This window comes from Scophthalmus maximus, chromosome 9 (genome assembly GCF_022379125.1).
Source record: "Scophthalmus maximus strain ysfricsl-2021 chromosome 9, ASM2237912v1, whole genome shotgun sequence".
Taxonomy (NCBI): domain Eukaryota; kingdom Metazoa; phylum Chordata; class Actinopteri; order Pleuronectiformes; family Scophthalmidae; genus Scophthalmus; species Scophthalmus maximus.
Genome location: NC_061523.1, coordinates 3,287,136 through 3,359,224, shown reverse-complemented (window position 1 = coordinate 3,359,224; position 72,089 = coordinate 3,287,136). Strand labels below are relative to the sequence as shown.

General features: G+C 41.2%; 2 long non-coding RNA genes across 2 annotated transcripts; one reads left to right on the top strand and one right to left on the bottom strand.

Annotated features, from left to right (window-relative positions):
- The first annotated feature begins 43,679 nt into the window (after window positions 1–43,679).
- LOC118319870 lies at window positions 43,680–62,164 on the top strand. Its single transcript, XR_004796134.2, has 8 exons — window positions 43,680–43,954; window positions 44,390–44,530; window positions 48,214–48,311; window positions 48,440–48,517; window positions 48,606–48,678; window positions 60,616–60,690; window positions 60,988–61,064; window positions 62,031–62,164. It is a non-coding gene; the product is annotated as an uncharacterized LOC118319870 (long non-coding RNA).
- LOC118319871 lies at window positions 59,725–62,132 on the bottom strand. Its single transcript, XR_004796135.2, has 3 exons — window positions 61,994–62,132; window positions 60,594–60,675; window positions 59,725–60,408 (listed from the first exon to the last, which is right to left on the bottom strand). It is a non-coding gene; the product is annotated as an uncharacterized LOC118319871 (long non-coding RNA).
- Window positions 62,165–72,089: the final 9,925 nt, after the last annotated feature.

The window sequence follows — 72,089 nt, the reverse complement described above, 5'->3', positions numbered from 1 at the left end:
AACCTTTATTATTAGCAAAATAGCATGCATACATTAACACTTCAAAGTCAACCTGTATCCAAAGTCAGACTTTTCCTCTTTAAAAGAAATAATAAGTCACCGAACCATCTCAAGTGGGTCAACATGTGCAAATAGTCTTCAAGGCAATAAAAACACTGACATGTCGTTTTTTAATATTCCAAAACAGGTTATGGATGTAACACTGCTGAGGAACAAGTTAGGAACTGTTCAGGTTTGACCTGATAGTTGATGAGTCGTTAATATGTAGGTCACTAAAGACTCAGTCGTGGACTATGCAGTAGATAATGATGGCTGACAAGAGCACAGGTGGGAGAAACTACATTGATGAATCATAAATTAATAAACAGATTAATACAGCGACACAGAACAGTAACTTTTCATTCATCTCGTAACCGAAATGTTACTCTTGTGCACCCTGAAATGAAGTGATACATTCCCAAGTTGTCCCTCATTAGCTCACCATTATCTTAAATAAATGTTTACGCAACTGACGCATTTTGTTTACTTCCTGTGGCGGCTGACAACGTGTGCCGCATAACTGTTAGCCATTAACCATCCTGGCTAAAGATGGATACGGACAAAGAAGGAGTTGAAGGAGTTTAAAGTATGTAGGGTATGACAAGAATTGTCACTTTCACGATAGACGTCAAAAAGAAAAGCGATCACTATATCACAAGATACTCTTATCAGTGCTGCCTAGCTATTGGCTGTCCTAAAAGTCGCTAAAGGACGGCATCACCTAATTTGCATAATTGGCCATGTGCATGTCATTGTAATGGGCACTGTAGGAAAGAGGAATAACGTTGTGAGAGAGACAAAAAGTGAGTAAAAAACACCCTAAATATGTTTAGAACTGTTGAGGAATGTTCGTCTACTCCCTGAGAAACTGTTAAGATGATTCTTCTCAGGCACCAAGCAAGGTCATCTCATCTATGGCAAGCCTAAACAATCATTGAGCTGATGTCTCAGTCGAGGTGTCATAGTCGCGGGGAGATGACGACAACGAATATTTTGAGTCGGAGGGAGAGAAATAACTTGAAGCGTTAATGTAGCTCTGCATTAAAGTCAGCTCGAGGTTACGCTCGTCATGTGTTGCAGTGAAAACACTCAACATGACAGAAAAAAGCCACGCATATAGTCTGCGCAGTGATTTTTTTCAGAAACACGGAAAAGGCAGAGAATCTGGGTGAAGAGTGTTGTTGTGGTTTCCAGGTCACTTACTGCCTGTCACATCACAGCTCACACAAGAGATGGTTCGCTGATGCATCCAGATATTTAGCTGTTAGATATCTGGACGAGTCGGCGAGGCCTCGTGAGTCACTTTGGCCTTGATGGTTTTGTTGGAAATCTGTAGTTCACAGTTTATGAAGCGTGTTAAAAGTTTGTACAAGTATATTAATACCCATATGTACTTTTCTAATAGTTTACTCCAAGTATATTATTTTCTGATTCATATGTGCTTCATGCACTATTTGAAAGTACACTAAAAGTAGGAACATTATTAGTATATTTTAATTGTTGTATAAGTATATATTTAAAAATTATACTTCAGTGTTGACTTCACTTAAACTGCACTTTAGTATACTTGTTAAAAGTTATCTATCTTTGAGTATATTACTAAATGTGCTAAAAGTATAGTTATTACAAGTATGCTATGTTTGAGTGTATTTCTTAACGTTCTTAAGTATATTTATTAAAAGTTTAATGTGCAAGCACTTATTTAAAATGAACTTAAGTACTATCTTAAGTATTATCAGGTGCACCGATAATTCCATTTTCCGGTTTCCAGCAGTGCTGAAAAACCAACCCAAATGCGTGTTTTCTGGACCATTTTGAACTTTGGACTTTTTTCACCTAATGTTAACTATATTTAACTTATTCAAAGTTTACAAAAAACATCAGTTCTTTGTTGCAGGTGATTGGTGATTATACATGTATGAACACAATATATTACATTTCTGTGAATAAGTTCTTCTAAATGTTACACACTGTAGCTTTAAGAAAAGTACATATTTTTCTACATGATTTACATCTCCTGATATAAACCCTCTGTGTGCAACCAGATATGGCATATTAAACAATTTTACAGTTTTAGGTAGAAAAAAATGAAAAAATGACCAATGAAACTCAAAGGATTGAAAGACAAAAGTTTGATCATGATCATATCTCGAACTTAAATTCCTGTACAACAGCAAATGCACAACAGTGCACGGGGTTTCTCTTTAATAGCATAAAAGTAAAAATTATTAATTTATTATTTGTTAATTATTGTGTGAATGAAAACAATGACAATAGTTGCCTTTACCACTACAACATTTTTCAGGTGTGTTAAAAATGTAAACACGCCACTGAAACCCAGATGTGAGGAAGAGTGGATTGTGGTAGAATATACCACAAGGAGAGGACCAACAATGAGTGTTGCTGCTAAAATACTGCTGTAAGTCTATTTTCTATTTTAAAATGAATTGTTAGAAATGTTCTCAATATACTAATTGTTTCACTGTCTTTCATGTTAGCTAGCGCCAAGGTTAATCCAAAACATTATCAGCCATTAGTCTAGGGCAGGGGTCTTCAGCCCATCTGCAGTGGCTCCCTGTAGCTTTGGAAAAAAAAATTGACATAAATAAGGTTTTTAATTAATTTACTTATTTTGGAGATCTAGGTGATACCAGTTTTTCCTCTTTTAGCAGTGGGAGCAGATCTTTACTGGAGGTGCTGGTAGTGATTAGCAGGCTGACAGTCGCAGAGACCGCAATTTATGCAAAAACTCCTGATCTAACCAAGACTTATAATCTTATAACTAGCTGTAAAGTCTTATGGATCATGTTTTAATAATAAGTGTAAATCAAGCTGAATTACTGTCAGAGACGCTATCTTTTTTTTTTTAAGCTGTAAGAACTTGTTTCAAGACTACCCAGAAACAAATGCTTCATAATCACACTTAGGAATTGGTAAGTCACATTATTGTATTTAGTCCAAAATACTGACTGGTGTTTTGTATCAACATTAGCACATTTATTTGCAGTTATTAACAAGCAGTAACACATTTTCATTGCCTGTTGTTTTCTGTTGTGAAGCCTTGTAAGAAATACTGTTGATGAGTAGACAATGTGCTGTTATATTGTTGTTATGTACTTATTGCACTATTTGTTGCTGCATCTTAGCTGTTGGCTGATATGTAGTTTGCTAGCAAATCCCACCTTTAGCACTGTTATCTTCTAGTGTAATACTTTTCTAGTGGAAATACTTTTTGAAGTAATAATTTTGTTTGGTTGTGAATGAAAGTCTGATTGTGCAACTGAAGTTAACTGCCTATGTTGTACAACAGAAGTTAAATTAGAGCATTACGTTTATTTAACAAGCCATATGATGAGGAATGCTCATACAATTAGCTTCAAGGTAATTTTATCTTGTCCTTATTCTTACATCATGTTTGTTTCTTTTTTCGGGTCATGATAAAATTGGCCGAGACTTCAGAGGAGATCTCAAAGCCATGAGAGAAGATTTCAGAGACGATTTCAGAGATTGCCGAGATACCAGAGAGAAAATGTTCCACAACTGGATGGCGAGCAGATGCCTGCAATAAGAAGGCTGTGAACTAAAGAACACGTATTCCAGACCTACATCAAGTGCAGTAGGATTGAACTTTACACAATGGAGACAGCTAACATACAATCTCTCCTTTATACTGGTCCCACACTGGAGTGGGAGTGAGAACTGTGACTCTTACAGACATTTTGGTCTATTTTTATTCTTCCGTTTAGGCAGTTTTTTTTTTTCGTTATTTTTCTATTGAGTATGTGATCGAGTACTCTCTGTAATTTACTTTGGGTCCCACCTACTTATTATCTGCTGACTACTCAATACTATGGAATTCCGTTTTAGCCAATATGAAATAAATGAATAAATACATAAATAAATAAATATGTCTATGAAATACATCCTGAAATAAATAAATGAGGCAATAAATATTTAAATGAAATGTAAATATAAATATATAAATGAGTCAATTAGTTGAATAAATAAATAATTAGGCTTTACTTTTATTTATTTCAGGGTACTTTTATTTCATAAGTCCACATTTACGTATTTCCGGGGACTTTTATTTCCATTTCTTATATGCAAATCCCCCCGATGCTATCTCTCAGATTCACTGCCGTGGGCAAAAAAAGAACACTGAATCACAAGAGAAGAAGAGTGTGGACATTATGGAAGATATCAGTGGGCCATGAGATCCTTAGCAGATCAAATTGTTCAACGTTTATCAGCAGATACTATTTTGGCCCGTGTAGAAGACTGCATCACACTGTCTGCTACACACTGCCAATAAATAGAGTGAAATTAATTAATGTGGCATTAGGAAATAAAACTCCCCGAAAATAAATAAATGTGGACTTGTGAAATAAAAGTCTCTTGAAATAAATAAATGTGGACTTATGAAATAAAAGTGCCCTGAAATTATTAAAAGTAAAACCTATTTATTTATTTAAATAATTGACTCATTTATATATTTTTATTTACATTTATTTCTATATTTATTTATTGCCTCATATATTTATTTCTGGATGTATTTCATGGAAATATTTATTTATTATTAATAATATTGGCTTCAACGGCATTCCATACAATAAATGTATTCAAAAATGTTCAACAGCGTACTGTGTGATTATTTCCTTATTATTATCTGTCCTCTTGGCTTCTGCTGCTCCTAAATAATTCTGAGTCTAGTCCAATCCCTACAGTACCTTCATTATTCATTTTGCTTACTACTGTGTGTTACAAGGTGTGTTTTCTACACAATTCAATTGAATAAATAGTTGTTGGCTATGTTATTTATGCATGCAGAATTGGAAACAATAAAGAAATTAAGAAGAAATAGATTGAGAATCACGTATTTATTAAAGCAAGATAATTTTGCTTATTTTAAGAAATATTTTCCTCATATTACTTTTTTTCTTGTTTTTTAAGGAGTTTAAGCAGTTTTTGCAGTGTAGCTACATTGCTGCAAATCAATGCTGTGCTGCCTTAAATGTCTGTTCAGATTCAAATTAATTTAAAACACTCCTGTACTGTAAATCATATAATGAAAATATCTTTTAAGAAAAAATTATAAATTAGCACAAGTATACTTTTAATGTAATTACAGAATACTATATATATATATATATATTAATGGATAGTAAACTATTAGTATACTTTCGATAAATAAAAGGCCTGTGATAAAGTATATTTTCAAAATGCTAATAGTAAACTATTAGTATAGCTCGAGTACAGGTTCGAAGTATACTTAAATAGTATACTTAAGTATGAAATAAGTTGTACTATTTTGGTATGCAAATTAGGTCAGAAATAATCTTAAAATATATGGAAGCCATAGACTGTATATACAAATGGACGTAGCATCCATGACGTCACCCATTGGTTTCTGCAGGTCAGTTTTGAAGCCCGACTCCTTTACCTGGCTAATCCATATATGGCCAAAGAGGTGGGCCGAATGCTGACCGGTCGCTGAAACACACCCACCTACGTCGAAGCTTCCCAGTTAGCTGAGGCTAAGGAGCTAAGCTAATACGCTAGGCTATGTGCGTGCTGGCTGGCGCCATGGCCCGGAAGCTGTGACCATTAAGTTATTCTCAAACCATATGTGGAGAACCTTGGGTCAGTGCTGAAGTGATGAGTCAGAGTTCAGTTCTGATGAACTTCCACTGGTCCAGTCGGATTGGATCATCTGGAGGAAAACTACAGAGACAAACCACGTCACATGCGATCCAAAACAAGTCTGTTTCTGCATCCAAATTATCTATTGTGTTGATTTTAGTAAAAAATATGAATCAAACTTCTTGTGTTCTTCTGATGCATTTTACGTTACCGTACAGGCGCAATTAAAAACAATGCTGATATGTGACAATAACACTTGTGTTACAAACACCTGAATGTACCTAGACAGTTAGCATTAATGTTATATTAACATTGCATTGCTCGTATATTTACATTTTAACGTGGTGGACCATATTTTCCAACCACATGCATACGGTTTTTACCGGCTCAAGTCTGTGTCGTGTTTTGATATGGAGTCTCTCTTGCAGGCTAACCCCAGGCTAGCTGGCTAAGAAGCGCTTTAGCGAGCTTAGCTAACAAGCCAGGTACCGAGCGCAGACACCGACAAGCTTCTTGGACTTCTTTGTTAGGACAACTGACCGCAAAGCAGGCATAATATTTATCTGGAAATTTTCTCCGAAAGGCTCCGACACCGGTCATGAAGTCGCGTTCAATGACCGGGGATTAGCTCAGGTGACTCCTACCGCTGCCAGCGGCTAGCAACCACCGAGCGGCTAGTAAGCAGTGGCGTCACCTGTCACTCAAGTATCCACGCCCCTAATTATGCAGAATTTCAAACCTTAATATAATATAAATGGGCGAGTTATAAAAAAATCCCAATCAGATCTCAATTAGCAACATGCTAATCTTGGTTGAGCAAATGTAGTTCTTCAGCCTATTATGTTTGCATCACTTGCTAGAAGGCAGAAGTTGGAATTCAAGTATACAAGTATACTTTTAATGTAATTACAGAATACTATATATATATATATATATTAATGGATAGTAAACTATTAGTATACTTTCGATAAATAAAAGGCCTGTGATAAAGTATATTTTCAAAATGCTAATAGTAAACTATTAGTATAACTCGAGTACAGGTTCGAAGTATACTTAAATAGTATACTTAAGTATGAAATAAGTTGTACTATTTTGGTATGCAAATTAGGTCAGAAATAATCTTAAAATATATGGAAGCCATAGACTGTATATACAAATGGACGTAGCATCCATGACGTCACCCATTGGTTTCTGCAGGCCAGTTTTGAAGCCCGACTCCTTTACCTGGCTAATCCATATATGGCCAAAGAGGTGGGCCGAATGCTGACCGGTCGCTGAAACACACCCACCTACGTCGAAGCTTCCCAGTTAGCTGAGGCTAAGGAGCTAAGCTAATACGCTAGGCTATGTGCGTGCTGGCTGGCGCCATGGCCCGGAAGCTGCACCGGGTCGGTACTGACAGCGGTAACGTGAGCTCCGGCACCAGTCGTCCCAGCTAACATTACATGTGGTAAGTAACACTGTAACTATAAAACAATGATTGAAATTAATATTTGTTACTGAAATTATAATAGCCTCAAAATTATGTTTTTTTAATTTGTGTTAGTGGTCGTGCACCACTATATTTTGATTCTGATAAATGAAATCAAATAAATGTTAACAGAAGTTACATGTGATGGTTAGTGTTCTTGGCATACAGTAAATGTTCTATTTAAACTGGCTTGTAGTTTTAGTTATTATTGTTGTTTATTTATTTATTTTGGACTTAAGGGACATACACATACACCAAACAAGAAAATAGAAAAACTATAATTCTCCACACCACTGTTGTAAACAGTGCACAGATCAAGTTTTTACTGACAGAAGTCCGTGGTAGTCTACCTTACCTGTACAGCTATAGACATTACTGTACGAGATTATCACTTTGAATATGACTGTAAGAAAGGCATATTTGTTACAAGATGTTTATTACTTTCAGCACATTGGTTGTTGTTGAGTTCACCTGTGATGCTTCCACTAGCCACACAAAACAAACCAGTACCACTCGTGGCTGCTTGACTTTACAGTTACATCGTCTGTCTAAAAATGAAGTATTAGAGACTGTCATCTATATTATGAGATGTAGCCCCTAGTTCCATTTTATCCTACAGATGTGACATAACAATGTTGTCAAAATAAAAATGTGAGCTACACTCTTTAGTGGACTTCACATTTTTCATTATCTGAAGCATTTATCACACTCATGTATTCATTTTAATCCTACAGTCACAATGTGGACGTGGTGATGAGTTTGTCCAGAGAGCTGCAGACCTGACTGAATGTGTGAGATTTCACATTCAAATCTGACTATTAATTTACAAATAACTCATACACTACAGATAAAACCTTAAGCAATAACAGGTTTGTTTGATTAAAATATATTTTAAAAGCTTTTTAACATTACATGTAATGATAAGAACCGAGTAATTAATTTTTCTTCTTTACTCGTGGAGACAGAACATGGACAGCACAGTGGACTCCTTCAGGCAGGTCCTTCACTAATAACAATGACAAGACTTACAAGTTACAAGTTTATAAATAAAGAGGTTTGTGTGCTCAACGGTATTTAAATGTATTTTTAGATTTAACAGTGTTCTACCAACACAGTGAATGTACAGTACAGTATGTATAGAATATTTAATTGTTATCAAAGCTCACGGGCACTGTAGAATCATGTTTTGTTCTCATGTTTCACTTGGGAAAGATGTGACCATTAAGTTATTCTCAAACCATATGTGGAGAACCTTGGGTCAGTGCTGAAGTGATGAGTCAGAGTTCAGTTCTGATGAACTTCCACTGGTCCAGTCGGATTGGATCATCTGGAGGAAAACTACAGAGACAAACCACGTCACATGCGATCCAAAACAAGTCTGTTTCTGCATCCAAATTATCTATTGTGTTGATTTTAGTAAAAAATATGAATCAAACTTCTTGTGTTCTTCTGATGCATTTTACGTTACCGTACAGGCGCAATTAAAAACAATGCTGATATGTGACAATAACACTTGTGTTACAAACACCTGAATGTACCTAGACAGTTAGCATTAATGTTATATTAACATTGCATTGCTCGTATATTTACATTTTAACGTGGTGGACCATATTTTCCAACCACATGCATACGGTTTTTACCGGCTCAAGTCTGTGTCGTGTTTTGATATGGAGTCTCTCTTGCAGGCTAACCCCAGGCTAGCTGGCTAAGAAGCGCTTTAGCGAGCTTAGCTAACAAGCCAGGTACCGAGCGCAGACACCGACAAGCTTCTTGGACTTCTTTGTTAGGACAACTGACCGCAAAGCAGGCATATTATTTATCTGGAAATTTTCTCCGAAAGGCTCCGACACCGGTCATGAAGTCGCGTTCAATGACCGGGGATTAGCTCAGGTGACTCCTACCGCTGCCAGCGGCTAGCAACCACCGAGCGGCTAGTAAGCAGTGGCGTCACCTGTCACTCAAGTATCCACGCCCCTAATTATGCAGAATTTCAAACCTTAATATAATATAAATGGGCGAGTTATAAAAAAATCCCAATCAGATCTCAATTAGCAACATGCTAATCTTGGTTGAGCAAATGTAGTTCTTCAGCCTATTATGTTTGCATCACTTGCTAGAAGGCAGAAGTTGGAATTCTCCTATAAGACATTGGAGAACTAAGAGGAGATAATGTAAGCAAGCATGCTATTGCTGTGAACTGCTTTATGTCTTCCAAAAGTTGACAAATAAATAAACAGAATCAGTTTGTTATGTAGTTTTCTTTAAATTTCTCAGACAGGCTGCTGAACCAGGCTGCAATACAACATAATCCTATGATTTAACTGATTTAAACAGCAGATGATTGATCTGGCTGACTCTCACTTCTTACAAATAAGATACATGCAAGCAAAAATGGAAAGACTAGTAGAAGTGACCGATCATTAATTTCAAGGGTACGGAGAAGATCATAAACTAACTATAGGATTAACTACTATGGAGCCGGTTCTGGATGCTAACAGAGTTCAGAGTAACTAAGCAGCTCTGTGTTGATCTCTATTGGATTTGGTGAAGTTCACATATCCACAACTGCCTGACCTTCAGCGCTGCATGTGCTGATGGGCAGGAGTGAAGACTGTGAAGGACCGTGGTGACCCCAGCCTCAAGCAGTCATAAGGTGAAGACTTTTTCATCAGGAATGTGGAGAAAACAACATTAAGTCAAGGGTGTACTGCATAAAGGATAAAAGACTTAGAGAAGAATCAGAGTTGAAGGTGAAGGTCGGCTTGATACACAGCACAAATTGGATGGAGCGCGGCCCCATAAACGCACTGACCTGTAGGCAATATTGCGTCTGAGTTGTTCCAGCTTTGTTTTACTTTCATTTCCCTGAGCACAAACGACAAGGAAGACCAGATCGTTTGACAAACAAGAAAGCAAGAGGAGTGATTATTCGGCTGTAATCTTTAGGGAGAAAAAAGTTTGTTGCACTTGTGCATGTTGATCAGGGATGTGTCAGTGTTCATGGCAGTACATGCTGTGTCTGTCAAGATGTGGTCTGCAGTGGGAGTTTGATGAGTTGTCAGTGGCAGGAGTGGAGGCACAGTTTGTGAGGGAGATGGGGAATACTGTAATCATATTTTTTTCCAAACAATTTTACAGAAAACATAAAAGGATAGAAATTATTCTTAATATTTTTTTAAAATGTTTGTTTCATGCTGTACAAATAAAATTAAATTCACCACAACACAACAGCAACTCACACAACACGACAGCAAATTGCCACAACACAACAGCATTGGTGAGACTGAAAAGGAAATGGGTAGGTACATATTGGACACTGATCCTCTTCCTGATTGGTTGCACTGTCTGTCATTTACAATGCTTAAGTCAATGTTTGCAGTTTCTCAATTGGTAGTAAAGGGGAAAGGTGTACTGTTTAAATAAAGTAACAGTGTGGATGCAATATTTGGCAGATGCTACGAACGTTACCGCGGTTAAGTTAGTTTTATGGCCAACTTGAAACTAACTTCACCGCGTCGGGAACCGCTAGCTTGCTAGACGTCTCAGGCCAGTGTTATAGCTTGACTATCACGAACCTAACGTAGTGATGGGCAATACATATTGTAGGTCCTATCATTATATGTTTCTCTTTACACAGTACCTTTACCCTTTACTACCGATGGAGAAACTGCGAATGTTCACTTAAGCATAGTAAATGACAGATAGTGCAACCAATCAGGAGGAGGATCAGTGTCCGATACTTACCTACCCTTTCCGGCTCACCAATGCTGTTGTGTTGTGGTGACATGCTTTTGTGTTGCAGTGATTTACTGTCATGTTGTGGTGAATTGCTGTCATGTTGTGTGCTTTACTGTTGTGTTGTGGTGATTTGCTGTCGTGTTGTCTTGTGGTGAACTGCTGTCGTGTTGTGTGATTTGCTGTTGTGTTGTGTGATTTGCTGTTGCACTTCAGGGCCAACGTATCTCCAGGCAGCAGAATTTAGCATTAACTTGGTAGATACCGCTTCCACTTTCCACGTTCAAGCGATAAGCATACAGTTCTCAGCAGAAAACAGACAACTGCTTAACACAGCTTGCCTGTGTACGAGCGTACTCTACATTCTTGAGTTTGAATTGTGGAAAATTTAATCACGCGTACAAAGTTTTTACATGCACTCAAAATGTTGTCATGTACAGGTTGTGATTGGGAGTGAAGTTTTACCACCTGGTCATAATGAATGTCACCAGGTTTTTGTTGTTGTTTGTTTGTTTTTGGCAAGGTACTGTATGTATGGAGCTAAATCAGGGCCATATATTTTGTTAAGTCAAAGAAAATTTTTGAAACTGAAAGTGATCTTGAACTTTTTAAAATAAAACTGTTCAAAATAAAAGTAAGTGTAGGAAAAGGATTTTGAAATTAACTATTATTTTGATTCAATGCCTGAATTCTTTTGAATGACTTTTCATTTTCATAAATATTTTGATATTTGAGGTCTTTCCTGGTTGAATTAAATTTTAAAATTTTAATTAATTTTTTTCAGTTTCAGATCATTTGATCACTTTCAGCTAGATTTTTTTCAGTTGAGACTTTTCGGCACGTGGGGGCGTGGTGTCAACTGAGAGGGGCGTGGAATCATGGATGATGACATAACAAAGAAAAATGGGGACCTTCCTTGATCATGTTGCCTTCAGGAAACGTAGTTACTGCAAGCAGTACAACTTGACATTTTATTTATTTACTGTACTTTCTTTGTTTTTGCCGCAACGCTACCGATAGTCACCGTACCGGCTCAAGCCAGGTGTGTTTGCTCGACCAGCTGAGAGGGGAGGAGTGGACAACCGACAACCAAGCGTCGTCTGCAGGGGTAAGCGCCACCATAACCAGGAGAGTCAAATAAGATGGCTGGAATTATTGGCTCAATCGGGACTTTTGACGAGAGCATAGAGCAGTGGAGCTCGTAAACTGAGCGCTTTGACTACTTCGTCGCGGCAAATGGATTAAGTGAGGATAAGATTTGTACCCACTTTTCTGAGTCTGATGGAACGAAATGCTTTCCTAGTCTACTACAACCAACGAAGCCAGGAACTAAAACACTCAAAGAAATTGTGGACACACTGACTAGTCATTTTCCCCCCAAGCCTTTGGTAATTGCAGAGAGGTGTAGATTCCACACACGTGATCAAGAAGAGGGTGAGCAGGTGTTGCAGCATTACGCAAGCTGGCTGAATACTGTGAATTTAAAGATGTTTTGAATGACACATTAAGGGACAGGCTTGTGTGTGAAATGAAGCAGCATTGAAGCAATTACTCACTGAAAGTTATTTGACTCTTGAAAAAGCCATTAATATCAGTGTAACAATGGAAATTGCATCAAAAGAAACCCAGCAACTGCATACAACTGGAAAGGTGCACAAGCTCATCAGTGATAACTTAAACGCCCACGGACCATGTTTTCGCTGTGGTAAATCTGGCCACCTGGTATCTGAGTGTTGGTGCAAAGAAATGGATTGCCATAATTGTGGAATTAACGTTCCTCCTATTTTGACGAATGTGAAGTTAGCGAAACAGACACACAGTCTGTGTCGCTGGGGTCACAGCAGGCATCGTTGATCCAAAACTGCTGGCTAAGGATAAACGTAGATATGGTAAAATGATTATTCACGTCGGCAGTAACGACAACCTATTACACCATCAGATGTCATGAAGATGAATATTGATTTGGTGTGTACCTTTGCAAAAGCAATGTCGGACTATGTAGTTTTCTTTGGACCCCTGCCCAACTTCAACAGTGATGACATTTATAGCCGCACATCATCACTAAACCGCTGGTTGTTGAGGTGCTGTCCACATAACAATGTGGGGTTCATAAATAACTGGCCAACTTTTCGAGAATTCCTGGTCTGATGTGGAGAGATGGCATTCATCCTACTTTGGATGGTGCAGTTCTCATTTGTAGAAACCTGTCAGAAAAATATTTATTATAACTAGCTAAAAAGAACATGCTGATCTTAGAGAGAACAGTCTGTACTTGTATCTTGTATACAGACGTGATCTTTGTATGTCCTGTTGTCTACTATGGAAGCGGAAGCCCCTCAGCCGCTGCCACCGTAAAGTGTCATACAAACTGACTGGCTGTTGACAAAACATAGAACAATGGGGAACAAATGTTGCAAAAAGCAAGAATTAGAACTTAGTGGAGATGCAAAATACATGTTTATAAGAGATAAGGAAAACATTAAATATTTGCGAAGGTGGGAAAAGAAGTTTGGGTTTACAGGTAAAATCACTGTAAAAGGAAGAAGAGAAAGAAATTGAAGAGGAAGTGTTAGAGTTGAGCACACTAGAAGTGCTACTGTGGGAAGAGGAAAAACCAGAAGTTACGCTGACAGTAAAGGGCAAGCAAATTAAGTTCCTCTTTGATTCAGGTGCATCCAGAACTGTCGTCAACCCAGAAGATGTACCTCAAGTGCAAACTTCAACTACCACTATTTGTGTAAAATCAGCTAATGGATGAGTTCATAGAGAACCTTTGTCAGAGCCCATAAAAATAACAGATCCAGAAACAGGTAAAAACAGTCCCTGTCAAGTAGTATTGTCCTAGGTTTGTCCATGTAATCTGTTAGGAAGAGATATGATGCAAAGCTTAGGCATAGCTACAGCGAAAGGACTCAGAATTACTTCCTGTCTGGTCATCCAAGATGAAACACCTGTTCATTATTGATACAGTACAGATTTGTTAACCTCTGGGCCAGGATCTGTTACCTCAGACCTACTGCAAAAGGCTGAGCAAGTAGTGCCACCACAGGCAGACATAATCAAACCTGAAGACTTCCATTGCACGATGTACTACAAACATACTAAAGGGCCAGATACAGAGTATGAAGAAAGATTCCTGACGATCAAACAAAGTTCCGTCCATCTCAAAGACCTATATTGGGACAAGAGCGGGAATTGCGGGGCTAGTTGCACACTCAGCCCAGAATTACGGCCGCTGTACAAAAGCTGGGACACCGTGCCTCATGTCTCATTAGCAAAAGATAAAAGTATCAGATGGGAACATATTGGATACATTATCACAAGAGCAGAGGCAGCATCAGATTTGCGGGATAACAGTTCTGGGTTCAGATGGAGCCCGTCTACGGGACTCCAGTCCAGTCCTTTGAACTGGTTATCGCGAGTACGCACTACAGTCCACCTAGACAGAAATAATGACCCTGACAGAGGACCAGGAGAAAGAACTACAAGAAGTTCTATCATACTTATGGTCAAAAGGGAAATCTGATGTAGGGTTAATTAAAGGAGTAGAATCAATAGCGGCAAAAACGACATATAGACCACACCAATGCAATATCCACTGAAACCAGAAGCTAAAGCAGGGATAGAACCAATTATTAAAGATCTTTTAAAGGCAGGAGTTATAATTGAATGTCCAAACTCACCATGTAACACTCCTCTATTTCTGGTAAAGAAGACGCCCCCATCATCAGGATGGAGGATGGTCCAAGATTTACAAGCTGTAAATAAGGCAGTAATCCCACATGCTCCCACTGTTCCAGATCCACATACTCTCCTCAATGATCTGAGTCCAAAATTTAAATACTTCTCTGTAGTAGATATTAGCAACGCATTCTTTTCGATACCAATTCATCCAGATAGTCAATTTTGGTTTGCACTCACTAATAAAATGAAAAGGTATACTTATACGAGAATCCCACAGGGCTATTGTGAGTCACCAACAATATTTTCCCAGGCTATGTCAGCAAACCAAGCTAAATTCATTCCACCACAAGGGAGTCAATTATTGCTATATGTAGATGATATCTTGCTGGCATCTCCAACAGAGGAAGATTGTAAAACGGACACAGCTCTGCTTAAGTTTCTCGCTGAACAGGGACATAGAGTAAGCAAGGATAAGTTACAGTTGTGGCAGACAACTATTAAATATCTAGGTAACAATCTCTCACAGGAGGGGAAGCACCTAGATGAGGGAAGAAAAACAGCAATCTTACAGGCCCAAAACCAAAAACAAAGAAGCAAATTATGTCACTCTTAGGTATGACAAATTTTTGGAGGAGCTGGATATCAAGTTATGCTGAAGTAACTGCACCTCTGACAGCTCTAATCTATGATAAACCCATGGCAGCTTCTGACCTTTTGACCTGGACACCAGATGCAGGGAATGCATTTATGAAGGTTAAAAAGTAGCTTGTTGGATCTGCAGTGTTAGGTTTACCAGATTATTCTAAACCTTTCATCCAAACAGTAGACTGCAAAGACGGCTTTATGACCGGTGGTTACCCAGACTCATGGAGTAAAAGATAGGCCATTAGCATATTATTCAACCAAACTTGACTCAGTGGCTAGAGCATTACCACCCTGCGTTCAGGCAGTTGTGGCAGCCTCGTTGGCAGTCCAAATGTCAGGTTCAATTGTATTATTTCATTCCCTAACTTTAAAGGTGCCACACAGAACAACATCTCATATTTGTCACCATCGAGACATCTGTCATGCATAACTGTGCTTTTGTCTCAACCTCACTTAATCATAGAGCGCTGTACTACTCTATACTACACTAATGCCAACCGCAATTGATGGAGACCCACATGACTGTCTATATTTCGGAGAGAGTTTTACCAAGGGCAGATCTAATCGAGGTGCCTTTAGCAGAGCTAACACTCTTTGTAGACGGCTCCAGCAGGAAATTGCACAATGGGACTAATGCTACAGGTTATGCAGTAGTGACACAGGATAAAACCTTAAAAGCAGAACCGTTACCAAGAAACTACTCAGCTCAAGCTGCTGAGATATTAGCACTAACTGAAACATGCAAATTAGCCAAGGGGCAAGTTGTAACTATATACACCTGTAACTATGATAGCCAGTATGCATTTTCAACAATCCATGTGTTTGCTCAACAAAGGAAAAACAGAGGGATGGTAACATCTACAGGCAAAGGTATTACACATAAAAGATAAAATTCTAGCCTTACTAGATGCCATTTAACTACCTAAAAAGGTAGCAATATGTAAATGTTCCGCTCACACAGGTAAAGAAGACCCAGTATCTAGCGGTAATGCAAAAGCAGATGCAGCAGCAAAACTAGCTGCAACAACAGAGACATTTACAGTACAAAACGTACAACCACACATAGACCAAGAAGTCTTGAAAGATATGCAGAAAGTGTCACCAAACTCAGAAAAACAAAAATGGAAAAATAAAGGGGCAACACTTAAAGATGAGCTTTATATATGACCTGAAGGAAAACCTATTCTGCATATGGATTTACTAACTATTCAAAAAAGTTTTGTTCAGCCTGTATTATCTGTGCAAAACACAAGGCTCAAGGAAATTTGAGACCAAAGAGAGGACAATTTCCAAAACCACAATTTCCATTCCAAATGATCTGTATTGACTTCGTAGAGTTAAATAAATGTGAAGGGAAGAAATATTGTTTAGTTATCATTGATATGTTTATCAAATGGGTAGAAGTATTCCCAACAGCATCCCCAGATGCACTAACAGTGGCGAAAGCGCTAGTAAAAGAATAATACCAAGATTTGGGATACCAGAGAGAATATACAGTGATAACAGAAGCCATTTTGTAAATCATGTAATAACAGCAATAGCTCAAATTTAAAAAAAAAAATAGATCTGAGGAACCATTGTGCTTATCATCCACAGTCAGCAGGACTAGTAGAAAGACATAATGGGATTTTAAAAAATAACTCAGTGAAGCAATCAATGGCTGAAAGGGAGCATAGGGTGAGCCTAAAATAGAAGAGGAACAATGAAATAGATGACAGAAGAAGAAAATCAGAGACCCTTAACGCAGAATCCAGGAGTTTAAAGGCTAATTTCTTGGAGCATAGAATATAGAAGAAGAGAGCGGTCCACGGTATAGTCTTTCTATTGATTATCATCCTTTTCCTGTTAGTCTTATATCTGTTTGTGAGACACCATGGATAGACCTAAACCATTTAGACACCCAGGTCTGTGCGGGATGCAGGGGACAGTTTGCTGTTTGTTAATAATAACACTCCTAATCATCCTTCCCTTGATTTGGTATGAAAAGCAGATAGCAAAGAACCACACTAGAAATAAAAAATTGCTGACATCCACTTTTCAACCACTGACTCCAGTTCACTGAAGGAAAGGATAGTAGCTTAGAGTTTGCCCTGTGTTAAGTATTAAGCTGTAAAGGAAATCAGAAAGAACATACAGGGTCAGTCGTTTATATTTGTGAAATGGGGACACGTAACACAGGTGACTATGAAACAAAGTGTGGATCTTGGAGTTATGTAATAACAAACACAAGAAGTAGTTGGGGCTATCAGTCACCAAGAGCCAGTAAAGGATCAGACCCCTACAACGGAGACTGACCTTAATAAAAGGGCACGCCCAATCTTCATCTGCCAAAGGACAGCTGTGACCCTTTAATTTTGACACTCAAAAGACCACAAGAGGCAGACACCAGCAAGTACATATTGGGTCCCTATGAGTCAGGGACAGATCTTTTGGGACATTTTGTCATAACAGTAATAAAGACACAGCATAACACAATCACAGCATCATCAGTAATCACACTAACTATCATGTCTCAGGGTGAAACTTTCTCATTAGTACAATATTTGACCAACCTGACCTATGAAGAAAAAGTTGCTCTTGAGACAGGTTTTACGGAAAAGAATGAATGGCTAAAATGGATGACATATACTACTGAGCAAATGGCCAATCTGATTGCATTGCCTGTGCCAGAGCGTGACCCCAGCTAGCTACTACCCCGTTTCAGTTAAATAATAAAAACGACCCTAAGGGTCCCCAATGCGTTTTGCAATTATTTGGCAACACTTCAGCTGCTGAGGACTGTAGAACATTGTCCTTACTGTTTCCCCCAGGCCAAAAAGCAAGCCCACCTCCCTCAGTAACTACTTATAAAGGTAATTCCACCTGTTTTGATAGATCTGGCCAAGGACATAGGCTAGGACCATTACCTGAAACTTACTGTCAACACACGACATCACCTCCAACTCTGGGGACTATTCAGCTTCGTGGTTTCTGAACCATATAACCATGAGAGCAGACCTCTGGTGGTGGCATGGAGATATGACACTAAGACCAAAGCTACCAAAGAAGTGGCAGGGTAGTTGTGCTTTAGTGCAGCTTGTAATGCCATTTCATGTGTTCCCTACAGGTGATTTCGGCCAACTGGGCACTAGACTAAAGGAAGCAGGAACACTGCGACAGAAACGTTCAGTCCCAGTAGGCTCCTTCGACAACAGAGTGTACATTGACGGCATTGGGGTGCCCAGAGGGGTACCTGATGAGTTTAAGGCTAGGAATCAAATCACTGCAGGGTTGGAATCACTTTTGTTCTGGTGGTCTAGAGTAAATAAGAATGTGGATTGGATTAACTATATCTATTACAATCAGCAGCTCTTTGTTAATTACACCAGGGATGCAGTAAAGGGGATGGCAGAACAACTGGGTCCTACTTCCCTCACAGCATGGCAAAACAGAATGGCACTAGATATGTTACTGGCTGAAAAAGGAGGTGTATGCAAAACGTTTGGAACTTTCTGTTGCACATTTATCCCAAATAACACTTCTCCAGATGGAAGCATCACCAAAGCCCTGGCAGGGCTGACTTTTCTGTCTGAAGAGCTGGCAGAGAATTCTGGCATCAAGGATCCATTAAGTGACCGCCTAAGCTCCTGGTTTGGCAAATGGAGTTCCCTAATAACCTCTCTTATGATCTCGTTAGCTGTTGTTGCAGGAATCCTTGTTACCGGTGGTTGCTGTTGCATTCCTTGCATACGAGGACTCTTGCAAAAACTGATTGACACAGCCTTGACCAAGACCATGTACCAACAAATATTAAACGAGGATATTGAAGATCCTTAGACACGTGTCTAAGTGCATAAAGTTGATTGTTATGATCTGTTTAATGAAAATCTAACGAAGTGTTAAGCAGTGATGTTCTGTTTGATAAACAAGTGCCTAGATGAACTTGTATATACATGTAATGCTTGCTATATTTGATGGTTTATTTGTGTTCTTTTTATTAGTATAAACAGGAGGGAAATGTCAGAAAAATATGTATTATAACTAGCTAAAAAGAACATGCTGATCTTAGAGAGAACAGTCTGTACTTGTATCTTGTATACAGACATGATCTTTGTATGTCCTGATGTCTAATATGGAAGCGGATTATCCTAACAATTATCTGCCCCCCAACCACTTACACTATCTAAACCAAAAGTAACTAAAAGAGGTGTGATTCATACAAACCTTATAAAGATCAACACAAAGCCTATAAATTAACCTAAAATTAGAACTATAAAATGTGGATTATTAAATAATAGGTCACTCCCACTCCCCCAAATTTTTGGAAGTGAATGATCTGATAACTGATCATCACATTGATTTATTCTATATGATTGAAACCTGGCTACAGCCAGACGAATATGTTAGTTTAAATGAACCATCACCTCCCTCTTATAATAATAATCATATTCCTCAGAGGAGGGGAAGCAGCAATTTTCCAATCAGACTTAGTGCTCAACCCTCGACCTAAACATGGTTTTAACTCATTTGAAAGCCTAACTCTTAGCCTCTTACACCCAAGATGGAAATGTCAAAAAACTGCTATTTTAGTTGTTGTATATTAACCACCAGGCCCTAACTCTGAATTTTTATCTGAATTTTCAGACTTTTTATCTGAGTTGGTGCTTAGCACAGATAAAGTCGTTATAGTGGGTGATTTCAACATTCATGTGGATGTTGCCAATGACAGTCTTAGTTCTGCCTTTAATTCGCTCATAGACTCAATTGGTTTTACTCAAAATGTAAACAAACCCACTCACTGTTTCAATCACACCCTCGACCTTGTTCTGACATATGGCCTAGAAATTTAAAATATTTCTTCAAAACCATCTGTCCGATCACTACTTAGTTACATTTGAATTCTCGATTATTAACTTTACTGAATTTGGAGAAAAGTTCTATTACAGCAGGTGTCTATCAGAAGTAAATTCAAAGAAAAAGTTCCATCGTTATTTAGTCCACTGCCATGTGTGTCGATACAGTGCATGATAGTTATCAAACTTTACTCCCACACAAATTGATGATGTTGTTGATAGTGCAGCATCCTCACTACGTTCCACACTCGACACGGTCGCCCCTCTGAAAAAGAAGACAGTCAAACAGAGGAGGAAAGCTACATGGCTTAATGCACAAACACGTGCTTTAAAACAGACGTCACGTAGGTTAGAAAGGAATTAGCATTCCAATAATCTAGATGACTTTCACCTAGACTGGAAAAATAGTTTCATTACATATAAGAAAGCCCTCCAAAATGCCAGAATCAAATATAATTCTTCACTAATAAAATAAATATAACTCCAGGTTCCTCTTCAGCACTGTAGCCAGGCTGACAGGGAGTAAAAGCTCTACTGAAGAGTCTATTCCTCCAATTCTTAGTAGCAATGTCTTCATGAGCTTCTTCATAAATAAGATTATTACGATCAGAGAAAAAACATATTAGCTTCTTCCCACTAATAGCACAGAAGCACAGACACACTGTCCAGTACAGTATCCTCTAAACCAACAGTATCACCTAATTTATATTTAGATTGCTTTTCCCCTATAGATCTGGCTGAGCTGACCTCACTGGTCACTTCATCCAAGCCATCAACCTGTCTTTTAGATCCTATTCCATCGGATGTATTACCTTTAATCAATAGTTCCATATTAGATCAGATCAATTTATCTCTATTATCAGGCTATGTACCAAATGCCTTTAAGGTGGCAGTTGGTAAATCTCTGCTCAAAAAAACGGCTCAAGACCCAGATATCTTTAGCTAACTATAGACTCATATCAAACCTCCCCTTTATCTTTCTATGTTTCTATTCTCCTCCTATTGCTGCATTTGATACCATCGATCACAAGATTCTATTACAGAGACTAAAACACATTGGGATTAAAGGAACAGCACAAGAATGGTTTAAGTCTTACTTATCTGATAGATTTCAGTTTGTTAACGTTAACAACAAATCTTCCATTCATACAAAAGTGAGTAATGAAGTTCCACAAGGTTCTGTTCTGGTACCAATACTTTTTCACTTTATATATGTTTCCTTTAAGTAATATTATAAGAAAACACAATTTTTTAAATATTTATCTATAAAGCCAGATGTAACTAATCAGGTAGACAAACTTCAGGACTGTCTTAACGCTCATGCATTATTATGGACATTTTTGTCCATTGTGGCAAATTTTCCCTTTTGATCTGGCCATTATTTTGGCTGTGTTAGTGCATAGGGCACAATTTTTTGTAAGAAAGTCTCTCTCTTGACAAATTTTGGAATTCAAATTTTAATTGAAGTCATGAAGGACAAAAATGTCCACTTCCAAAAACTGGTATAAAAATAGTAGATTAATATTTGTTTCTGTTTTTTTGGGTTAAATCTTTTGATCAACTTAAGTCTTGATCAAAACTATCAAATATTGAATAATTAAGATTTTAACCCTTTTAAATGCTAGTTTGATTACATGATGCTAACATTGTTAATGAAAAAACACAAAAAAGGGGTTATTTTCCATCTAACATATGTTTTTTTACCAGTCTTGGATATGTCAAAGATTAGCCAAAATATTGACTTTGATTCATTATTAGTTTTTGTGTTGCATCAGATTTAAAATTTACTACCCTCTGAAGTCATTTGAGGACAAAAATGTCCCATCAAGTCCCAATAAAACCACATTTTTTAATCTCATAGCCATTGCAAAATATAATCATGCATTCTGTAATGTTAGGGTTTCATTTTTGAGAAAAATTGTAACATTTTTCATTTTTACTGTTCACCACTAAAATCAGCCATTTATCCTTTATAGGCCTATGAATATTAAACGCTTGTCATTTTTTTAGTTTTTGTGCTTGTTTAATTGAGATTAGTAGGCTATTTTAAGAATGTATGTGTGTATGTGTTTGCTGTTTCATGTGTCTTTGAAGTAGACAGATTGACTTTAGCTAATCTGTGATGACCACAGGTTTCCTTTTCTGATCCTCATTGACAGCTGAGTCTTGATGTTTGCTGCTGAGAAGGATCGCATTTTCCCCCCGTTTGGGAATGTAGCTCACCGCTATGGTTGTCTTTGTGAAGGCAAAAACAGAGGACAGGACAGGTCTCCCTGTCAGCTGAGGGGAGTTTGGGTGGAAGCTCAGGATTTTTTTTCTAATGGTCCCATCCATGGCCACTTTCCTCTTCAGAAGTTCCTTCACAAGTGAATATGTTGTAAAAAAAAATATTACGTGACAGTGACCTCTTGGAGCTCCTCTTTCATCTCCAGGACGACACATTTTCCCTGGCCAACCTCCACAGCATCGCCAGCAGCCTTTTGTGTATGAATCTTGCACTTCCAGGCCTAGGAAGTGGCAACGTCAGCAGTGACCTAGATTTTCAATCCATACTTTGCCGGCCTGCTTGGCAAGGCGAAATTTGCACCAGCCTTTGAAAGGGACAAGCTGCTCATCAACACACACATCTCTCCCAGGGTTGAAAAGCATCGGGAGGCGATGTGTCCACATCTCCCAGATCGAGCGGATGGAGGCAAGCTTGTCCTCTCTGAGACGGAAAGGTCTGTTCAGCTTGTAATCAAACTGGAGGGTGGAGTTGATTACCCTGAATTTGGTGTGATTCATGGTGGCCCGGAAGATTGCACCTCCACTGTGGTCATCCCAGAGGCTGCAGGTGGATTCCCCCTTGGACCGGTACACACTAGCCAAAATCAGGAGTCCAATGTATGCTCTCAAATCGGCGTCATCGACATCACTCCAGTTTCGCAATACACGTCTTCCATTCAGGTTTGCAATGCTAACAATAATGTTGATGATATCTGGACTGAAAAATAAATCAAAAGAGGATTCCATGTTGCAAATCCAGGTGATGGCGTACCGTGTCGGCCCCGGAATCAAACCTCTGGCAACAGGAACATTGTGGGTAGTCTCTGCATTAGTAGGAAACCAGACTTGCCCATTTTTTGAAGTCCATTCTGTTGCAGGATCCTTTGTGTCCTCTCCATTCTCAGTGGAAAGATGACGGGAGGAAGAAGAGGAAGCACAAAATCTGACTCCACCACAAAGGCCACATCGGACTCTTCCTCTGAGGATGTGGATGTTTCACTTTCCTGCATTTCTCTGGGAGTTACAGGCCGCATGATTTCATCCAGAGCCTCTTCCACAGAGAAGTGCCTCTTCATCTTGCTCCTTGGTTGTCACAGGGAATGAAATGACCAGACAGCCAAGCTACAAACAGCTTGTGAAAGGACCGCAGCCAGGTGCATAAACTCACTAACGGTTGTTTTTGTTTTCTCCACAGTGACTTCTTCGAAGTGCAGTAAGAGAAGGGGGGGCATGTTTTTATTTACTTGGAAGAGTGCATTTATGGCTGTGTATGACAGTATACTAAGTAACTTCATCAGACATTACAAGTTCTTCAATAAGGTCAAGCTAAGGTCAATCTGTCTACTTCAAAGTCACATGAAACAGCAAACAAACACACACACACACAAACACACGCAAAAAAAGAATGAAATGACAAGCATTTTATGCAAAGGCCTATAAAGGGGAAATGGCTGATTATAGTGGTGAGCAGTAAAAAAGACAAATTTTACTATTTTCCCAAAAAATGAAACCCTAACATTACTGAATGCATAATTATATTTTGTAATGGCAATGAGATAAAAGTGTGGTTTTAATGGGACATTTTTGTTCTCAAATGACTTAAGAGGTTTGTACATTTTTAAATCTGATGCTACACAAAAACTTACAATGCATCAAAGTCAATATTTTGGCTAATCTTTGACATATCAAAGACTGATAAAAAAAATCCCCCAGCCCCCCAACATTTGTATTATGGAAAATAACTAATTTTGGGTTTTTTCATAAAAAATATAAGCATCAGGTAATCAAACTGGCATTTAAAGGGTTAAAATCCTGATAATTGCCGATCGAAGGTGAAGCCGATTATTTTCCCGGGTGTTAGCGGGATTAAACAGGTTTTTTGGCCAGTGTGAAAGGGGCTCTAGTATATCACTGACCCCAGAGCTGCAGGATCCAAACCCGTCAGTATTATTATTATTACTATTATTATTATTATTATTATTATTAAGATCATTGCATTTATAAGTAACAGTTTTTTCGTAATTATAAGTATCAGTCTGGTAGCGATTAAAGCAACTGTTATACAACTCGTCTCTCCACCGATATGTTTACATTGCATGTCACTAAACCTGTCTGTTTTATCTCTCTCTTACTGTATCTCTGACCCCAGAGCTGCAGGACCTAAACCCGTTATTATCATTATTATTACTAATAATAACAACAACATAATTGCATCTATAAGTGTCAGTATTATTTTTATAATTATAAGTATCAGTCTGGTAGAGCGGAAGGTGTACAACTGTCCTCTCTCTCTCTTCTCTCCTCCTGTCTCTCCTCTTCCCCTCTTTCTGCCCAGCTCTCCTCTCTTCCCCATTTTTCTCCTCCCCCCAACCGGTCGAGACAGATGGCCGCCCACAACTGAGTCCGGTTCTGCCAGAGATTTCTTCCTGTAAAAAGGGAGTTCTTTCTCTCCACAGTCCCCAAGTGCTGCTCATTGTGGGGTTTGTTGGGTTTTACCTGTAATATTGTAATATTGACCTCACTATGTAAAGTGCCTTGAGACAGTGTATGTGGTGATTTGGCGCTATACAAATAAAATTGAAATTGAAATAATTGAAAGCCATGTAGAGTGGGCATGCAGGAATAAATGGGGCACAGACAACAGCTCAAAGACTGAAAACAAAAGACACAAAGAAAAAACAATTTCATACATTAAACTATGACAATCGGAGGAACAGTGATTATTCTGAGGAGGAATTACCTACTGCAGTAAATACTGTACGAGGAATGAGTGTGGATGAGAGTTCAGATGATTTTTGGACTAAACCCAAGCTTGATGGTTATGCAGTGAAAATGTAGATAGGTACTGGATCTAAGGCCTCATTAGTTCTGTGGCGCATCGGTTTGGGCTAATTTGGTTATCAGCAATTCATAATTATCTTTGATAATTATGAATTATTAAAATCAATAGAGCTTATTAATCAATGTTAGTAGCAACGGGGCACCACCCGGAAACTGGGACCAATAACCAAATCATCAATTCAGTCTCAAGAATTTAAGGTGTTCACTCAAAATGCTCATATCTGGTAAATATGAGCATTTATGGAGTAAACTGAAGGTGTGAATTTGAGCACTGACTCTGTCAACCAGCCAATATCACAATGTACATGCAAATAACACAAACAACTTTTAAGTATAACGCATTTATTAACTTTAACAATATCACTTTACAATCAATACTACTTTTTATCAATAAATGTCTATTATAAGCTAAGCTACCAATAATATATCATATGATCATCATATGAAAAGACAACAACAAGCAAGTGTGTGTGTGTGTGTGTGTGTGTGTGTGTATGTGAGCGTGTGTGTATGTGAGCGAGTGTGTGCACAGGTGTGTGCCCGTGAAAGGGGGAGGAGGAACAAAATGGCGGACCTGACTGGTGACGTCACGTGGTGCCAGAGAAAGGTGGGGCGTGAGACCTCAAGTTGAACGGCAGCTACCTTTAAACATGTGACACCCTTACAAAGGAGAGATCGGGGACGAAGTTAACTTCGGACCAGGATCTCTCAAGCACCCACGAGTGTGTGTAAATATTTGGTAGTAAGAAAGCAAAGGGAAAGCGATCAAAGCAGCAGTAAGACTCGTGCGATGATGACTGAGGTCCAGCACCTGTTCTGTGAGCCGGCACGTCTCTGGTGAGCCGGCGCGTCTCTGGTCTTTAAACAGACGACAGCGTTCTGAGTTTATACACAATGTCAGAGCAACACAAAATAGTGCGACGTGGTCGGACACAAATCACAGTCAAGCAACACTGATAATAACGCCGTTATTATAGCAGCAATAAACGGGACGCGGTGGTCCGGTACAAACTTCACAACAATACTCAGGAAGTTAACTTACTGAAACACATAAATACCCTACGTTCTGCCCAGACCTTTGCGGTCGAACAAGCGTGTGTGGTCCGTCCTCGGATGTGGCGATGTGCGAGGTGGGATGCCGCGGTGCTTCCTAGCGACTGGCGGCGGGGTGCGCGGTCCTCCGGGTTTTGGATCGAACCGGCGGTTGACTTGGTTGAAAGACTGTGGGTTCAGATCTCTCCTTCTGCAGGGATCAATAGACAGAATGTTCTGTCTCGGCGGCTCTTGTCTCGGTACCGGCGCTGTGTGCGTTTCCAAACGTGCACAAGAAGCAGATTCTGGTTCATCCAACGATGTTGGGAATCCTAGGGCCTGGTTCAGCTGTGTGCACCGTCACTTCTTCTGGTTTCTAGAGTAATCGGCGCAGTGCACGAAGTCTAAGTTAGAAGTGGTTGCCTCCTTTGTAGGTCAGAGGACCCGCCTGATCAAAGCGGGTTTCTTTCCCGGAGAGCGATGAGCGGTGGGCATCGCATTGTTTTCTAGAGTCTGTGACGTCGCGCGACCCCTCGCGGTGCCGTACGGGTCTCTGCCAATGAGGGATGCGAGTTGGGCTGTGTCCAAACCATGCCCTCAGGTGGGAGATGCAGGGTCGCCGCAGGTCGCTGCGGGGGACGAGGGGTCTTGGCGTCCCTTTCTTCAGAAGACCATGTGGTCAGGCTTCTGAGATAACATGTAGGCCGAAGTTGTCATATACCCATGGTGCTCGTGCACAACAGTTCCCTACAAAATCTACAAGAAATGCATGAAACACCTTCCACTATGTCCTTCCGACACAGTTTTCAGGGCATCTACTGAACATCCAGTGCACATTGAAGGAATAACAGCTGTGCTGGTACAGTGTAACAGCCAAACTGCAAGGCTCCCAGTCTATGTAACCAAGAGAAATTGCGCTGACATAATGGGGCATGTGTGGTTACGGAAAATCGGATTTGACAGGCATGAGGTGAGGAAGCTGTCACACAGTTCCACTTAACTGAAAGCAGTATTGGAAAAAAATGAAGAGGTTTTCCGTGATGAATTGGGCAACAGGAATCCAGACATGTGGAGACTTTTAGGTAACCCTTAACCCTGTGTTGTGTTAATAGTAGAGCAGTATCCTCTTCCCTTGATAGAAGACTTGTTTACGGGACTAAGTGGTGGAAAAAAATTCAGCAATATAGATCTGAGTCTAGCTTACCTACAAATGCATGTGGATGAATCATAACGTGCAATGATGACTATTACCACACATAAAGGAATGTTCAGATACTGCAGACTAGCTTTTTGGTATAACATCGGCTCCAGCATTGTTTTAGTGGGCTATGGATCAGAGTCTCAGTGGCCTGCCAGGAGTACAGTGCTACCTAGACGATACCTTTGAACAGGAGCAAACAACGAAGAGCAACATCTGCGCAACCTGGATCCTTTTATTCAAAGTCTGAAAGAATATGGTTTGAGAGTCCGTAAATGAAAATGTGACTTTTTCCAACCATCTGTTAAGTATTTAGGACATGTGATTGATGCTAAAGGACTCCATACTGCACCATCAAAGATCGTGGATGCACATCCACCTCAAAAAGTCAGCCACTAAATATCGTTCTTAGGATTACTGAACTGTAATGGACGGTTAATCCCCAACCTAGCATCATTGATAAATCTGCTGCATGAACAGCTGCGGCAAGATAAAATATGGAAGTGGACCGTCAGTTGTCATAAGACTTTTCAAAAGGCAAAAGATGTTTTGAGTAAGTCAGGGTCCTGACTCATTTCAACCCATCACATCCACTTCAGCTTGCCTGTGACACCTCTCCATACATAGTTGGGGCGGTTATTTCCCATGTACTGCCAAATGGTGAAGAAAAGCCAATTGCTCTCGCGTCAAGACTTTGAAAAAGGGAAAGACTAACTATGCTCAACAAGAATTGTCTGAATCATGGATGTTATTGTCAAAGGTCAACCTGCTGGTGACAATTCAAATCTGAAGCTGTTCCATGGGAGGAGGTTGGAGTTGTCTGTCCAGTCAGCATGTTTGCTGTTGGGGAAGTCATTTCGCACAAAAGTGTTGCTGCAACTTCATGCAGGACACAGGGGAATAGTGACAATGAAGGAAATGGCGAGAAGCTATTTTTGGTGGCCAGGTAAGGACAAACAAATAGAAGAGGTGGCTAAAAGCTGGGCATCTTGCTGCAAAGTCCGAAATAACCCACCATTAGCTTCTCTTCACCCCTGGGAGTTTCCACAGGAGCCATGGCATCGTGTGCACATTGATTTCACAGGACCTATTGAAGACAAATTTTTTTGATCGCTGTCGATGCCCACAGTAAATGGCCTGAAGTGGCCATCATGAGATCAACCACCACGGAGAAGTCAATTGAGAAGTTAGGAGAAATGTTCAGTCAATTTGGATCTCCTGAAAAGCTAGTCTCTGACAATGGGCCTCAACTGGACTCACAGGAAATATCTACATTTCTACAGGCAAATGGAGTTTAATTCATTAAGTCAGCCCTGTACCACCCTGCGACTAATGGTCTGCCCGAAAGGTTTGTGCAGACCCTCAAACATGCCTTCAAAACATCACAAGGTAAAGGTACACTACACCAAAGACTACATAGATTTCTGCTCAACTACCATAACAATCCACATGCCACCACAAAAAACGTCCCCTGCTAGCCTGATGCTAAAGAGAGACCTGCGTACCACCTTTGACCTTTTAAACCCCTAAAACACCAAGCTAAGGACTGATTTTTCACACCAGGAGCCTCAGTTTTAGCAAGGAACTACAGTGGAGAACCTAAGTGGGTTTCTGCTGCTGTTATTGCACAAATGGGACCAGTATCCTATACAGTTCAGACTGCCGACAGTGTCTGTCGAAGACATGTTGATCAACTCCTACAGACTCGACCAGTGTCATCTGAACTGTTCCCTGAAGATTTTTTTAGATACACTTAAAAACACTGGTTCCCATGTTGACCCAAGTGCAGCACCCAACTACATTTTCACCAAGTTCGACAAATGCTCGCACCTATGGACATGTTACCATCAATGCACAATAAAACTGATGTTCCCGCAGGTCGTCGATATCCGACCACAGAGCGCCACCCACCTGAACGCCTCATTTTATAGGCTAGATAAGAGACTGACCCAAACTAACAGGGGCATAATAATCCCCTTGGGCTCGGTCAGGGCAAAGAGGCAGTCTACCTCATCCCCGAGTCAATGTTGAAAAAAAAGGTTTCTTGGGACATCTGTTGTAAGAGGGGGGAGATGTTGTGTATTTTGAGTTGTCTAAGCCACTTTAGGGACAAAGGTATTTATGGTAACGTAATGCAGTGGTTGTTGTCGTTAACCCTGCTGAAAATCTAACCTACAACTGAAGCTGGAATAAACGGTTAACCCGGTTAATACGTGTCCGTATTATAATTGTGATGTAGTGACCTATCAAGACGTAACACATGTAATGTATGTTGTGCATATACATGTAAATATGTCACATTTAATCTGTAAAGTGGCCTTGGGTACCTTGGTTTACCAAGGCTCTTTATTAATCCAAGGAATTATTAGTATTATTATGATAATTATTTAATAATAATAGCATGCACAGTGGCTGCAATGCAAACGTCTTTTGAAATGCAAACAGAGCTCTGATAGTCTGATCATTTCCTGACCTTAAAATTCACTTTGTGGGGAGATTTGCAAACAGGTGGAATGTTCGTTCAAATGAGTCAATTCAATTCAATTCAATTGTATTTGTATAGCGCCATATCACAACACACATTGTCTCAAGGCACTTTACATAGTGAGGTCAATATTACAGTATTACAGGGAACACCCAACAAATCCAGTGGAGAGAAAAAGATCCCTTTTAACAGGAAGAAATCTCTGATAGAACCAGACTCAGTTGTGGGCAGTCATCTGCTGTCTTGTGGCAGTCTTTCCTTCCACACCATGTCTTTCCTCTCACTCAGCTTCTTCCTGTGTGGCCAGAACACAGTTTTTATAAAAACCTGTTCCAGTTTACATGCGAAAATCAGCAGCAGTGTGTGGTTTATTTTGTGCTGGTGCAGTGTGATTAATTAAAAAAACAATGTCCAGAAAGGGGTCTCTTGAATTGGGGTATTCTGTCCCATTAAAATAGTCTCACCTTCTTCACTGTCCAGTCTTTTATTCCACTCGTTCAGAATGTTTCTGGTGTGGCGGGTCGACCTCAGGCCCAGCAGAGAGGCTACTGCCGTCAGTTCTGGAAACGAGGACCAGCAGCCTCTACAATCCCCCTCAGCTTTGTCACTCCAGCTCTCGTTAGTCTCTCAGTGAGTCCGGGTCTGCTGCCATCTTGGAGATCCAGCTGGGCCCCCCACACCAGATGCTCCTCCAGGAGCCAGAACAGAGATGCTGCAGGTTCCAGTCTGGTCCATTTAAAAAGTTTCCATGCTTTAAAAACTGAGGCAAGTTACACAAAGGGATAAAACCACAGTCCACTAAAAACAACGAAGCATCGAGACTCAGACCTGCTACCCCCCTTAAAATGGTGCTGGCTACTGGCCTCCAAATGACATCATCATTTTCAAATAAAAATCTCTGTATGAACTGTAGTCTAAAAGCAGCTATCCGGCTCTCTAAGTCTACCAATCCCTGCCCTCACTCCTCCTTTGGCAGGAATAAAACACATTGAGGAGACCAGTGTAAACCGTCCCAAAAAAACTCTAAGATGATGACTTTATTTTTTTTAAAAGTCCAGCATACATTTTAGTTTGTGCCAGAGGCTGGATGCTACCAAATTATTGATGATAAGCACCCTGCCTCTGTAGGACATTTGGGGAATCAGCCACCTCCATTTACCTTACTTCCCCTCCACTTTTTCAACTACTCCTTCCCAGTTCATGGCTGTGATTCTTTGATCCCCCAGGTAAACCCCCAGGTACTTTAACCTCCCTCTCTTCCAGGTCAACTAACCTCCCTCTCTTCCATGTCAACCCACCTGGAAGCTGAGGCAGCCCATCTCCCCACTGCCAGGGCTTCGCTCTTGGCCCAGTTTACTTTGGCAGCTGAGATTCTCTGAAAAGTCGTAACAATGTGTCCTAAACTAATAACATCTTGTTGGTTCTGTGTAAAAACTATGAAGTCGTCTGCATAGGCCGATACATTAAAAGGTGTATTAAAACCAGGTAAAAACAGGCCATTGCTACATGGGTTCAATAGACAAAGCATATAACATACCTGACATCGAGCAGCCTTGTCTTATCCCCCTGGTTACTTTGAAAGTTTTACATAAACCACCATTTTCATACTTTACCTTTATCTTGGCGATGAAACCACGGCAGAGCCCGAACCTTCCCAGCACTTTCCACTGGTAACGGTGCTCAACCCGGTCAAACGCCTTTTCCTGGTCCAATGAAACCAGACCTTTGTCTAAACCCAATGAACTAGAGACGGTCAATGAGTCTTGTGGATGACCTGGTCCATCACCTTCTTCAGCCTGGAGGACAGGACTTTGGACAGCAGCTTATAGTCCGAACACAGAGCCCGGCTCAGTTCTTTATGTCTATCAAATCAACTTTCTTAGGGAGGAGAGTTAACACTGCCCTCCTGCAACTCTGAGGAGAAGTGAGCAGTCATCAAAACTTTCTGTGCAAAACATCTAGAATGTCTGTTTTCATTTCCTCCCAGAAAGTCTTGTAGAACTCCGGGGGGAGACAATCGATTCCAGTGGCCTGCATGCTCTGTAGTGCTCTGAACACCTCTTCTTCAGTCAGGGGCCCCTCTAGCTCCTTGTAATCGTCCCCAGAAACTGTGTGCAGGTCCCTGCAGAACATGTTGAAGGCTTTGTCGTCTTCTGTGTACTCCGTACTGTACAGGGCGGAGTAGAAATCCACGGCTCTCTCTCTTATCTGTGAAGCTGTGGTTAGCTGCTGTCCTCCTGCCGATCGCAGAGCGTGGATCATTCTGCTCTTTCCATTCTTCTTCTCCAGGCTGAAAAAAAACTTGGTCGGAGAGTCCATTAGTGCAGCGCTCTGGAAACGGAACCGGATCAGCTCAGCAGGTCTGCCAAGATGACTTTTTTGGACTTGAGGTCTCCATACTGCCTCGATTTCCTGTGGACTCTGCAGAACTCTGTAGGTCCACTATGTTTTTTTCTAGATCTTTCATAGACTTGGTAATGTCTCGAGAAACATTGAGAGTGTACTGTTGACAAAGCTGCTTGATGCCAGCCTTACCAAAATCCCACCACTGCCTCAGTGAACTAAAATCTCCCTTTCTCTCTCTAAAAACCTTCCAAAATAAAATAAAAACACCTCTAAAATGTGCATCTAAAATAAAACTCCTCTGGTTCACACTCACTTAAACTGTACTGAGCTCATTTAAAAATAGAACTCTATCAGGTCCTGAGTTTGGAGCGTATATATTTATAAAACCCAGAATAAAAAGCTCAAACTTGGCTCTGACTACTAAAATCTGCCCTTTACTCTTTCTTCTACAGTGTGGGACTTTGGTAGAAAGTTTTTAGCAAATAGGAGTGCTACTCCTCCGCTGGTGCTGCTTAAATGACTTAAAACCACCTCCCCATCCCATTCCCTCCTCCAGTCTGTCCCATTAAAAGTGTCGCTGTCCATTTCTTGCAACATTGCTATATTATTCCTTCAAGCTTTAAAAACTCAAAAAGCCAAGCCCTCTTCCTAACATCTCTGCCATCATTTATATTAAGAGTGGAGACTTTGAAATTACTCATAAAATCAGATGTGAGGAGAGACACATTAAAAACGACACAAAAGTTAAGACAGCAGACGGACTGTCTTACATGTCCTCATTATCTTCATCATTTAAAAGCTCAAGTTTGATCCTCTGAACCAGTTTCTTCCATCTGTAGTTTCCAGTTCTGTGAAGCCTCCTTCACCTCTCTGATTCATCTGAGCTCTTATTGAGATTAATAAAAAAAAATGTTGTCTTCAAAATAGTCTTCAATTTTTACATTTTTATAGTTTTTTGTTTTCTGAAGGAACTTTTTTATTTGTTGTACCTGGTAAAGCTCTTCCTGCACCGAACCAACAGTGACCTGTAAGTCAGTAATAGGCTGACTGATTTCAGTACAGTTCTCTTCCTCCTCATTTTCCTCCATCTCTGTCTCCTCTTTTTCTTCCTCCTCCACCTCTTCTACCTCCTCCTCTTCTTCCTCCTCTACCTCCCCCTGCCTCACTGCCACTTTTTTGGCCTGAGAATCACTTTTCTTGTTTTTTTGTTTTCTTTTCCTTGCAGACATTTTGAGAACATTTTCATTTTCACAACCTCATTATTTCTCACTGTGTTCACTACTGTGACTGCAGGGACAACAGTTAGCTCAGCTTCTGCTGATTTGTCACTTTTGTTTATATTTTTTTATTCTTGTTTTTTTGTTTTCTTTTCCTTGCAGACATTTTGAGAACATTTTCATTTTCACAACCTCATTATTTCTCACTGTGTTCACTGCTGTGACTGCAGGGACAACAGTTAGCTCAGCTTCTGCTGATTTGTCACTTTTGTTTATATTTTTCCCCTCAGTATGACTGTGAGGCCTGTCTTCTGACTTTTCCCCAGCCTCCTGTTCAGTCTGAGGCTGAATTTCCTCATCCTCAGACAGAACCATTTGTTTATTTTTTTTATTTTTTTCTGATGGCATCTGTTTGACCTGGTTGATCTTTCTCCCTTTCAGGTTCAGCTCGTTTCTGATTTTTTTCAGGGCAGACTCTAACTAAATGCCCCTCCTCTCCACAGCCAAAGCACTTTACTGTCCCTGAATTAACAAACACCACATAATAAAAATCATGTACTTTAATTCTGAACACTAAATTCAGCTCTTCATCCTTTTTATTGAGGATCATCAACACTTGTCTCCTGTGAGAAACAACATGTCTCAGCAGAGGAGACTTACAGCCTGATGGCAGCTTTCTAAACGGAGACACTATTTTGCCGTATCTGCACAGCTCCCTCTGCAGTACTTCATCCCGGATGAACGGTGGGATGTTCGAGACTGTGACTTTAGTAGCCGGTGTTGTTAGCGGAGTCACGGAAACAAAAGTGTCATTAGTGACAATTCCAGACTGTGTTAGCCTTCTGTACGCTATCCACAAGCACTACGACCGCACCGTTCATCCGGGCGGCCAACTTGATGCTGCCATGGCCGACTATCTCCCCCACTGCCAGGCTGCACTCTTCCACCGAGCACGGTAACACCGGAGACACTTTGAAACCGTCCTTACGGCTCAGCCTGTTGAACTCCATGCTGGTGGCGGAGCCACCTACCCCCCCCCCCCCCACACACACACCAAACCCCCCCCCCCCCCCCTAATTCTAGACAAAGACTCAGTAACACAACTACAATCACACACTATTTACACCGTAGAAAAATTTGTATTAGTTAGAAAATTTGTAGTCACTTACAAAAAACACTCTCCACTTCCATTCACTCTCAGCACACCACTCACTCTATGCTTCCACTCAGAGAGAGAGAGAGAGAGATTTTTGATTTTTAAAAAACAATGTTTATTAAGATTTACCAGAGAAGACATCACAGTCCTTTACTAATGAAATGAAAAAAAACACACACACACAACAACAACACAAAACAAAAAAATAACTGAAAAACCAGAATAAATCAGGTCATGAAAACAGAGTGAAAGATTAGCTCTCCCTCCTTCACTGAGAGAAAGAGAGAGAGAGAAAAAAAAGGGAGAAGGAGAGAGAGATATATTTTTGGTTTTTGAAATCAACTTTTATTAGGCTTTTTAGTTATTTCCTAATAAATTATTTAAAAAAACACATTTCTAAAAAATTTATAAATAACATGAGGTAATTTGCGTAAACAAGTTTCCCAGCTGTGACAGAACACAAACTGTTATGAAAGCATCACAGATCTTTAAACGGGTCTAGGTTACCTGCTGTTCTGTAGAAACTAAAATCAACCAACAGTCTGGCTCTGATCAAGTTGACACAGACAGGGATCGACTCAACATGGAGGTTTCCGTCCACCTTCCTCTTCCTGCTGACGTACACCGCCATCTTGGCCTGCCCTAAAACGAAGTTTAAAAGCTTGCTATTCTGTTTGTGTTGGCGAGTGTAACTAAAACCAGAAATAAAAATCTGCTTACTAAAACTCTCTTGAAAACTGGTAAAAACAACTCGTAAAAACAGAAACAGCGCTGCCAGATGGTGACACTCAACAGTGAAAAATAGTCTCTCTTAAGCCACAGAATGGGCATTTGTCCTCCATGGCTTGGTTTATAATGGACCCGAAACAGTTCACTGCCATTGTCCTGTGGAGTATCCTCCACTGTAAGAGGTTTGTATAAAGACCTCCACTGAGGTCTGGATCCCGGGTCAAGCCCTAAGTATCCCCTCCAAGCAGTGTTAGTCCATCCGTTCAGTTTTTTCCTGTTCAAAATTTTTACCAAAATTTTATAATAACTTTTCCCCGATCCTTCCTCCAGGGAGACCGGGTGTACTGGATCTAAGAGAGGACCAGAGTAATCCTTAAAATCCACAGCCAGAAAAGTGGCAGGAAAAGGGTCCTCTGTGTTTGGAAAAGATCCATCCGTGAATGTTTTTAAAAGCAGGAAGTCTTGATCTGTCAGTTTTTCCTTCCAGTACTCAAGCAGATTTTTTATAATCCTGATGGATCTAACTCCCAGTTTGTCAGCCAGCTCAGTGGGGGTCCTCCAGCAGGGGCCCGGCCAGCTCCACCACATGGCCCAGCATGGAAACCCCCACAGTCTGCAGCAGTCTGGACAATGTGGCCCCTGTTAGATAAATTCTTTATTCATCCCAAGCTGGGAAATTCTGGTGTACTAACTAAAAGAAAACACACATAAACAAAGAGAAAAAAAAAAAAAAAAGTAAGAGAAACTCACTCAAATCACTGAACAATCAGCACACACACGCTCTCAGTCCTCCATTTGCTCAGAGAGAGAGCGAGAGCGAGAGAGGGAGAGAGATGCTCATGATATAAGTTCCCCCGGCAGTCTAGGCCTATAGCAGCATAATAAAGAAATGGTTTATTAAACATTCTGAGCAGCTCTAACTATAAGCTTTATCAAAGAGGAAGGTTTTAAGTTTAATTTTAAATGTAGCGGGGGTGTCTGCCTCCCTGACACAAACTGGGAGCTTGTTCCAGAGGAGAGGAGCCTGGTGGCTGAAGGCTCTGCTGATGTTTCTAATGTTCTTGATATTGCGCAGGTGAAAGAAGGCTGTCCTAGAGACTTGTTTTATGTGTGAGTCAAAGGACATGTCCTGGTCAAAGGTAACTCCAAGGTTCCTCACAGTAGAGCTGGAGGCCACGGTTATACCATCCAAGGTAACTATATGATCAGATAATGTTTCTCTGAGGTGTTTAGGGCCGAGTAAAATGACCTCAGTTTTTTCTGAATTTAGAAGTAAAAAAGTCACCCAGGCCTTTATGTCTTTAAGACAGTCCTGAAGTTTATCTACCTGACTAGTTACTTATGGCTTTATAGATAAATACAGCTGGGTATCATCAGCTTAGCAATAGAAATTGATGTGGTGTTTTCTTATAATATTGCCTAAAGGAAGCACATATAAAGTGAAAAGTATCGGTCCCAGCACAGAACCTTGTGTCACTCCATGTCTCAAGTTTGTGTGAATGGAAGATTTGTTGTTAATGTTAACAAACTGAAATCTATCAGATAAGTAGGACTTAAACCATTCTAGTGCTGTTCCTTTAATCCCAATGTGTTCTAGTCTCTGTAACAGAATTTTGTGGTCGATGGTATCAAATGCAGCACTAAGATCTAATAGGACAAGAATAGAAACAGGTCCACTGTCTGAGGCCATTAGAAGGTCATTGGTAACCTTCAGCAATGCTGTTTCTGTACTATGATGTTTTCTAAACCCTGACTTGTGTCTTCAAGCAGACACTTCCTTTGTAAATAGTCACATAACTGGTTTGCAACTGTTTTTTCAAGGATTTTAGAGATAAAGGGGAGGTTTGATCTGGGTCTAGAGTCGTTTTTTTGAGCAGAGGTTTAACTACTGCCACCTTAAAGGCCTTTGGTACATAGCCTGTTAATATAGACAAATTGACCTGATCTAATATGGAACTATTGACTAAAGGTAATACATCCTTAAATAGCCTTAATGGAATAGGATTTAAAAGACAGGTTGATGGCTTGGATGAAGTGACAAGTGAAGTCAGCTCAGCCAGATTTTTAGGGGAGAAGCATTCTAAATATAAATTATGCGATACTGTTGGTTCAGAGGCTACTGTACTGGACAGTTGGTGTGCTATTAGTGGGAAGAAGCTGATACATTTTTTCTCTGATGGATATAATGTTATTAGTAAAGAAGCTCAGGAAATCATTGCTACTTAGAGTTGGAGGAATAGACTGTTCAGTAGAGCTTTTACTCTCTGTCAGCCTGGCTACAGTGCTGAAGAGGAACCTGGGGTTGTTTTTATTTTCCTCTATTAGTGAAGAATAATAATTGGTTCTGGCATGTAATTAAACTATTTTTCCAGTCTAGGTGAGAATCATCTAGACTATTGGAACACCACTTCCTTTCTAACCTACGTGACGTCTTTTTTAAAGCACGTGTCTGTGCATTTAACCATGGAGCTGTCCTCTGTTTGTCTTCTTTTTCAGAGGGGCGACAGTGTCGAGTATGGAACGTAGTGAGGCTGCTGCACTATCAACAACATCATCAATTTGTGTGGGAGTAAAGTTTTGATAACTATCCTGCACTGTATCGACACATGGCAGTGGAGTAAATAACGATGGAACTTTTTCTTTGAATTTACTTACATAGTTTTCTGATAGATACCTGCTGTAATAGAACTTTTCTCCAAATTCAGTAAAGTTTATAATTGAGAATTCCAATGTAACTAAGTAGTGATCGGACAGAGGGTTTTGAGGAAATACTATTAGATTTTCAATGTCTATGCCATCCATATGTCAGAACGAGGTCGAGGGTGTGATTAAAACAGTGAGTGGGTTTGTTTACATGTTGAGTAAAACCAATTGAGCCCTGGGCCCTCTCGCCTCTAACATCAGGCCTTCTGTCAGAAATCTTGGCGTGATTTTTGACAGTACCTTCAAGCTCAAGCAGCAGGTCAGTGCAGTAGTTAGGAAAAGCTTTTTCCAACTGAAAACCCTAGCTAAGATCAAATCCTACCTGCCCCAGAGTGATCTAGAGAGAGTCATCCATGCCTTCATAACATCTCAACTGGACTACTGTAACGCTCTATACACCAGCATTGATCAATCACACTCCGCCGCCTGCAGTTGGTTCAGAACTCAGCCGCCCGACTCCTCACCTGTACAAAAAAGCGCGAACATATCACCCCGGTCCTCGAATCACTCCACTGGCTCCCCATCCGCTACCGCATTAATTTTAAACTTCTACTGACTGTTTACAAATCCCTCCATGGTCAACTCAGATAAAAAGTCTGAAAATCAGATAAAAAATCAGAGTAAGGGCCTGGTGGTCGATAAACAACGACTAGAATAACAGATTTTTGACATTTCCAGCTTGGGTGAAAGAAGCTAAGAGTTAGGCTTTCAAATAAGTTAAAACTATGTTTAGGTCGAGGGTTAAGCAATAAGTCTGATTGGAAAATTGCTGCTACTCCTCCTCCTTGGCCTGTGGTCTGAGGAATATGAGTATTATTATTAGAGGGAGGTGATGATTCATTTAAAAATAACATATTCTTCTGGCTGTAGCCAGGTTTCAGTCATAGAATAAATCAATGTTATGATCAGTTATCAGATCATTCACTAACAAAGATTTAGATGGGAGTGACCTAATATTTAATAATCCACATTTTATTGTTCTATTTTTGGTTCATTAAGGCTTTGTGTTGATCTTTATGAGATTTATGTGAATTACACCTCTTTTATTTACCTTTGGTTTAGATTGTTGAAGTGGTCGGGGGGCAGATACAGTTTCTATGGGGTTTTTTGGGGGGCGACTGCTGTAATAGAAGTGCAGAAAAACGTGTAAGACTGCAACTCTGCTTCCTGGTCCCAACTCTGAAATGTCACGGGTTTGACCATCTAGGTAACTGAGTCAGGTTTCTACAAATGAGAGCTGCACCATTCAAAGTTGGATGAATGCCGTCTCTCTGCATCAGACCAGGAATTCTTCAAAAGGTGCGCCAGTTATCTATGAAGCCCACATTGTTATCTGGACACCACCTCGACAACCAGCGGTTTAGTGATGATGTGCGGCTATACATGTCATCACTGTTCAAATTGGGCAGGGGTCCAGAGAACTCTACAGAGTCCGACATTGCTTTTGCATAAGTACACACCGAATCAATATTCATCTTCATGACCTCCGATTGGCGTAATCGGGTGTCATTACTGCCGACGTGAATAATGATTTTACCATATCTACGTTTATCCTTAGTCAGCAGTTTTAGGTTGGATTCAACTTTGCCTGCTCTGGCCCCAGGGATACAGACTGTGGTTGCTGGTTTCGCTAACTTCACGTTCCTCAAAATAGAGTCACCAGTGATCAGAGTTGTTTCCTCAGCGGGTGTGGCGAGAGGGGAGAATTTATTAGAAACGTGAAGTGGTTGGTGGTGAACCGTGGGGTTCAGTTTAGGACTATGCCTCTTATTGTGGACAGTCACCCAGCCGCCCTGTCCTGGGGGAACTGAAGAAGCTACACTGGAGCGACTCGCACTGGCTAGCGGGGGCTGGTTAACAGCTAATGATTTACTCTCGATAGCGCAGAACAGATAAAATACTGAGCCTCGCCTCCTTCCTAGCAAACAAACTACACTTACTACAAGTATATTTATCGCTAAAGGAGGCAGAGGAGTAACTAAACATGGAGCAAACAGAGCAAGAGACAGCAGGAGAGGAAGAAGCCATTGTTAGCTGCTAAAGGTAACTAGCTAAGCTACGGTGCGGAGCGCAGATAAGAGCGTGTCAACTGCTGTGAGTTAGCAAGCGAGTGGCTCAAAGAGGGAGAGAGTTGTGTGTTTAGATTAAAAAAGGGTGAGTGGAGCGGATAATTGTCCCAATCGTAAGGGGAAACCGCGGTGTTAAACAGAGACGAGGAGGAGCGGTGGATAAACACAGTTCACAGAAGCGACAACAACCGGAAGTGACACAATACGTTACCACAAGAGTTCCCCAAACCAGTCACTTGTTGCTATTTTTGTTGAAAATGTGTCTCAGACTTTAAGGTCAAAATAGACTGGGGTAAATGCACATCACTGTCAAAATAACGCCTAAAATGTAGCACCTCCCCATTTGAGAATTGCTTCATCAGAGCACAGTGTCAATACGCTGCCCACTATAATTATCCATATGAAATTAAGCACTTATGACTCATACTAGTACTACACACATCAGACTAGCAGTTATGACTCTGTCCGTCATTCCCTCCTTTACAACTCTTTTTTACAATAAAAAGCATTTAATATCTTATTCTTGGAATAAATTGCAATGCACATGCCATTGTGTCACATTTTATGGTATGATGTGACCACTTATGGTGTGAGGTACAGTAGAAATAAAATTGAAATGGCGTTGGATTGATGTGGTCTTATAGATGGCTCAGTCAACATTTTGTGTCATTTATTTTTATCATCACTGTACAAGTTAAATTAAATCCCACAGCTCCTGGCCTGGTGGAAGATTTGAGGTTCTGTCTATTTAGATCCTGCTAGATCTTTACATTTGTTAAGCTTCTGTTGTTATGCATCACTATGGTACATGATTGGTAGAGCTGTTTCAGAGCAATGAGACCAGTGATGTAACTGATACTCAGCCAGGCATTTTGCACTTACATTTCTATACAACTGAACTGCGAGAAATACATTTGAAGCAAAATATAAGACATGTTAATTTACATGTTTTGCAAACTGCTAATACGTTGGTACTAAAATATCCACAGACTGTATATTTTTTCCAACAAAATATCAGATTTTGTAGTACAATATCCATGTGTATTAATCCATAGCATTAGTGAACTGTGTTGTGGTTATAATCCCACAGCACTTGGTTAAGGATAGGCAAAAAAAAAAAAATTTAATACAGAAAAAGTCAGTTAACCTGTTTATTACATTTAACCAAACCCACCATCGTTTGAAGCATCACAAGAGGAGTGGTGGTAGATCGACATTATGTGCCCATACAGAACTGGACGAAACCTCCCAAAATTGCCACTATCAAGGAAACTACATTTCCCATGATGCGGGTGCACAATATGGGTGCCAGTCACCAAACTATGGATCCCAGAACCCCTCACACGACCAACAGGTGGAGGTGCTTAAGCTACCTGATTACAGGAGAGCAGGGGAATAAAAGATGGCAGGAGAACACCTGGAGAGAGCAGGAGATGCAAAGAGAAACAGGTGCCGCAACAGAGACGTTTGGTGAATGTATTTTGGTTGTTCTGAAGATTATGTTTTGTTGATATTTTGCTGATACTTTTTGAGGTAGAGTAATTTCCTCGATTGGAGTTTTTCAGTTGAACTTTTATGATTTTTTGAATTTGGACTAAGCACTTCATGTTGAAACTTTGAAAATTGTCTGTTAAAGATTCCTGGATAAAGAATAAACCTTTTGTGTTGAAGTTTTGCACTTTTTTATCTATGGTTTCATGCACTACCCCACTCACCTACTTCGACTGCCTCTCATGACTCTACAGTTTCAAAACTAAATCAAACTGCATTGGTTGCCTAAACTCAACCACATACTGGACTCAAGGATGCAAATCCTCTGGTGTCATCCACCCCAGCCAACTCCTGGTGATACCACTTGTGCTAGTCTTCATTCATTCAAAACACATGTTGCCTCATTAACATTATCAAGACAACCGCTGTCAACTACAAAATATATTTGCTGTTGCCTCTTAGTTGCATATAACTGTACTGTATGGGAGACAGTTAACTTTCATGTTTAAAATTGGGCCATAAATCTTTTTTTTTTTTATATATATATATATATTTTTGGAAGGCGAAAGACCACACCATTTTTTTTTATTGACATTTATCATATCGCCTTCCTTTTTTAAAAAAAATTCTTTACATATATTGAAAACCTAGAAACCTTTTTGTTGTTGTCACTATATAGAGCATTGTTCAAACTGAATTTGACAGTGATTTGCTGTTTCCAACAGTATATTTTTACAGCCAGGGGATAAATCTCAAGCCTACACCGTATTAATGGATGCTGACTACTATCAGCTCCTGGGTCTAGGTAAAGTATTTAAAGCCAAATTACAGCAGACCAAATGGCAGCAGTGTGATAGTGTAAAAATCTTCCTCAGCTCAAGTGCAGAGGGTGTCACAAAGAAACTTGACAAGAAGGGCAAAGTTACCAACTGGTAAACCCACTTCAGTCCCCAACCACCACCCCACCCCAAAGACATTGCATGACAGCTGATTTAGTTAATTTCTATTTAGCGGACATTACTCCCAAACAACATGGACTAAGCCCAATTTTAGTCCTAAATTGGTTGGGTTGAAATGGTGGGTGGGGCATGACACCTGATTAAATACCATAATGTTAACCTCTGAAGATCGTATCATACCAGCCATCTGCAATTCCATAGCTTTTTTAGATTTGCTTTTCTTGCCTTGCATTCATAAAGGAATGTCTCCTTTGTCCGTCTGTCAGCAAATCAGCTATCTTGGTTGAATAAACATTGTAATTGTCAGTGGACAAATCCAAAGATCAATACTGGTGTTAGAGTGAAAATGTGATACGCAAGCAAAATGGCGTGAACACAGGTTTAACCCTTGTAATATCCTCCCGATAGCCATACACCCTTTGTCCTCTGGGGACAAAAATGACCCCGCCTGCTTTGACTGTTATTTAAAGAATAAAGTATAAATTGTCAATCAATTCTGTGTTACACCTTAAGTCTAACTTCAGGATCAGTACACGCCAGCGAGAATCAGCATACCCACACATGCCTGCAGGTCCATCTGTTCATCTGGTGGAAAGCAGTATGGTGTGACAATTTGCCCAATTGCACCACTGCACCATTGTGCTACGGGGTCTTTTTGACCCCAGAGGACAACAGAAGTTATTAAATTCAATAAAACACCCATAATTCAATCAAATTACTCCAAAATATTTTAATTCTGAAGAGCATAGTATCGAACAACCCCCATTATTTTTGACCATTTGATGAATAAAAAACATTTTGACGGCAAAAGATTTGATTTGGCGCCAAAATGACCCCAGGACAACACAAGGGTTAAAGGTCTCATATTGTACTCATATTCAGGTTCATACTTTTAAAAAGGGTTACCACTTGAAACCCCACAATGTTCAGAAAAGTCTTCAGTGTTCTCATACTGTCTGTTCCTCCAGCGGCTCTTTTCACCGCTTTTCACCCTCTGCCTGTCATGCTCGGATTTACTCTAGGCCTCCCCGCAAAAAAAAGCTCAGGCGCATCTGATTGGCCAGTTGACCCAGTCTGTTGTGATTGGTCAACCGCATTCAGGGCGTGTACGAAATGTCACGCCTCTTCCCCAGACACAGACTTCCGAACCGTCCGGCTCACGGAGAAGCTAAAAAGCAGATGGCAAATTTTCAACCGTACCAGTTTAATCCCGAGTCTGACACTGACAGGGAGCGGAAGAACAAGCCTGACGCTTTTCAACCGAGACTGGAGCAGGATGGTTCAGAGTGCTATGTCACATTGTTACTTTGTACTTCTTCTAAATGACTGAAGTGCATGTTACTGTAGTCATGGAAACGTGTGGACACTGCAGCAGAAACTCACAGTGGGAAATGTCTGCCGCAAAGAAATACGAACGGTAGGTCTGTTAGCAAATCATGTTGCCAAATACCTGGTAACAACAACAGAAGCTCACACCAAACTGTGGTATGAGCGTCATGTCTCCTGTCGGGAGGGAGTGGGAGGGGGGGCGACAGGCAGAGAGAGACAGAGAAGCATGGCTCGACAAATAACAATTTTTATTGAATCAGACTAACGTTGCTTATGTTGGGAAATAAAGTTATCCTTCTAAAAAATAAAGCTTGTTATCTAGTTTGTTTTGATTAGTGCTTAAATCAATTGAACTAAAAGTTGAGCAGATTCATTTTTTATTCAGCAACAAATTTGTATTTACCTTTTTTACAGTGGAACACACATTACTCCTTGGATCAATATTTCTCTAATGCAGGGCTGCTGGCTCAATCATTATTTGCTCTATTAGATCTTGTAAAGCTTATCCTTTTTTCCTTATTAGGTTCTCAGAGGAATGAATCAGGTCCCCATTCCTCTCAGCTGTAGGCCTTGAGCCGAATTGCCTCAAATTATACACCCTGCAGAACATCTACAACATCTACAGAATGGACTACGGTCCTCTGAGGTGCAGAACAGAAGAACAGTAAGTTTCTAATTTAATAGATGTTATGAGATACAACTGCATAAAATAAGTAAAAACAGTTTTCAATATATGACAGGATCCACAGAACAAATGAAGAGAAAAAGTATTTCCTTAAAAATATCTTTATTTTTTGCAAATGTAAGAAAACCAGAAATATACATATATAGAAAAATATAGCAGTAGAAGCAATTTGCAACTGCAATAATGCCTCGCAGTTGGTGCTGTGGGACGCCACAACAGGGTCGTCATCCGCCAGGAGTTTCCTGATCAAGCTGACCAGTATGTTAGATTCCGACTGCCCCTTGACTGAATTCCCTGACATGTGGCGAGCAACCACATCATACTTTGACGGCCTGTCATTTTGGGATGACAGTCACCCACATAATCTGTAAAACATTTCATTCAATTGTTCATTTTCTAGTGTTTTCCTGAATCCACCTTTGTTGTTTACTTAAAATGTTCAGAATTATTTATTATTCATTTGAATTTGTTATTGTGTTATTATGTAATAATAAAATAGTGTTTTACAACTTAATGAATGTAGGTTCTGTTTTAACAGGGTTTGTGGTGGCTTCATGCTTCTTTGTCTTTGGGGAAGAGGGGGTCTTCATGCCCATGGATGTTTTGAATGTGGTTAAACAGTGAAGTCCACTTGGCCACCTTGTCAGGCCCAGAGGTTGAAGAGGTTGCACTCCAATAGACATGGTTATTTAAACCGTGGAACATGGGTGTTGCCGATTGGTCTGATGTACTCTGAAACACAAGGGAAAATAAAACAAAAAATTTGCATCTATCAACAACAATCGCTATATATATAAAGCTGTATCTCCCCCATCATAGGCTTTATTGTGATTGTACAAAAACATTTTGTTGGTAGCTCTTGAAGCTCCAGCAATATAAAAAAAATTTGGATCACAAATATTTTTTTTAAATATCAAAAAATGTAGTTCATATATAATATATACAACAACAACATGTGCCGTGTAAATTACATACCACACATGCATGTAACTAGACAAAAGAACACAGAGGAAAAAATGTAATCAGATTCTCTAGATGGAAGATTTGCAGGTAAGTATGAAATCTGCATGAAGGACAAATAACAATGTGTAATGGGATCAAAATGGAAGTAGGGAGAGGATTAAAATAAAGTAACATTGACACAGATGTGAACTTGATACAACCATGTCATTTACATGACGTGCTTTTGAGTACTTTTAGCAAACACTGTATGTTGAAAAATAGACAGCTCTAGATATAGAGAGCTCTATTTTCCTGCATTGTGATTAACCTCAAAATTGAAGTGCAGCATAGCAATATACCAGTATGTTATTCTGCTTTTTGTGCCCTTCACCCTCTCCATCCACAAGGTCTTGCAGTTTCCAGAATGAGCTTTACATTATGGAGTCCAAGGTGCACTTGACAGTCAGACATGCTTTGTCTGCCATAGAATAGCAAGTCTCCTTTGGGTTGAGGTTCGGACGTACAATTCCGTCCACAATCTTGGGCATCAGTTAAAAGTAAGAATTGCATATAGACATATAAATAATTACAGGCAGACGCTTTTTTACAGGCTCATGTCGGTGTCGTGTTGTATTGATCCCGCTAGCCTCGTCAGCATAGCTGGGAGTCTTGCTCGAGGCTAACCCCAGGCTAGCTGGCTAATGAGCGCTTTAGCGAGCTATGCTAACAAAACAGGTACCAAGTGCAGACACCCGCTAATTACTGCAAACACAGAACAATACTATCATTATACCTACCGAAAGGACAGGAGCGCAAGCTTCTTGGACTTCTCTGTTGGGTAAACTGTCCGCAGAGCAGGCGTATTATTCATCTGGTATTTGCTTGAAATGTTCTCCGCAAGGCTTCAACACCACAGTCGAGAAGTCACGTTCACTGACCGGTGATTAGCTCAGGGGACACCAAGCGCTGCCAGCGGCTAGCCACCACCGAGCGGCTAACAAATAGTGGCGTCACCTGTCACTTAAGTATCCATGCCCCTAATTATGCAGAATTTCAAACGTTAATATAATATAAATGGGCGAGTTATAAATAAATTGAACACACTTTATTAACGCGTTATGACAGATGTGTTAAGCTGGATTTATGCTTGACGCATCGGTCCGTCTGCACGGCCGCGGTGATGTCATTTTGATGTCACTTCTGGTGGCACACAGTGCACATATAAGCTTTTGCTCAGCCTCCTTATGACTTTCGGATTGCATTGCTTTTAGATGTTGGAAGAGGTCACTTGTATTTTGTGGCACATTGTTGTATCAAATGGTGCACATCTTGTTGTAGTTCTATCTACAAATGAAAAGTAGCACCACACCAGTCTGCTACACGAGCAAACAACAGTTTGTTTGTTTCCTTTATGTCATTATCCTTCTCTCACATGTTGTGGAAGTGCAAGCGCAGCATGCCGTGTGGGTGCTGCTGCAGCTGCGCACTCGCTTCTCATTTAGTTGTGACTCATGACGATAAACTGTCAGTTTATGTCCGGGCTGATTGAAAACAAACATTATACTAAAGTACTGAAAACGTTAGGAAGTGATGCAGCCATCCTGTTTTTTTAATACATAAATATTTATATACATGTATAACATCAGGATTTTTCTATTAAAGCCTTTTCCAGGTGAGTTGGGGATAGTGAATCAGTGGGTAATTTCGGACACAGCCACTATTCATACATTTAAATATGCCGTCAATTTCCAGGTGAAAGGTAATCACGGGTAGTGCCGTCCGTTATTTTAACGACTTGCAGCTGTGACCCGGTACTCCCCAGACAGACAGGCTCTCAGCAGGATATTCGGATGGTGAATTTCATTTTGTAACAATGATTATGTTGCCCAGACCCAGAGTAGTTAAATGTAAAGTTCGGTTTACCCTGAAATAAAAATGATTTCAATTTTACAAATGTAAATGTTTAAAATTGTTAAACTGGTGAGAAGAAAGTGTTTTGTTGATAAGCTTGGCAAATAGCCAATGAATTAAAATTCTCTTTCACTTTAGCCAATCAAAAAGCCTAAACCCGCCAACCGACACTCCACGGACTGGTTACGCTAGTGAAAGTGAAGGGCATAATGACAGTCTTAGCTCAACCTCTGATGAGAGCGAGATGTGTTAACTGAAGTGTTAAGAAACTCAGCTAAACAATTGAGTAACTCATTTTTATGTAATGTTTTGGTGATTCATACTGTCCGAGGCCTGATGCTGTGTCCCAAGGTCGTGTAATTTTACTGGTGAGTCAGTATTTAGCTTGAAGTGTAGTTGAGACAATGTACTGTAGCCGGGATGCTAATTTTCGCTATGTTAATTTCCATTGACTTATGCTAATAATGTTAGCAATAAATGTCTGATAGCTTAAATGCTAACGTGGGCTATGCTACTGAAACGGAAAGTTAAATTGATTTAAGAAATTCTATTGATGACTAGACATGTTATGTTTTATTGGTGTACTATCGAGACTGTTCTTTATTGTTTTATGTGCTTCTTTCACATAAAAAAGTGGGATCCTTTATCCCACCGGTGCTAAAAATGGGATAGAAGATCCCAGCATTGGTATCTTCTATTGTTCATGGATTTGAGAATACTTAATAGCAGCAGACGTGACTTATATTTAAATTACTATTGATTTTTCCCCTTTTTTTGCAACGTACCTTGCTCCATTGACGACCTGCCAGAGAAGCAGAGACAACATACAAAAAAGCTGATGAACACACAGCTGATAAGGCTGGCAGCACTGGACACTGTGCTACTAATAGACTCTGACCACTACAAGGTAGGACCATAGTTATTAGTTTATAAAACTAAGGGTGGCTGCATGAATCAATTTTAGAAACAGCAGTGTTGTCAGGCTCCGTTGTTGTTGATATGTTTAACACTTTGTTTGCCATTTTTGTATTTCAGTTTGGAGGCAAGTGGTGCTGCTAATGCTCAGTGATTTGTGGACCATATGTCATAAAGATAGGCACTGGTGTAATTGAAGTGAGTGATTAATATGAAATTATGCTATCATATAAAAAAATCATGATGAATCTTTAGTGGAAATAATGACCTGGTTCTCTGTTATTAGCACTGACATTACCTGCTGCAGAATGGGTCATCTAGCTAAGAAAACAGACACTCCTGGATTCTTCACCTCCAAAGTGAGTACACACTAGAGATGCACGTTTCGGCTCTGACGCCTTCCAAATCCAGGTGAACTCTTAAATAATACACCCGCAACTAACCCAAATTAATTATTTAATTTAAGGACCAGCACCCATGTGGACATTTCACTCCCTCAATACCAGCAGCTAGTGAAAACCCACTGTAAATCTGTTTCTCACATCCGTTGTTTTTCCACAAACACTAGCTACAATAGCTGACATTAGTCAATGTTAGGACTTGCTGCCAGACCAGCATAATGTCAATTAACTTAAACCAGTCCAGTCTGGAGCTGGGTGGTACAACTTAAAGCACGGACAATAACTGTATACATCACGGTATATCATTTTTTGTTACATTTTTTATATAAATGTAAAACACTGGAATGGCAACTGCATGGCAGATATTACTGAACTCTTAACTGTAATATACTACATTATAGACCATATTTAAAATAATAGGAGAATAGGGCTTTTTTAATGCTGTACAATAACAAGGGTCTTCAGGTTTAGATGTTCTTTCATTTTCAAATGTTTCGACAGATCGCTTGTGTTACTGCCATTACTTGCAAAAAGTTTGTTACACAACCATTGTCACATCGGATCAGGTGAGTGTTTCTGCGTGTGTTGGGCTGTGAGAGCTGGCCATGCTGCCTCCACAGTACAGGCTCTGACACAGAGATTCAGGATTGTCTATGATGACAATTCATCATAGACGAATGAATGAATTTCTTTAAAACTGTTGGCAGCACCGATAACTTCTGGGCTTATTGATACTGCGGCGTTTCATAATTTGGCCCCAGGGCCGTTAAATTAGGGGTTTCTGTTCCCATCCATAGATAAAATGGAGCCCAATCTCCTCTCGCTAAAAATAAAATTAATAATAATAATTTAGCAGCGGGGGTGAAAATCCTGCTGAATGCATGTAGGGTAAACACTTCTCAAACCTCATACCATAGGACAGATTCATACCTGTGTAGTTTCTATACCATATATACTGTCCACCCTCCCTCCGAAGTGGGGAAAAAACAATGGCAGTTTGTCTTCTAGGATTAGGGTTATCTTTTGAATTTAATTGTTTCCGATTCTGCTTATCGATTCCGGTTCTTATCGGAAATCTTTCCTTCCACGAGCTATTAGACTGTACAACGCATCACCTCTGTCTGACAAAGACACTCTGGACTTAACACAGATCCCAGCACATTTTGACCTTCATGTCATCTTCTTATGCACATTACTGGTAACTTATTACACACTTGCACTTATATTATGGACATTCTTTATATTTATATTCCTCATACTTTTGCAGTTCATATATTTTTTCTTTATATTTTAAAGTTTGTATTGGTCATATTTTTAAATATTTTGTAAGGTGTGTTGTGTGACAAGATACCTACTGCTGTAACACCGGAATTTTCCAGTTTCGGATTAATAAAGGTAATCTATTATCTGTAAGTCAAATTCAAGGAAAATAAGTCCATCAAAGCAACAATAGGGGCAAAATGTGATGACTAAAGTGCATCAATGCACAACAGCCAGAGGGCTGCACTCAAACCAGATGCTGTGGACCGTCTGGTTTTCCTGGCACAAAATTTGTAATGGCTGAGAGATGTCTCAACAAGTCCATAATGTTCAGCTTATACTTATGATGTTCATTATGCAGCCCTGTGAATATGTGACTACTCTCTCTGGTCTGTATATTACTGGCTAGTGGTCAATACTTTTAGCCAAGTTGCACTTGTTTCTAGTCACTGCAGTACAGGGTTGTGCTATCAGTAGGCCATACTCATGTTATAATGAGTGGGTCTTAAAAAAGACCTACATTTTTTGTTGATCAGAAAATCGACAGATTTCACTCTTGTGTTGGTTTTATTGATCTTTCAGGAGGGAGAAACAACATGCACAAAGTGATGCTTGGTGAAATCTTGGCAGAATGGCGAGAGAGGAGGACAGTTATACTCTCAGTAGGGCGGTGCATGCATAGGTGTGGACCAACTGTTTGTCACAAGTTAGTTACAGCGGGGAAAATTAAAAAAAATCCAAATTTTTCTTCGTAAATATATTTGTGATGGGGCTATTGATGGGGTCATGAAATTGTCACCAGATGTCGGTAACAACCCAAGTAATCCACACATACAAAGAAATCAAAACATATATGTCCATGCATTAAGTTATGTGTGATAAAGTGAAATGACACATGAAATAAGTATTGAACACGCTTACTGAAATTTATTTAATACTTATAGAAAAGCCTTTGTTGGTAATGACAGGTTCCATACGCCTCCTGTATGGCGAAACTAGTCGCATGCATTGCTCAGGTGTGATTTTGGCCCATTCTTCCACACAAACTGTCTTCAAATCTTGAAGGTTCTAGGGGCCTCTTCTATGAACTCTGATCTTCAGTTCTTTCCATAGATTTTCAACTGGATTCAAGTCGGGTGATTGACTGGACCATAGCAGCTTTATTTTCTTTCTCTGAAACCAATTGAGATTTTCCTTGGCTGTGTGTTTGGGATCATTGTCTTGCTGAACTGTCCACCCTCGTTTCATCTTCAGCATCCTTGTGGATGGCAGCAGATTCTTGTCAAGAATGTCTCTGTACATTTCTCAATTCATCCTTCCTTCAATTATAAGAAGTCTGCCAGTACCATATGCTGAAAAACATGTTCCCACCTCCAAACTTAACTGTTGGTATAGTGTTTTTGGCGTGTTGGGCAGTCCCATTTCTCCTCCAAACAGGGTGTGTTATGACATCCAAAGAGTTTAATTTTGGTCTCATCTGACCACAATATATTCTCCCAGTATTTCATAGGCTTGTCCAAATGTTGTGCAGCAAACTTTAAACGACCTTCACCACACTTTTTCTTCAACAATGGAGTCTTGCGCGGTTGAGTGCATTACTTATTGTTTTCTTCAAAACAACTGTTCCTGCTAATTCCAGGTCTTTCTGAAGCTCTCCCTGGTGGTCCTTGGCTCTTGGACAACTCTTCTGATTATTCTTTTGACTCCTCTGTCAGAAATCTTCATGGACATTTATGTTTTGATTTCTTTGTACGTGTGGATTACTTGGGCTGTTAGCTGATATCTAGTGACAATTTCATGTCAATAGCCCCATCAGAAATATAATTACTGAGAAAAATGTTGACGCGGTCAATACTTATTTTCCCCGCTGTATCTGCATCACATAGAAGGTTTTCCATACAAGGCGTTGTTTGCTCTAAACTGCAGAAGCAAAACCCACAGACGGCAGCTGTCTGGCACACCGCGGAAGTGAAAACCACAGACAGCAACTGTCTGGTACATCAAATTCTTTGTTACCCCCATTTCATAATATTTAATCATATTAAATCACACAATAAAACTATTAATTTATATAAATATATATACTGTATATATCTGTGAGATCTCGTCGCAAGATAAGTGTTGGGTCAGCGTCGGACACGTGCGCATGGCTTGTAATGTGCTGGTACCTTTTTTTGGTTGTAGGTATGTCACCTGCGAAGTCAGCGTTGTCCAGTCTCTCAGTAGGTGCCGTGACTCTTTTGCAGTGGCTAGCGTGGATCCAGGTTGCACGTTCCGCTTCTATCACAGCTGTTTGTAGGTTCAGGTGTTGGTGGCGTCAGGACTTTCTTGCAGTGGCTCTCATGAACCCAGGTTGCTCGTTCAGCGATTTTGATGGCTGTGTGAGTCTTGAGGAGGACATGGAAGGGGCCTTGCCACCGTTTGGACTTCCAATGCTTTTGTCGGATATCTTTGATCACCACCCAGTCCCCTGGAGTGAGCAGGTGAAGGGGTCCTGAAGCCGCGGTAGCGCGTCCTTGACCTTTACAGACACTTGGGAGAGGAGAGCAGACAAAGTTATGCAATATTGTTCATTGAATCCTCACACAGTGATGTAGATGGGAGTGGTCTGCTAGGGGGGTCTTTGTCCAACCCTGGAGGGTGGCCGAACTAAATCTCAAAGGAGCTAAGGCAAACTCTGGCTCTTTGTATCATCCACATGTACATTAGTACAATTGGGAGGGCCTGCACGCATGAGAGACCTATCTCCTCGCAGCACTTTGAGAGTTTAGTCTTTATGGTGCCATTCTCCCTTTTCACCGCACCACCACTGGATGGGTGATAGCAGCAATGTGTTTTGACATCTGTTCCCAAGAATGATCTCATCTGTGCTATTGCTTCATTCACAAAATGGGAGCCATAGTCACTGGATAGCTTCGCCGGGATCCCACATCGTGGACCTATCTCACAATGCTTTAGCTACAGTTTGACTGCTATCATGTTTTGCTGGGAACACTTCGACCCATTTTGACCACATGTCAACCATTACCAGGCAATACTTTTTACCATTTGCTGGTGTCAGTTCAGTGAAATTCATGATTACCTGTTCAAAAGGTCGCTCTAGTGGTGGGTGTGCTGCTGGTGGAACTGGTTTAGTGCGGCTAACATTGTTAGTGGTGCATGTCATGCATGACTGACATTATTTTTTGCTGAAGCCTTTGGTGAACCATGGTTTTATTATTTCGGTCAACATTGCCCCTATTGACACATGGTCTAACCCATGAGTCAATTTGGCGAAATGGGAAGTGTTTAGGGAGACGAGGTTTGTCATCAGGTCCAAGCCAGATTTTGTCAGAAGTGAACACAGCACCAGAGGAGTGCCAGAGACGCCTCTCATCAGGAGTAGCAAAGGACTGCATGGCAGTCAAAGATTAACGTGGGTCAAAGGGAAGAGTGACAACAGGAAGTGAAACCATCATCTGTGACGTGGGGGCAGGGTGAAATGCAGCAGCCTTCGCTGCCCCATTCACTCGAGCTTTTCCTGTAGAGACAGGGTCTTTGCCCTGTGTGTGTGCTGCACATTTACAAACCGCAATGGAGGAGGAAAGGAGAATGGCCTGAAGAAGGTCAGACACTTGGGTGCTGTTGGATATGGGGCACCTGATGAGGTGAGGAAGTGACGTTGTTTCCACAAAGTGCCAAAATCATGAACAACCACAAAGGCATAGCGAGAGTCAGTGTAAATATTAACGCATTTACCAATGCCAAGAGTACAAGCTTCAGTTAAAGCCACAATTTCTGCTGTTTGGGCAGATAAGTGTCAAGGCAGAGAACTAGATGAGAGCACAGAATGAGATGAACACAGGGCAAAACCCACACGGTTCTCACGTGTATCTGTGTCTCGGAAAGCTGAACCATCAACAAAAATAACCATATACGGGTTAGAGATAGGTGTATCGGAAAGGTCAGGCCGAGGGGAACACATGACATCCACTGCAGCCACACAATTGTGTGGTTCGCCATCCTCCGGCAGAGGGAGCAATGTGGCAAGGTTAAGAGTGGTACATCTTTTCACAGTGACATTTGGAAGCTCAAATAGAACAGAATGATAATGCAGCCATCTTGAAGCAGACAGATGCAAGGTTTTCTGCTCTAAAAGGAGAAGTAAACCGCATGATGGACTAACAGTGTCAAAGGGGCGAAGCCAGGTCCGTGGAGGCCGTCACTGCCTTCTCAGCCGCAGCCACAACTCGGAGGCAGACAAGAAGACCTGCTGCAACATGATCAAGTTTGGCAGAAAAGTAGGCCAATGGTCTAAGACGACCACCGTGGTCTTGCAAGAGAACAGAAGTCATACAACCACTCTTTTCCTCAACAGTCTGTGTAAATGGCCTGGTCGAGTCAGGCAATCCTATAGTCGGGGTAGAGGCCAGTGCCTGTTTCATTTCAGAAAATACTTGAGTAGCTTCAGAAGTCCAAGTCAGTTGTGCATGTGCATGAGTTATTCCGGACATGAGATCACGAAGGGGCTTGTCTAATGAAGCGTTGTTTGGAATGAAACATCGACAATAGGAGCACATACCTAGGAACGACAGCATTTGTTTCTTGGTCTGCGGAAGTGGAACAGATGGCATCTGACCGTGTGGGAGACAGGGTTTTTCCGTCTCCAGAAATCTTCTGACCCAGGAAGGTTATTTTCTTAACGGTAAACTGTAATTTAGACAAGCTGGCTTTGTGCCCTTGTTGAGCCAAAGGTTTGAGTAGTAGAACAGTGTTGGTTTCACACTGATCTTTGGTGGGAGAGGAGTGTTGTGCACGAGCACCATGGGTATAGGACAATCTCGGCCTACATGTTATCTCAGAAGTCTGACCGCATGGTCTTCTGAAGAAAGGGAACGCCAAGACCCCTGGACCCCAGCGGCGACCTGCGGAGACCCCGCATCTCCCACCTGAGGGCGTCCCAATGAGGGCATCCCTCATTGGCAGAGACCCGCACGTCACCGCGAGGGGTCCCGCAACGTCACAGACTCTATAAAACATTGCAATGCCCACCAAACATCTCTCTCCAGGAAAGAAACCCACTTTGATCTGGTGGGTTCCTCTGACCTACAAAGGAGGCAACCACTTCTAAATCTAGACTTCATCCACCGCAACGATCACTCTAGAACCCAGAAGAAGTGACCGTGCACACAGCTGAACCAGGCCCCAGAATTCCCGACTTCGCCGGACGAATCGCAATTAGCTTATTTTTTTTCCTCTTCCTTGTGCGCGTTTGGAAACGCACAGGTACGCGCTGGTACCGAGACAAGAGCCGCCGAGACGGAACACTCTGTCTATTGATTCCTGCAGAAGGAAAGATCTGAACCCACAGTCTTTCAACCGAGTCAACCGCCGGTCCGATCCGAACCCTGGAGGACCGCGCACCCCGCCGCCAGTCGCTAGGAAGCGCCGCGGCTCCCGCCTCGCGCATCGCCGCATCTGAGGACGGACCACACACGCTTGTTCCCCCGCAAGGAGTACAGTAAGAGGCTTTAGCTCTGGGCAGAACGTAGATTATTTATGTGTGTTTCAGTAAGTTAACTTACTGTGTATTGTTGTGAAGTTTGTACCGGACCTCTGTGTCCCGTTTATTGCTGCTATAATAACCGCGTTATTATCAGTGTTGCTTGACTGTGATTTGTGTCCGACCACGTCGGACTATTGTGTGTTGCTCTGCCATCATGTCTGAACTCAGCACGCTGTCGTCTGTTTAAAGACCAGAGACGCGCCGGCTCACAAGCTGAGCCGCTGCGCCGGCTCACAAGCTGAGCCGCTGCGCCCCTACGTCCCAGACCAGGTGCTGGATGGACTAACAGTGTCAAAGGGGCGAAGCCAGGTCCGTGGAGGCCGTCACTGCCTTCTCAGCCGCAGCCACAACTCGGAGGCAGACAAGAAGACCTGCTGCAACATGATCAAGTTTGGCAGAAAAGTAGGCCAATGGTCTAAGACGACCACCGTGGTCTTGCAAGAGAACAGAAGTCATACAACCACTCTTTTCCTCAACAGTCTGTGTAAATGGCCTGGTCGAGTCAGGCAATCCTATAGTCGGGGTAGAGGCCAGTGCCTGTTTCATTTCAGAAAATACTTGAGTAGCTTCAGAAGTCCAAGTCAGTTGTGCATGTGCATGAGTTATTCCGGACATGAGATCACGAAGGGGCTTGTCTAATGAAGCGTTGTTTGGAATGAAACATCGACAATAGGAGCACATACCTAGGAACGACAGCATTTGTTTCTTGGTCTGCGGAAGTGGAACAGATGGCATCTGACCGTGTGGGAGACAGGGTTTTTCCGTCTCCAGAAATCTTCTGACCCAGGAAGGTTATTTTCTTAACGGTAAACTGTAATTTAGACAAGCTGGCTTTGTGCCCTTGTTGAGCCAAAGGTTTGAGTAGTAGAACAGTGTTGGTTTCACACTGATCTTTGGTGGGAGAGGAGTGTTGTGCACGAGCACCATGGGTATAGGACAATCTCGGCCTACATGTTATCTCAGAAGTCTGACCGCATGGTCTTCTGAAGAAAGGGAACGCCAAGACCCCTGGACCCCAGCGGCGACCTGCGGAGACCCCGCATCTCCCACCTGAGGGCGTCCCAATGAGGGCATCCCTCATTGGCAGAGACCCGCACGTCACCGCGAGGGGTCCCGCAACGTCACAGACTCTATAAAACATTGCAATGCCCACCAAACATCTCTCTCCAGGAAAGAAACCCACTTTGATCTGGTGGGTTCCTCTGACCTACAAAGGAGGCAACCACTTCTAAATCTAGACTTCATCCACCGCAACGATCACTCTAGAACCCAGAAGAAGTGACCGTGCACACAGCTGAACCAGGCCCCAGAATTCCCGACTTCGCCGGACGAATCGCAATTAGCTTATTTTTTTTCCTCTTCCTTGTGCGCGTTTGGAAACGCACAGGTACGCGCTGGTACCGAGACAAGAGCCGCCGAGACGGAACACTCTGTCTATTGATTCCTGCAGAAGGAAAGATCTGAACCCACAGTCTTTCAACCGAGTCAACCGCCGGTCCGATCCGAACCCTGGAGGACCGCGCACCCCGCCGCCAGTCGCTAGGAAGCGCCGCGGCTCCCGCCTCGCGCATCGCCGCATCCGAGGACGGACCACACACGCTTGTTCCCCCGCAAGGAGTACAGTAAGAGGCTTTAGCTCTGGGCAGAACGTAGATTATTTATGTGTGTTTCAGTAAGTTAACTTACTGTGTATTGTTGTGAAGTTTGTACCGGACCTCTGTGTCCCGTTTATTGCTGCTATAATAACCGCGTTATTATCAGTGTTGCTTGACTGTGATTTGTGTCCGACCACGTCGGACTATTGTGTGTTGCTCTGCCATCATGTCTGAACTCAGCACGCTGTCGTCTGTTTAAAGACCAGAGACGCGCCGGCTCACAAGCTGAGCCGCTGCGCCGGCTCACAAGCTGAGCCGCTGCGCCCCTACGTCCCAGACCAGGTGCTGGACCTCAGTCATCATTGCCTGAGCCTTACTGCTGCTTTGATCGCTTTCCCTTTGCTTTCCTACTAACAAACATTTACACACACTCATGGGTGCTGGAGAGATTCTGGTCCGAAGTTAACTTCGTCCCGATCTCTCCATTTAACTTGAGGTCTCAAGCCCCACCTTTCTCTGTCGCCATGTGACGTCCCAGGTCACGTCCGCCATCTTGTTCCTCCTCCCCCTTTCACGGGCACACGCCTGTGCACACACTTGCTCACACACACGCACACACACACACCCACTCACACACGCTCACACACGCTCGCTTGTTGTTCTCTTTTCACATGATGAGCATATGATATATGATTGGTAGCTTAGCTTGTAATAGACATTTATTGATAAAAAGTAGCATTGATTGTAAATTGATATTGCTAAAGTTAATAAATGCTGTTATACTTTAAAGAGAAGTTGTTTTGTGTTATTTGCATGTACATTGTGATAGAAGAGTCAGTGCTCGAATTCACACCTTCAGTTCACTCCATAAATGTTCATATCTACAGATATGAACATTTTGAGTGAGCACCTTTAATTCTTGAGACTGAATTAACGATTTGGTTATTGGTCCCGGTTTCCAGGTGGTGCGCCGTTGCTATTCATTCATTCATCGTCTACCGCTTTATCCATTTAAGGGTCGCGGGGGGCGCTGGAGCCAATCCCAGCTAACATTGGGCGAGAGGCGGGGTACAGCCTGGACAGGTCGCCACCCTATTCTATTAACATTGATTAATAAGCTCTATTGATTTTCATAATTCATAATTATCTTTGATAATTATAAATTAGCCCAAACCGATGCAGAACAGGAGATTAGGAGATCATCTACATATTGTAGGAGTGCAGTACCTGGAGTGACCACAAGGGAATCAAGGCTTTTAAGGGATTGGTTGTAAATGGTGGGAGACTCACAATAGCCCTGACAGAGGCAAATGAAAGTGTAGCTCTTCCCATCAAACGTGGATGCAAACCAGAATTGACTGTCTGGGTGAACAGGGACACTGAAAAAAGCATTAGAGAGGTCAAAAACAGAAAACCACTGAGCATTAGAGGGAACTTGCGAGAGAATGTTATATGGGTTAGGAACATTTGGTGCGCGTGGCTGAACTGCAGCATTTACAGCTTTCAACAAGCCTGAACAAAACGCCACTCAGATGGGAGATCAGAACATGATCTCAGATTTTCTTAACAGGGAGGATAGGAGTGCGTACAGGTGAGTCATCACAGGGCCAAATTACACTGGCTTCCAAAAGTGATTCAAAAACAGGTTTAATCCCTTCCTGTGCTTCACGTCATAAAGGGTATTGAAAATAGCCTATCATGGTGGAAGCAAACCAGAGTTCCTCAAACTGTGTGTCTGGACCTTCAGACACATGTGACATGCAATGCAAATTCAGAGGAGACATGAAATCAGCTACAGGCGGCATATTCGCCGTTGCCATTGTTGTGAGGCGAAGCATATATGATTGTATGGGCGTGATTGGTGTCTTTTTGTTGGGGCACTCGCGGGCCCAGTGTCCAGTCTTGCCACACTTGAAGCAAACGTCAATGGCTGTGTTGGGGGAGCGGCCACCGATTCTTCTGAAAATTCGGCAACCGTGGCCTGTTCAGAATCTGCCACAGCCTCTCCATACACCACGGCCACGCCCATCATGTCGCTCCGCGCCCTCATTGTTGTAGGCACCGGGACAATCATTCAGTCCGGGAAATATAGCCCCCAGCCAGGCCACTTTTTAAGTGGAGGCCCTTTTTATATTTTATTTTGGCAGATTTCCATAAGTGTTTCCCAGAGGATTGCGAGACACCAATGTGGGTGTATATCAGATCCTGGAGGGGGGCCATTTTGTACATTTCAAAGTTAAATCCATCAATCTGGTGAACTTTGACACAAATTTAAGAGGCTAGATACAGTATATAAGAACTTTATACTGTATTAGTAAACAATTGTGCTGTAGTAAATAATTTCATCATAAACACAGGATTTCAATGATGATCAACACTATAAATATCCTTACAACCTATATATGTGTTGTATGGACACTGACCCCCACCCACATACTATTGCATAAAAGAGGGGAAGTAGCTTCTTTTAAAAAACTAAATTATTTGCATAATTCTGTCTGTATTATGATTTTCCTTTAATTTCCACTACCATGTTTTGTGTTCTTCAAAAAAATTAAGTTGATTTTCAGACTGTCAGCCAGTCATATACAATAAAGTGCAGTGTTGAGTTTGGACACATTACTTTGAGTGTTGATTTTAATAAACAGCTGATCAAATCAGTGCTGAGGAGCAGCAACGTAAGACACGCTGCCAATCACAACAACAGCGTGTTCATGACAATCACGGCAACAGCTGATTATCCGGTTCAGCCGTTCAGGGTTCCGTGTACTGAGTCGAGCATTCACCGAACTTTGAATAAACAAATCCCCCTCCCCCTACTCCCCCTCGCTCTGTTATTCGCTTGTGTACCTGTGGGGCAGAGTGACAGAGGGAGAAAGAGAGAGAGAGCTGCTGAGCAGGGGCGGATTGGGTGATCGGGAGATTCGGGCGGATTCCCGGTGGGCCGCTTCACTTCACTTTGGGGCCGGTCGAAAAATACAACTGACAATTGTCCCGTTAGTTCACTTCAAAGTTCACAGCGCAGCCTCTGCCTGACCGCGCAGCAGATGAGTTGTACCATCTGAGGGATTTCCCCCCTCCTCCCAGATAGAGTTGGTTGGGTCCATATAGCTTCTAAGGTACCGCCAGCTCCACCGTGTCGACGAGCGTCAGCGAGGACGGATGGTAGAGAGAGGCCGGGAGGTGCTGAAGAGGCCAGGTTCAAGAGAAAAAGGGTCATTGGAGGAGGGCGCTGCCAAATGTGCCAAACCACAGAAATGTTTTCAAGAGGACAGACCCAGGTGGCAGCTGGTAAAGAGAGATATAGGCCTAATGATTAGCAGTGTAATTATAACATTCATTAACATTTTAGGCTTAAATATTAGCCTATTTGTATCGCCCATAGTGAATCACAGAATTTGCTAATATTAAGCAAATATTGCTAAAAAAAAAACAACAACCTCAAACTTGATCTGTGTATACAGTAAAATTACCTCTTCATGATTTTTCTTGTAGCCTCTGAGCAACAGATAAGCCAGTCCCCTGCTGAAAATGACGAGGAGCCGGAGGCCATGGCTGCAGAATGGACAGGTAGAGTAACAGAGTGAACTATATAAATTAAAGTTATTTCATGTAAGATTAGATAAAACACACATAGAGCAGGAGTGGCTATAGATTCTATATGATATCAAGATATTCAGAATGGTGTCAACATTAGGCTATAGATTTAGATTTACGCTACACAGAATTCATTGTGCCGCATAAATGCATTAGAGTAAAATGATTGAATAAATAATAGGTTAAAGTTGTTTAATCAAGAGTTCCTATCTGCGGTCATGACATCACAGTGTCTATGCCCTTCTGTGTTTTTAATGCCATGCAATACAGGGGAGTCCGATGCTGATAGAGGAGATAAAGAGACAGTATCCAGTGAGACAACAGCAGGCCAGCAGAAGATCCCAGAGGTACAGACAGATGCTTATGTAGACGAGGAGACCGATCATTTTGATTATTTTGCTCATCCTCAACCACAGGATTTAAACACGTTCTCCATTACCATCCTCAGCAACCCACAAATAAAAAGTCATAGGCAAATGTGGACTTAGTTGCAGAGGCTGCTTATACTCTAGAAAATACTGCAGTCAATCATGGCAACTTTCTAGGGTTGGTCATACTTTTGAGCCTGTATGATCTGTGCCTTCAACAGCACATTAGGAGTTGTATTGAGCAAAGCAAGAAGCTTCATGACACTGGTGCAAAAGGTAGATGTTCTCTTGTGACTCTACTTTCAAAGGACATTGTTGGTAAAGTTGTGGATGTTCTCAGCCAGGTGATAAAGGACACGATTGCAGATGAAGTTAGAGAGGCAGGAATTTTTTCAGTTCAAATGGATACAACCCAAGAGGTCACATCAAAGGACCAGTGAGCTATCATTGTCAGATATGTCACAAATGCCATTCATGAGAGGTTGGTCGCTGTGGTGAACTGTGAAAAATCCACAAGCCGAGCCCCTGGGACTCTTCCCGGTGCTCCCGATGGCCAGTCCCGGCCTGGCCACAGCAGTGCCACGGGCCACAATGGCGTTACGATAACCATCATTGTCGCCGTGTTCATAGTTCTGATGAGAAACATGCTCAGTGCCAGCGCATGCTGTGGAAATTTTTGCAAAGTCTCCTGGTGACATTTTGAGGGCAAGCAGACCGTGGGCATAAATTGGTGGCAAAATTACAGGATTACATTACACTACAAAACAGACGTCTCTGTAAGGGTTAGTTTTCGTTTAAGTCACAAAACAACTAAAAAGGCTTATCATTGAACAGTCAGTCTTGGATAAAATGGGTTGTTTGGCAGATTTTAACTTTTCAAAAAAAATAAATTAAATTACTTCAGATACCTGATTTATGAATTGAATTTCGTTTGTGGAATTCCAGCGATGACGACCAGAGTCGACTGTGGAGAGTCCCCTCGTCTCTAAGTTCAGGAGTTGGGCCTGGAGTTATCTAGGAGGCCAATCACCGTCCACGTCATCGTCTCCGGCGATCACTCGAGGAATCACACTTCTGACACCAAGTTGTGATGGACATTCAAGTTGTGATGGAAATTATCTAAGCTTGTCTGTGCAATTAAGACTCAGTCTGTCAATCTGGAACACAAGCACTGGTTTTCTTGATCTTGCAAGAGGGAGAAACAACATGCACAAAGTGAAGCTGGGTGAACAAGTTAGTTATCTGCATCACACAGAAGGTTTTCGTCATTTTTGTCGTTGTTTGCTCTCCACTGCAGAAGCGAAACCCACAGACGGCAGCTGACTGGGACACGGCAGAAGTGAAAACCACAGACAGCAACTGTCTGGTACATCATGTTTTTTGTTATCGATGTTCAAATGACTAAGTACAGACATACATGAGAAGGTTACAATTTTCCATTACACCATGTAAGCATTCTGCTGTGACACCATACTTTCAGACATTTCCTCTGTTCCCCTCTCAAGCAGGTCAACTCTGCTCTCTTCCCATCTCTTGCACTTATATATATTATCTATTCCACCCATCCTCCTGGTCTTCCTCCTTCACCCATCCTCTTCTGCTTTTTCCACACACATCATCCTTCATCCATTCCTCTTCATCTCCCTCCCATCCCACTCCACAACTCTCTCATCCTTCCTCATCTCCTGTCCCTTGACAGTCATGTCAGATTTTCCCCTGACAATAAATTTTGCATGATTTGTTCATTTATGCATCAAGAAGACTCACTTTCCTCCTCTCCTGTCTCTCCCTCTATCTCTCTCTCCCTCTCTTGCGCACACACACACACACACACACACACACACACACACACACACACACACACACACACACACACACACAGAGAACACTGTGGTCATGTCTTCAAACCCTTCGCCCTCATTAAAGTTCCATGTTAAATACATGTTTCAGGGAGATCCTTTTACATGCAGCACCCAAGTGTTGTAAAGAGGACATTACTTGCAGGTGAACAAATCTGTAGACTTTAGTCACTCTTAATATACAGCTCTGGAATAAATTAAGAGACCACTGCAAAATTCTCAGTTTCTCTGATGTTACTATCAAAAGGCATGTGTTTGAGTAAAATGAACAGTTTTGTTTCATTCTATCAACTACTGACAACATTTCTCCCAATTTCTAAATAAAAATATTATCATTTAGAGCATTCATTTGCAGAAAATGACAAATGGTCAAAATAACAAAAAAGACACAGTGTTTTCAGACCTCAAATAATGCAAAGAAAACAATTTCATATTCATTTATAAACAACACAATACTAATGTTTTAATTTAGGAAGAGTTCAGGAATCAATATTTGGTGGAATAACCCTGATTGTCAATCACAGCTTTCATGCGTCTTGGCATGCTCTCCACCAGTCTTTCACATTGCTGTTGGGTGACTTTATGCCACTCCTGGCGGAAAAAATCCAGAAGCTCAGCTTTGTTTGATGGGTTGTGACCATCTATCTTCCTCTTGATCACATTCAAAAGTTTTTCAATGGAGTTCATGTCTGGAGATTGGGCTGGTCATGACAGGGTCTTGATCTTGGCGTCCTTCATCCACACCATGATTTACTCCATGCTACACTGCTGTGTAGCATGGAGCAAGGTCCTGCTGGAAAAACCAATCCTCAGAGTTTTGGAACATTTTCAGTGCAGAAAGAAGCAAGTTTTCTTCCAGGATAACATTGTACATGGCTTGATTCATGCGTCCTTCACAAAGACAAATCTGCCCGATTCCAGCCTTGCTGAAGCACCCCAGATCATCACCGATCCTCCACCAAATTTCACAGTGGCTGCCTGACACTGTGGCTTGTAGGCCTCTCCAGGTCTCCGTCTAACCATTAGACGACCAGGTGTTGGGCAAAGCTGAAAATTGGACTTATCAGAGAAGATGACCTTACTTCAGTCATCTATGGTCCAATCCTTATGGTCTTTTGCAAACCTCAGCCTGGCACTTCTTTGCTTCTCATTTATGAAGGGCTTTTTTCTAGCTTTACACGACTTGAGTCCTGCCCCTAGGAGCCTGTTTCGAACCGTTCTCGCTGTGCACTTCAACCCAATTGCCATTTGCAATTATTTTTGTAGGTCACTTGATGTCATCCTACGGTTGCTGAGTGACATTCGAATGAGTTGACGGTCATCCCGGTCAGTGGAGAGTCCTTTTCGCCCTCTAGCAGTCTGTAGCTTTGTTGTCCCCAATGTCTGCTGCTTGACCTTGTTCTTATGAACCGCGGTCTTTTAAATTTTAAGGATGGAGCAACCTGACACTCACTGTATCCCACTGCCAGTAAAGCCACAATTGAACCCTTCTTTTCCTCACTCAAAACTTTTTTTTCAACTCTTTCGGCATGGTCAATAGTTGTTTTTTGATTCCAATTACTTTTGAGGTATTATTAGCACTGTTTTTGCCATCCAGCTGTTCCTATTGCAAGAGGATAGTGATAACCACAGCAGTGTTTTCTTATACTTTTCCTCGTTAAATAAGATTTGGTTTAGGTGATCATCTAATCAGTACCTCATAAAGTAGAATGAGGTGTGCTTGTGTTGGAATTCAACAGACACTGGAATGGAATGGCTGTCATACATGTAGGGATGCTGATTTCAGAAAATATATGGCTTCTTCATTCCAGTCCCCACAAACCTACAGTATGTAATGGATAATAAGAGAAAAAATGTGAAAAGGCAGAGATCATATGGAAAAGGGTCAATATAGAGGACTCTGTGGTAGATAAGTACTGGAATAGGGTAGACTAGTATCTGTAGAAATAATTTTCATATTGGATGATTTTATAGTGCCCATTGCTAACATTCAGTGCCAGTGCTGGAAGCAGTGTTGCCGATTTAATTTTGATCCAAAACCAAGGCCAGACACCACCATTGATACCATCTACAATAATTTACATTATTAAAAGAAAATATTATTACCACCAAGGTAAATGCTTGGGCAAGAACACAACCACAGCAAAGAAGCAGAGGAGCCAGAATGTGATTTAATGTGACACTGATTTTTTGGTACAATGCTTAAAGCAAGACTTAGAACACTATTGAAATGGAATAATTGATGGAGTGAATGCTGATTCAGGAAGACGGAAACCGTGGATGTCTTAAGCAGAAGTATTTATATAAGACCTCAATATTGAGGAGACTTCCGGTTCGCTACATAGATCGACAGGTTCACAGTGTTCGGCGTCCAAAGATAGTCTGTCCATCCGATTGCTCATTAGGTATGTTGGCTTACAGAGTTAAGGTACTGCATACCAAAGAGGAGGTAAGACAAGAGAAAAAGACTGAATGAGGCAGGCACCTCGTGAGAGGAAGGCAAATACGTTATAGAGGCAAAATATAGTCAAAGGAATAGATACAGTAGAGTGTAGCATACTAAAGAGAGATGAATGGTACACCCCTCGTTAAACTAATTTTGAGTTTGAGGACAGGTAGGCATCTGAATTGTCCTACAATACTGACTGGTAGACCTCACATAAATGCATAGAAAAAGATTGCTTAGATTCAGGATTTAAAGTCTACTATAGATATGCCTCATTTTTTTTTCCAATGTTGTATTCATTGGTTTTTACACATACACCTTCTTACACATTAATCAGCACATAAACCTAATCACCAAGGTGTAGGACATCCCAAAAAAAAATCACAAAAACAATAAAAAGGGAATAAAGAAATGCCACAGGATACCCCCAACCCCCTGCCTAAAGACAGGTCATCAACAAAAATATATAAAATAAATAAATTTACATGAATCAGACCCCACCTCTGAGTCTGATTGCCAAGTCTGATGCGGTAACGTATTGTGTCACTTCCGGTTGTTGTCGCTTCTGTGAACTGTGTTCATCCACCGCTCCTCCTCGTCTCTCTTTAATAGTGCGGTTTCCTCTAACTATTGGGACAACTAAACTCCCTTGTTTAGTCTAAACACTCACAGCTCTCTTCCTCTTTTAGTGACTCCCTCGCTAACTCACAGCGGTTGACACACTCTTATCAGCGCTCCGCACCGTAGCTTAGCTAGTTACCTTTAGCAGCTAACAATGGCTTCTTCCTCTCCTGTGTGCTCCATGTTTAGTTACTCCTCTGCCTCCTTTAGCGATTGTGATACTTGTAGTAAGTGTAGTTTGTTTGCCAGGATGGAGGCGAGGCTCAGTCTGTTACCCTGGATTTCCACTGGATGTGGAACGGCTGCGAAACGGCGGCGCAGCGTATCGGTTGCGTGTTTCGCCGTCCGCCAGTCCCCACTGCCTCCGCCACAGTGGTGCGCTGCGGTGCGGCCATGACGTCACGAGGACCCATGAGATCTCGCGAATTCACCTTTGATCGCGCGATATAACAGGGTGTAGTTTCTATAAAGAGAATCACAAACCAACAAGTTATTTCCATCATAAATGATTTGGTGATTTTGGACTTGAATAATCAGCATCTCCTCATCCATGGTGTCAACGGGGTGAACTGGTCGGTGAAAACCTCTGACCTATTGACTTCAGGGCTGTCTCCGCCCATTATGACGTTTTCAAGGTGTAGCGCAGGGGAATATGATCCGCTGTGAGCATGGTGTATTTTATTTTGACAGTTAAAGTATGTTTTATTTTTGTTTCTGTGCTCGACTTCCTGTCCCGCACGACCTGTTTTGTGCTGAATTGCAGCATGTGTGCTCCGGCGTCCGGCAAAAATAGAAGCCCTGCGTATCTGCTCCGGAGGGCTGCGGAGCGTCGGAGCTGTGACGGAGCCGTGCGGAGTCAGTGGAAATACGCACATTGACTTTAATTGCCACCTATAGGCTCCGTCGCCGTTTCGCAGCCGTTCCGCATCCAGTGGAAATCAGGGGTGAGAAGCGCAGCTCTGCACCATGGAGAGTAAGTCGTTAGCTGATACTGTTAGCCAGCCCCTGCTAGTTGGTGCGAGCCCCTCCAGTGTAGCTTCTTCAGCCCCCCCAGCAGCTCCCGAGCAGCCGGGAGGACAGGGCGGCTGGGTGACTGTCCACAATAAGAGGCATAGTCCTAAACTGAAGGAAACAACTCTGATCATGGGCGACTCTGTTCTGAGGAACGTGAAGTTAGCAAAAGCAGCGACCACAGTCTGTATCCCAGGGGCCAGAACAGGCGACGTTTAATTAATTCATCGTCTACCGCTAGGCAACGTTTAATCCCACTTAAAACTGCTCGCTAAAGATAAATGTAGATATGGTAAAATTATTATTCACGTCGGCAGTAACGACACCCGATTACGCCAATCGGAGGTCACGAAGATGAACATTGATTCAGTGTCTACTTATGCAAAAGCAATGTCAGACTCTGTAGATTTCTTTGGACCCCTGCCCAACTTGAACAGTGATGACATGTTCAGCAGTACATCATCACTAAACCACTGGTTGTCGAGGTGGTGTCCAGATAACAATGTGGGCTTCATAGATAACTGGAGCACCTTTTGGAGAATTCCTGGTCTGATGCGGCGAGACGGCATTCATCCAACCTTGGATGGGGCAGCTCTCATTTGTAGGAACCTGACTCGGTTACCTAGACAGTCAAACCCGTGACATTTCAGAGTTGGGACCAGGAAGCAGAGTTGCAGTCTTACACGCTTCTCTGCGCTATTATTACAACAGCCCCCCTTACAATACCCCATAGAAACTGTTTCAGCCCCACGACCACTTCAACTATCTAATCCAAAGGTAAATAAAAGAGATGTTATCCACACAAATCTTATAAAGATCAGCACAAATCCTATAAATGAACCTAAAAATAGGACAAAAAAATGTGGATTATTAAATATTAGGTCACTCCCATCTAAATCTTTGTTAGCGAATGATCTGATAACTGATCACCACATTGATTTATTCTATATGACTGAAACCTGGCTACAGTCAGAAGAATATGTTAGTTTAAATGAAGCAACACCTCCCTCTTATAATAATACTCATATTCCTCGGACCACAGGCCGAGGAGGAGGAGTAGCAGCAATCTTCCAATCAGACTTATTGCTCAACCCTCAACCTAAACATAGTTTTAACTCATTCGAAGCCTAAATCTTAGCCTCTTACACCCAAGCTGGAAATGCCAAAAAACTGTTATTCTACTCGTTGTATATCGACCACCAGGCCCTTACTCTTAATTTTTATCTGAGTTGGTGCTTAGCACAGATAAAGTAATTATAGTGGGTGATTTCAACATTCATGTGGATGTTGCCAACGACAGTCTTAGTTTTGCCATTAATTCGCTCATAGACTCAATTGGTTTTACTCAACATGTAAACAAACCCACTTACGGTTTTAATCACACCCTCGACCTTGTTCTGACATATGGCATAGACATTGACAATCTAATAGTATTTCCCTTAAAACCCTCTGTCCGATCACTACTTAGTTACATTTGAATTCTCGTTTATGAACTTACTGAATCTGGAGAAAAGTTCTATTACAGCAGGTGTCTATCAGAAAACTCTAAGTAAATTTAAAGAAAAAGTTCCTTCTTTATTTACTCCACTGCCTTATGTGGATACAGTGCAGGATAGTTATCAAAACCTTGCTCCCACACAAATTGATGATGTTGATAGTGCAGCAGCCTCACTACATTCCACACTTGACACTATCACCCCTCTGAAAAAGAAGACAGTCAAACAGAGGAGGATAGTTCCATGGTTTAATGCACAGACACGTCCTTTAAAACAGACGTCACGCAGGTTTGAAAGGAAGTGGCGTTCCAATAGTCTAGATGATTCTCACCTAAACTGGAAAATAGTTTAATTACATATAAGAAAGCCCTCCAAAATGCCAGAAACAATTATTATTCTTCACTAATAGAGGAAAATAAAAACAACCCCAGGTTCCTCTTCAGCACTTTAGCCAGGCTGACAGAGAGTAAAAGCTCTACTGAACAGCCTGTTCCTCATACTCTTAGTAGCAATGATTTCATGAGCTTCTTTACTAATAAAATTATTACCATCAGTGAAAAAATTGTAGCAGTTTCTTCCGACTAATAGCACAGAAACACTGTCCAGTACAGTAGCCTCTGAACCAACAGTATCGCCTAATTAATATTTAGAATGCTTCTCCCCTATAGATCTGGCTGAGCTGACTTCACTAGTAACTTCATCCAAGCCATCAACCTGTCTTTTAGATCTTATTCAATCAAGGCTATTTAACGATGTATTACCTTGTAATTAAAAGTTCCATATTAGATCAGATCAATTTATCTATATTAACAGGCTATGTACCAATGGCCTTTAAGGTGGCAGTAGTTAAACCTCAGCTCATAAAAACCGGCTCTAGACCCAGATATCTTAGCTAACTATAGACCCATATCAAACCTCTCCTTTATCTCTAAAATCCTTGAAAAAACTGTTGCCAACCAGTTATGTGACTATTTACACAGGAATAGTCTGGTTGAAGACTTTCATTCCGGGTTTAGAAAACATCATAGTACAGAAACAGCACTACTGAAGGTTACCAACGGCCTTCTCATGGCCTCAGACAGTGGACATGTTTCTATTCTTGTTCTTTTAGATCTTAGTGCTGCATTTGATACCATAGATCACAAAATTCTGTTACAGAGACTAGAACACATTGGGATTAAAAAACAGCACTAGAATGGTTTAAGTCCTACTTATCGGATAGATTTCAGTTTGTTAACGTTAACAACAAATCTTCCATCCATACAAAAGTGAGACATGGAGTACCACAAGGTTCTGTACTGGGACCGATACTTTTCACTTCATATATGCTTCCTTTAGGCAATATTATAAGAAATCACCACATCATGTTCCATTGCTACTGATAATACCCAGCTGTATTTATCTATAAAGCCAGATGAAACTAATCAGGTAGACAAACTTCAGGACTGTCTTAAAGACATAAAAGGCTGGATGACTTACAATTTTTTACTTCTAAATTCAGAAAAAACTGACTCGGCCCTAATCACCTCAGAGAAACATCATCTGATCATATACCTGTAGTTACCTTGGATGCTCTACTGTGAGAAATCTTGGAGTTACTTTTGACCAGGACAAGTCCTTTGACTTACACATTAAACAAGTCTCTAGGACAGCCTTCTTTCACCTGCGCAATATCAAGAACATTAGAAACATCCTATCTCAAAAGGATGCTGAAAAACTAGTCCATGCATTTGTTACTTCTCTACTAGACTACTGTAATTCATTACTGCTAGGATGCCCCAATAAGTCTGTGAAAAGCCTCCAGTTAATCGAAAATGCCGCAGCACGAGTTCTGACAGGAACTAGAAAAAGAGATCATATTTCTCCATTGTTAGCATCTCTGCATTGGCTTCCTGTAAAATTTAGAATATAATTCAAAATCCTGCTCCTAACCTACAAAGCCCCTAATAATCAATCTCCATCATATCTTACAGAGCTCATAGTTTCATATCATCCCAATAGATCACTCGGCTCTGTAAACGCAGGACTACTTGTGGTTCCCAGAGTCTGTTAAAGTAGAATGGGAGGCAGAGCCTTCAGCCACCAGGCACCTCTCCTCTGGAACCAGCTCCCAGTTTGTGTCAGGGAGGCAGATACCCTCTCTAAATTTAAAGTTAAACTTAAAACCTTCCTCTTTGATAAAGCTTATAGTTAGAGCTGCTCAGGTGTTTAATAAACCATTTCTTTTTTTAAGCTGCTATAGGCCTAGACTGCTGGGGGAATTTATACCATGAGCATCTCTCTCCCTCTCCAATTCTCTCCTTCTCCCTCTCTCTCTCTCCTTCTCCCTCTTTTTTTCTCTCTCTCTCTCTCTCTCTCCCTCTCTCCCCATGTATTTACATTACATGTCACTTACTCTGTTTTCTCTCTCTCTTAGTAAATCTCTGACCCCAGAGCTGCAGGATCCATACCCATCATTATTATTAGGGCCCGAGCCAGCTCAGCTAGCGAGAGCGTTATTGTAATCGTAATGATTATTATTACTATTATTATTATTAATAACATCATTGCATTTATGAGTGTCAGTTTTCCCTAATTATAAGTATCAGTCTGGTGGAGATTAAAGCAACTGTTATACAAACCCCCCTGAGTTCGGCTCTGTCAGAGATTTCATCCTGTTAAAAGGGAGTTTTTTCTCTCCACTGTCGCCAAGTGCTTTGCTCATTGTGGGATCTACATCTAACAATATACTATTTTCTAAAAATATCCGATGTCTTTTCCAAATATTATAATTTCCTGGATATTAACCAAGTAAGAAAAGTTCATCATCTAAAGGTATTTGTATTGTATGTCCTGGATACACATCCTCACAGCCTCCCAAAACTTTTTTATTTGACCACATTCCCAAAGACAATGAAAAAGTGTACCCTTTTCCTTCTCGCACTTGATACAGATATCTAAAACATCACTGTTGTATTTATTGAGTTTTTCGGGGTGATGCAAGTTTTCATGAGCCAATTGTACTGCAGTAATTTAAGACGTGTCTGTGATTGTGCTTTGGTACATGCCGTCTCCCAGTCCTTGATGGTTATGTTGTCATGTAGGTCCTCTCTCAAGGCCTCCAGCCTCTTTACCGATGACTTTGAGGACTAAGCTACTAGAAGGTTAAAAATCTTGGAGATTATGCCCCGCCCCAAACAGTCTGTACTCATTATCTATAGATAATGATTGACCCAGTTGTGATCTGATGAAATTCTGCAATTGTAAAAATTTAAAGAATTGATTACGGGGCATGTTATATTCATCAGTTATTTCTACAAACAATCTCAGATGTTTCGTGACTGCGTTATATAAATCTTCTATTTTTTGTGTTCCATTGTCAGCCCAGACTTTGAATCCCACGTCGGATCTACCTGGAGGGAAAAAAAATATTTCCCCAGATTGGACTAAAGAGTGAGAGAGACAGAGTCTCCGCAAGATGTTTCTTAACTTGGTGTAAAACACTAATCATATTTTTAACAATGTTTTTTTTTTTTTTTAAGCTTTTCAACATTATCTGAGTACAGGAAAAGGGGAAAAGTAAAACATCACC